Source organism: Rattus norvegicus, chromosome 2 (assembly GCF_036323735.1).
Source record: "Rattus norvegicus strain BN/NHsdMcwi chromosome 2, GRCr8, whole genome shotgun sequence".
Taxonomy (NCBI): Eukaryota; Metazoa; Chordata; class Mammalia; order Rodentia; family Muridae; genus Rattus; species Rattus norvegicus.
The window spans coordinates 143,716,480-143,788,568 of record NC_086020.1 but is presented as its reverse complement, the minus strand read 5'-3'; the positions used below and the strand labels follow the sequence as shown (position 1 = coordinate 143,788,568).

The following is a 72,089-nucleotide window of genomic DNA, read 5'->3' as shown; positions in this document are numbered from 1 at the left end:
ACGGGAATTTTGGGTTGAAATCCTAGTTAGACAAGCTACTTCTTAATTACAGGTATTATTAAAAGGTGATTGAGTTCGTTTTTTAGAAAGTAGAGAGTAAAGAGATTACCTGAATCAGGTGGGGATTTTCATCCACGGTTCAGAACTTAGATAGGGAAAAATTAGTCACTAACTCCAAGTAGAGAGTTGTGATGAAATGTCTGTAACACCAAGGAGAGTGAATGCAGGCATATATTTAAGAAGTTATTAAGGTTAAAGAAAAATCTGTGGCTCCAGGTAGAGAGCTTAACAGATGGATATATTTTGGGTTAAATTCCCGAGTTTTAAGTTGTTTATTGGTATTAGAATTGATAGAAAATGTCTGTAACACCAAGGAGAGTGAATGCATATATTTTAGAAGTTATTAAGGTTAAAGAAAAATCTGTGGCTCCGGGTAGAGAGCTTAACAGATTGAGATATTTTGGGCTAAAGTCCTGGTTTGATGTGTTGCTTATTGATACTGCAATTGATAAAAGGTATTTGGTTTGTTTTATGAATTACACCGCTAAAGGCCATATGGCTCGTTGATGCTGGCTAGCGAGGGTTTGTGGTTACTTTTGATATATACCACAACAGGAAGCTCGAATTCTCTTAACGTGGGCTCCACGGGAACTTTGGGATAATGTCCCGATATCACAGAGTACAAAGGCTATCAGGCTCATTGTTTAGCTTACTTCCTTTTTCAAAAAATTGTTTAATATTCATGATGGGTGTGACTTTGAGTTTTATGATTATATTATTACTCTGGGAGAGAGTGCAAGATACAAGCTTTTCTGGTTTCAGACTAAGGAACACAGTATTTTGGGAGAAAGATTTTGTCTTTGTGCTTTTAAAAAGTGTGATTAGGCTCTGGAAACCTCACAGAATCATACTGATCAGATTTGATAGAGGTAGACCGCCTGAAAAATTTATTTAGGAGAATCAAACAAAAAGATATCTTGATTCTAAACTTTTTCTTGAGAGTTGTATTTTACAGAGCGTGCCTACCTACTTGGAATCCTGGTCTCAAGGACTTTCAGCTGGGTCCAGTCAGGACACATCAGCTACAGCATTTGCTTCATTCTTCCTACCCCCTACCCCCAAGGATATCTCAACGCCCATGTACAGCTTGAAGAAGTTATGGAGGAGTCGTCACCCCAATTCCCTGGACTTTGGGGGGCTGAAAGTGGTTATTCTAAAATTGTTTTTATGAGGTACTTAAAATTGGTTGTAATTTAACAGGGAGGAATTAGCTAGATTGAATTGTACAGTCATAATCTCATTTGGTAACTAAGCTGAAATTATATCTTTGCTTTGGTATAGAATTTATTTGTCAAAAGAGTTTAAAAGTACAAGGTTTAGAGCCAGTCCTTCTATTGTTGTTACAAACTTCTGAGTTGATTACACCTGTGAGTTAAGATTCAAATAGCAAAGTCATGGCTCTGATTTTTTGAGAGAACTTTCAAGATTTTATTAAGATATAAAGACAACAGAACAGATTGTCTTATATAGATAGGTGGTTTTCAAAAACGTCAGAAATCCACAAAATTTGAGATTTAAAGTTATTTATCTTTTGTTGAGACATATCTGCTCCTAACAGTTACCCTTTGGTGGACTTAATGAAGATTGTGAACATCTCTACCTCCAGGTGAGGCAATACTTTGTGACTAGGCAGCCACTGGACAAAACTGCCTGTTTCATCTGCAGACCAATACTGTCCGGAAAAGGACAAATTATGCAGAATAGTTGACTGATAAACCCTGCCAAGACAGGGTGATCAGCCCTTCAAAATCTGCATTTCAAGAGTCTGTCAGTTGATTTTGGGCCAGAAGGCTGAAGACTTGTGCTCACATGTTGCTAACAGGGGACTGTGCTAGTGGAGATTTGTCTCTACAACCTCTCAGTTCTGGAAGCCATGTTAGGTTTCCTTTGTGTATAGATATTTGGTCATTCCCAGATTTCTGACAGGGTTGAAGACTGATTATAGTCTCATAGCCTATCAGGCTGTATAACTCTGAATATATATATTTTATTGGATAGTTATCAGATAGTATACAAGCTAGCCAAGATATAATACAGATTTTAAGCCTTTCTTAAGCTGGAATGGATAACTAAATGTTCTGTTTAACTGATATAGTGTTGGACTGGGTGTTAGATATATTTTGTGCTCTTAATTACAAAATGATAGTGGTTGTGCTCAGCTTTTATTTGAGAGAAAAGTTTTTTTTTAATTAGACAAAAAGGGTGAAATGTTGTGGTTTGCCCTGAAGTTACTGTATTTTGATGCTAATTCCACTGCCCCAAGGACAGCTGCCTAGTCATGGACTCAGAACTCAGGTGACTTCACCAGAGCCACCTCTCCATTGAATTTGTAAAGTACTGGTGAGGGGCAGGTACAGGATAGAAGGAGGCCTGTCATTGGAGGAGAAGGAAGGATGGGTGGGAGAGAAGTTTGAAGGAAGAGGAGGAGACTAGGGGAGAGAGAGGGAGGAGTCGGGAGCGAGAGGGGGATTAGATTCAGAGAATAGGGTTAGAGAAGACAGTTGGCGACAGTTGAGCCAGTAGAACCTGAGCAGCGGGGGAAAGCATTGAACAGTTGATATAGTGGGCAGAGTGAGTAATGAAAAAAGTGGGAAAGGGACTGTTTAAGTACATGATGGGGAACTGAGAGAGGAGGAGACAGGAGATGGAGAGAGGGGAGAAGCCATGGCAGGTGATGTTAAGATTCTGTTCTGTGTATTTATAGGTTGTTATTAATGTTCTAAAGGAATAGATGGTACTGGGCTTTGTATGTTTAAGTGGGCAATTATATCTTACCAATTGGATCTAAGATTACTGTGTTGTGTGTTCTTTTATGTGAGGGTTTGAATGTAGGAAAGTGTGGGGCTGGGCTGTGTTTCTGCCAAGATATCTAGCAGATATCTTGGGGCACTGAGGTGTAGGACCTAGCGGGTAAAAGACCAACATTACTCTTTTATTTTTATATTTTTACAACAACAGTTATGGATTTTGGAGAAGATACCATGAGGTGCTGAGAAGATATATCCTTTTGTTTTAGTATGGAGTGTTCTATAAATATCTGTTAAATCCATTTGGTTTGTAATTTCTGTTAGTTTCTCTATGTCTCTGCTTAATTTCTGTTTCCATGATCTGTCCATTGATGGGAGTGGGGTTTTGAAATCTCCTACTATTATTGTGTGAGGTATAATGTGTGCTTTGAGCTTTAGTAAGGTTTCTTTTATGAATGTAGGTGCCCTTGCCTTTGGAGCATAGATATTTAGGATTGAGAGTTCATCTTGGTGGATTTTTCCTTTGATGAATATGAAGTGTCCTTCCTTATCTTTTTTGATGACTTTTGGTTAAAAGTCAATTTTATTTGATATTAGAATGGCAACTCCAGCTTGTTTCTTTGGGCCATTTGCTTGGAAAGTTATTTTCCAGCCATTTACCATGAGGTAGTGTCTGTCTTTGTCTCTGAGGTGTATTTCCTTTATACAGCAAATGCTGGGTCCTCTTTACATATCCAGTCTTTTTGTATATGTATTTTTATTGGGGAATTGAGTCCGTTGATATTGAGAGATATTAAGGAATAGTGATCATCAATTCCTGCTGTTTTTGTTGTTATAGGGGGAATTATATTTTTGTGTCTCTCTTTTGGTTTCATTGCAAGAAAATTATATTCTTGCTTTCTGTGTGGTGTAATTTCTCTCCTTGTGTATGAGTTTTCCATGTATTATCCTTTGTAGAGCTGGATTTGAAGAAAGATATTGTGTAAATTTGGCTTTGCCATGGAATATCTTAGTTTCTCCACCAATGTTAATTGAAAATTTTGCTGGATATAGTACACTGGACTTGCATTTGTGTTCTCTTAGAGTCTGTATGACGTCTGTCCAGGATCTTCTGGCTTTCATAGTCTCTGGTGAGAAGTCTGGTGTAATTCTTACAGGTCTGCCTTCATATTTCACTTGACCTTTCCCCCTTACTGCTTTTAATATTCTTTCTTTGTTTTGTGCATTTGGTGTTTTAACTATTATGTGATGGGAGGAATTTTTCTTCTGGTCCAATCTATTTGGAGTTCTGTAGGCTTCTTGTATGTTCATGGGCATCTCTTCCTTTAGGTTAGGAAAGTTTTCTTCTATAATTTTGTTGAAGATATTTACTGACCCTTTAATTTGGGAGTCTTTGCTCTCTTCTATACCTATTTTCCTTAGGTTTGATTTTCTCATTGTGTCCTGGATTTCCTGAATGTTTTGGGCTAGAATTTTTGGGTTTTACATTATCTTTGATGGTTGTGTTGATGTTTTCTATGGTATCTTCTGCCCCTGAGATTCTCTCTTCTATCTCTTTTATTCTGTTGGTGATGCTTGTATCAATGACTCCTTGTCTCTTCCTTAGGTTTTCTATCTCTAGGGTTGTCTCCCTTTGTGCTTTCTTTATTGTTTCTATTTCCACTTTTAAATCCCAGATGGTTTTGTTCAATTCCTTCACCTGTTTGGTTGCGTTTTCCTGCAATTCTTTCACAGATTTTTGTGTTTCCTCTTTAAGGGCTTCTATTTGTTTACTTGTTTTGCCCTGTAGTTCTTTAAGGGAGTTATTTACGTCTTTCTTAAAGTTATCATTATCATAAAATGTGATTTTAAATCTAAATCTTGCTTTTCCAGTGTGTTTGGATATCCAGTATTTTCTTTGGTGGGAGAACTGGGTTCTGATATTGATAAATGGTCTTGGTTTCTGTTGCTTAGGTTCCTGTGCTTGCCTCTTGCCATCGGGTTGTCTCTGGTGTTTGCTTGTCTTGCTGTCTCTGACTGTGGTTTGACCCTCCTGTAGGCCTCTGTGTCAGCACTCCTGTAGAACTGTTTTCCTGTTTTCATTCAGCCATTTCTGAGAACAGGTGCTCTGCTCTCAGGTGTGTAGGTGCTCCTGGTTATTGTCTTTCAACTCTAGGCATGGGCAGGAATCAGAAGGGTCCAGCCCCTGATTGCTCCTAGGTCCTTGCACCCAGGGGGCTCAGTTGGCACTAGGCGATTCCCTCTTGGGTCTGGAATGTGGGCAGAGGGTAGTCTCCTCTGATTTCTCAGGAGTGTCCACACTTCTGAGGGTCCAGCTCTCTCTCCCATGGGATTTGGGTGCAGGGAGCTGTTTGATTGACTCTGTTCAGTCTTGGGTGCAGACCAGAACCACAGGTAGCAGCAGCTGACTGTTCCTATGTTTCTGTGTCCAGAGGCACTGTGCAGTTTCCCCTTGGACCAGGGATGTGGGTAGAAGTGTGCAGAAGTGGCAGTCTGTCCTGTGGTCTCAGGATGTCTGCACTTCTGGATGTTCAGCTCTCTTCCCCATGGGATTTGGGTGCAGGAGCTCTTGGTTCTTTATTGATCAATCAAAAATTAATTGGGGACAGGGACCTTCAGCGTCTGGACATTCCTGATTTGGGGGCCAAATCAAGATAAAGCATTAGAACTAATTCCCAGCAGAGTATTTGAATGTACCACTTGTATATCCTTTTGTACACTTTAAATAGGTCCTAAGTGTTTATAATAAATGAGATATCAGTAGCTGTTTAGGGAATAATGACAAATGGAGAAGTAGAATTCTGGAAATGAAGTAGAGGGCAAAAGGAGATACAAAACTAGAAGGAAAGAAACTCTGTGTGTGTGTATATGCATATACATGTTAGCTTAGCAGCATACCTTGGAATTATTTAGGCAGAAATGTTACCTCTATCCTTCTGAACAACACTCCTGAAAACATTCTTCTTGAAGTCAGATACCAGGACCATCTCAATGTGAACAAACAAACAAACAAAAAAAACAAAAAAACAAAACAAAACAACAAAAAACCCACAAACGAGACAGGTTTATATATGTTACTTTTAGAATTCACTTAACTTTAGGGTGGAGGTCTCATTTTTTAATTCTCACAACTTATGAACCATAAACAGTGAAATCCTCCTTTTTGTTGTCTTGGTTAGCATGTGAGTAGATTTTCTATGTCTGGAAGATGAGAATTGTTGGCATTTATATACACTCATTTCCTTTTTTCTTTGAAAAAATTTTATTTATATGAGTACACTATAACTGATTTTTGACACACCAGAAAAGGGCATCAGATCCCATTACAGATGGTTGTGAGCCACCATGTGAGTTCTGGGAATTGCACTCAGGATCTCTAGAAGAGCAGTTAGTGCTCTGAACTACTGAGCCATCTCCCCAGTCCTACACTCATTTTCTTAAAACCTTTTTTCAGTCTCCTAGTTCTAACAGACTGAAGGTTGAGAATATGGCATTCTTTTATCTTTTTGTGTGTAGACGTGTGTGGCATTGCGCACATGTGCATGTCAGAGAACAATCTCAGGGGTTGGTCATTGCTTTCTACTTTGCGTGGTACAAGGTCTCCTGTTTGCTGTCTGGCGCAAGAGCTGCTGGGAACTCTCCTGTCTCCACCTTACATCTCACCCTGGGGATGGTGGGATTACACAGGTTCATTACTGCCCCCAACTTTCCTGGATTCTGGGGACAGAACTCAGGTCTTCATATTTACTCAGGGAGCCTTTTATTCACCATCTTAGTTACACCTTTATAGCAAAACACCATGATCAAGGCTAATGATTTTCTAAAGAAGCACTTAACTTGAGACTCATGATTCCATAGGATGATTGAGTCTATAACCATCCAGGTGGGGAGCATGGCAGCCAGCAAGCAAACATGGCTCTGGGGCAGTAGCTGAGAGCTTCCATCTGATCCACCAGTTCTAGGTTGTGGGCGGGGAATTGGGGTGGAGGGGGTTGAGATGGTTAACTGGGATCTCCAGTTACACGGATACAGGCTTTTAAAACCTCAAATCCCACTCCGCAGCAACACATGTCCTCCAACAAGGCTGTGCTTCTTAATCCTTCCCAAACAGTTCCACCAACTGGGGACCGAGCATTCAAATACAGGAAGGAGCCTGTGAGGCCATTCTCATCCAAATCTCTATATCCAGTGAGCCATCTCTCCAGCTGCAGAAGTTGACATTTTAACTACAGCTTTGCTCTGGATAAATGACAAACCAAATTACAGATCATTTTATTACAACACAGACAGGAGACCTGATCTTTCTTCCCATCATTAGGATGAAGGGCTTCAGTCAAACATCTGGGTACAATGATGTGAGTTAATTTGTGGAGTTTGCAAAAATTAATAGCAATTAGCTCCTGATAGCCTAGGAAACAAACTCATCTATAAAATCATCCTGGAGTCAAGTAAGGGCTTCAGAGAAGCAAAATGAGAGTGCAGTTTTAATGAAAAAAAAAATCCAGGACACTTCATGCATGGTGCCCTGTAGAGAGTGGGTGTGTAAGTGTTAATGGAAGGGTTAGGTGGTCTAAATGAAAATGGGCCCTATATCTCATAGGGAGTGGCATTATTGGGAGTGTGGACTGATTGGAGTAGGTGTGGCCTTGGTGGAGGAAGTGTGTCACTGGAAGGGTGGGCTTTGAGGTGTCAGAAGCTGAAGGCAAGCCTAGTGGCTCATTCTTCTGCTGCCCGAAGATGCAGATGTAGAACTCTCAGCCACCTCTCCAGAAGCCATGCTGTTTTCCTTGCCTGCCGTTGGCACAGTGTCTCGTCACAGCAATAACATCCTAACTAATACAGAGGGCACACGTGGGCAATTTCCTTTAAAGTTGCCCTGGCTCCATTCCTGCAGCTAGTTAAAACACTCATTGCTGTGCAGTTGTTACTGTGTCTTAGCCAAGTTTGTTAACTTTTAGTTTCTTTATAAAATTAGTATAAGAAAGGGTGGACAATGAGAACACTGCAAAGACAAACAGCGTTGGCTTGTTTAAACACACGTGGCATGTGGTCACACACAACTCCCTTTCCTTTTGAGTATTCGTCCCCTTCTTCCCAGGACAGATATTTCTCACAGCATTTACCATTATCTAAGGATAGAAAACGTAACTTGGCTCCCAACTGTGGTGCCTTATTACTTGGCAGCATCATGAGTTAGAGATTTTTGTCCAGGTGTGAACCCTGAAACCTTTAATTTCTGATTGGTTTGGCTTTTTATCACTTCCATTCCTCGTTCTTTGAGGTTTTGGGAAAACATTTTTTTTCCCCATGGGAAGCTACTGAAGAAAAGTTTAATTCTCTAGGACGGTACCTTGGACGTAATTGCTATGTATTGCCACTAGAGGGCAGCAGATAGTTTTGTCTAGGTATGGTGACAGCTCTGGCTGCAAACAGAACAGGGCATCACAGAAAAGGAAAAGATGTGTGGCGCAGACATTTTGGAGGCCTTCTTTGCGTTTATCTGTGCATTCTTTGATGGAGAGATCTGTGGTTTTTAGTGCTAGTGAGGTTATTAAAGACAAAGAAAATAGGAAGGAATAAAGTTTTTATAAGAGCAGGTTCACAGCGTTGTTGATGGCTCTTCTGCTATAGACATCCTAAGTCTTTAGCATAGAATTAGAGTTCTTGGCTCCGCAGGAGGCTGAGGGATAGGAATTCCTCGTACTCAGCAAGCCAGAATGCTCTCACGTTTGAGAACGACTACATTTACTGAAGCCAGAAGTGGGTACGTTCGCTTGCTTACTTTTTAGTTTCTGACATATACAGCTATGGGTGTTCTGCATTACTGATTTTATTATAAAACATATATAAGCATAAGATTAAAAGCATAAACATGGGGTTGAAGTGTACGTGGTAACTTTCCGGACAGCACCTGGAGGACAGTGGAAAAACAGCTGCCAATTAATGCTACCCAAGTGACCATTCTGGTGTCGTGATTTTGTTTGTTCTAGCAGGAAGTAGGAGGCAGCATGAGTCTCTGGACGGGTTTTATTTTTGCTTCAACTACATCCTCAGGAATTCTCTTTTTATCTCTCCCTCTCTGCTTTTCTGCCATCTCACAATATTAACAGCTTTAAAGATTTACGTTTAGTTTATGTATATGGCTGTTTTGCCTACATGTGTGTCTATGCATTGTGTGCATGCTTGGTGTTCTCGGAGGCCAGGAGAAGGCATTAGATCCCCTGGAACTGGAGTCAGAAGTGGTTGAAAGCTACTATGTGGGTGCTAGGAATTAAATTAAGGTTGTCTGGAGGAGTAGTCAGAGCTCTTCGGCACTGAGTTATCTCTCTAGTCCCCCATTATTAACATTGGATGCTTGCAAATGTCATATTTACTGTATATGATCTTAAATGTCCCCCAAAGGTCCATGTATTAAGGGCTTTCTGTTTCTCCCGAGCAGGACAACTTATTCCATTAATATAACAGGGCTAATATCTCCTTTAATTATCACTTACTACATGCCTGACCCAAAGCTCAAAAGAAGTGGACATGCTGAGGAGTCCCCATTCTGGATGAAAAGAAGGAGAACATAACAGGTCTGAGGTCACCAAAGCTTCTACCACTATTCAAAAGAAATAGTGGGAAGCCAGGGCTTGTGTGATAGGAGTGAGATCACTGCAGGGACTGAACAAACTGTGGGAGGATAGCCAAAGGTATCGTGGGGAGAATTCAGGAATATGGAACGTCCACTGAAGAAGTCAGGCAGCGGGCACACCCAATCAAAAGTGAGAAGCCACGTGGGTCGCAAATGCCGAGACCATAAGCGGGCAGGAGAAGAAAGAATTTTAGGTGCTATGATGGTGTACATAGGGTGCCATGGGACCGTGTAGTGGAACTGGCAGCGGGTATAGAAACTGAGAAACCCTGGGTTAGCTTAAGTAACAACACAAAGGGCCGGCGAGATGGCTCGGCAGGTTAAGGTGCAAGCTACCAAGCCCGACTATCTGGGTTCCATCCACATGACATACAGAGAGAACTGGCTTCTCAGAGTTGTACTCTGATCTCTACACACGAACCTCCCTACATACACAATACCTGAAAGTAATTCTTAAAAAGAAACACCACATGTACACACATAAGGAAACTAAAAACCATTTCCCTCCTCTAGGTTTAACATGGCAGCTTTGTGATATGTAAGCTTGGTTCGGCTGAGTGACAGCTCCTCATACCTGCTTCCTGGGCTTCCCGGGCTTCCCGGGCTTCCCGGGCTTCCGGGGCTTCCTGGCAGGGGACTACCTAGATAGGACTCTTGCGAGTCCTGGTGGGCAGGGGGAAAACATCAGTTACCCGTTAGCTCATATGGACTATTGCTGACCCATGACCTCACCTCTGTAATACACAGACATGCGCTGCAGCTCGCCACCTTCCCAGGATTCCCCTCCGTGCATCTGACTCCTGGTTTGGAAGGTACATTCTTAGTCCTGTGCTAAGGGCTTCTCATTTCTACAGGACACACATATCATGGATGTCACCAGGAAAAAGAACAGCGTGTTAGTCCAAACCCATGAGCTCCAACTTCATCTTCTTCTGTCTGGTTTTTACATCCACATCTGAGTGCCTTACTGACAGCCTATAGCGAGCACTTCAAGCCCCAGTACATACTGGCAGGCAGTCGCATGGCAGGGAGGGAGGTAGTAGGGATAGAGTAAGAAATTCTAAATCAGGAAAAGAGTGTTTAGGTTTTGTCCAGCATCTGAAAGAAAAGGACATATGGAAAAGTGGGGTAACCTCTTGGGAGTTTGCAGTGACTGTGAACTAGGGTCAAGAATTCTGGGAAGGAAAAGTACAATATCTCATTAAAGGAATGATTCTCTTCTTAAATTCCTCATTGTTTTAAGGTGACCCTGTTTCCTAGGGGTGGTCTCTTAGCCAGGTTCTTAATCTTGTTTACTTGTGGGTACCCACTCCAGTCTCCTAACCAGGAGTTTTCCCCTAATGGGCCTTCAATAATAACACTTGGGACACTGAGTGTCCTTCCAGAAGGCTCATTGTTGAAGGATTGGTCCTTGGGTGGTGGTGGTGTTGAGAGGTGAATGAATTTTTTCATCAATGGATGAATTCACCATTGCTGCTGGGACAAAAGGCCTAGCTGGAGGACATGGCTCCTTGGGTCATTAGGTGTGCGACTTTGAAGACAATTTTTTTATTCCTTCTTGGCTTGCATGAAGCAAGCGGCTCTTTTCAGTGCTGTCCTTCTACCACAAGGTCTCTGCCCTTCCACAGACATAAATCAACAGAGCCTGCTGTCTTACCCTGTAAGCATGAATCCAAAGAAATTCACTTACTATACTGCTTATCTTGGGAATTTTGTTCAATAGTTAAATGTAACTAATGTGATACCTGAAAGAACAGAACAAGCTAATTTTGTAGAAAGGCAGACACTTCCTCCTCGGTAGCTGTTTTAAGCCCTGCACCCTTTCTTTGCTTTCTCCCTACCTTTCCACTCTCCTGCCCTCCTCTTCTAACTTCTATTCTCCCTTCCCACCTTCCCTCTCTCTAATGTTTGTATCCTATCTTCCCTCTTGGATGATTACCATTAACAGACTGCACGATGTTCTAGAAGTTTCCCTCCTGTATCTCAAGAGTTGCGTGCTACGCTTGTTGGATAAATTGCAGTGCAACTCCTATTCAGCCCACAGCCTTCAGCCCTTTCTTGCTGCCACTGGCTTTGGGTAGAGTGAAGACTGGTGTCTGTTTTGTGATGGTCTATCTACTCATTTGGTTATTTTGCCCATTTTGAAAACTTGTGGAGTCTTTATGTCTGTCTTTTTTTTTTATTGACTATTTTATTTATTTCCATTTCAAATGTTATCCCCTTTCCCAGTTTACCCTCTGGAAAACCTTTATCCCACCCCCATCCCTCTGCTTCTATGAGGGTACCCCCCCCCCCCACCTACTCCCTCCTGACTCCTCACTCTGGCATTTCCCTACACTGGGTCATGGAGCCTTCCCAGGACTAAGGGCTTCTTCTCCCATCAATGTCTGACAAGGCCAACCTCAGCTACACATGTAGCTGGAGTCACGGGTTTATGGTTTAGTCCCTGGGAGCTCTGGGGTGTCTGGTTGGTTGATATTGTTGTTCTTCCTATGGGCTATAAGTCCCTTCAGCTCCTTCAGTCCTTTCTCTAACTCCTCCATTGGGGATACCATTCTTAGTCCAATGGTTGGCTGTGAGCATCCACCTCTGTACTTGTCAGGATCTGGCCGAGCCTCTTAGGAGACAACTAGATCAGGCTCTTCTGAAGTTTTTTCCTTGAATGTCTGTCATCACAAGGATGTTTCTCTCTCCGGATGTTTCTCTCTCCCTCCCTATCCTGTATCTCTGGTGTTAAGCAGAAATAAACTGACATTATCTGTTGATATGCCATCCTCCAACTAATCTGCTATATAAAAACTTCCATCAATATTCTTAACTTTGGTTTTCATTTTTTTTTTTAAAGACAAGGCATCCAGTAGCTCAGGATGTCTTGAACTCCTCACCATTTTGCCTCTGCCTCCCAAGGGCTGAGGTAATAAGCATGAAACACAACACCTGATATTCCTTTAAAAAAAAAGGATTTAAAAAAAATTCTTCTTCCTCTTCTTCTTCTTCTTCTTTTTTTTTTTTTTTTTGGTTCTTTTTTTTTCGGAGCTGGGGACCGAACCCAGGGCCTTGCGCTTCCTAGGTAAACACTCTACCACCGAGCTAAATCCCCAGCCCCTCTTCTTCTTCTTCTCCTCCTCCTCCTCCTTCTTTTTTGCTAACAGATCAACAATTGCTCTTTAAACTAGGAAAGTTGGCATGAACCTTTAATTGCGGCACTGGAGAGGCAGGAGGGTCTTGAGTTCAAGGTCAGTCTAGTCTACACAGGAGTTACAGGTCAGCTAGGGATACATAATGATACCTGTCTCAGAAATTAAAAAGGAAGATACTTTAAAAGAACTTATTTGGGACCTTGTTCTCTTTATTACCCATTTATGAGTAAAATCCTTCTCAAGATCTAATCCATTTTCTTTATCAAGTATACCACAGCTCTACAAGTAAAAGTTCAGTTCAAACCTGATTATGTTGACCTCTTTTCAGAATAAATTTGTTGTAAAATAAATTTTAATCTTGAAACATACTATATGTAGTATACTTGAAATATACTATACAATACTAATATACAGAATAATTTTTTCTAAGTCTAAGTACAGGAAACCAAATACCTCCTAGTAAGAGGTAGTCCAACATAAACTAGAATCTGTGTACTATGGTCCACTCTCTGGAAAAAGCCAAACCTACTCTACGGAATGGTCTGTTCTTTCTCTTGATGGGTCTCTCTTCTCTGTTGATGTCCAGTTTAATCCATATCAAACCTTTTGGGTGGTGCAGGTCTTTAATCTCGGGTGAATCTCTGTGCGTTTGAGGCCAGCCTAGTCTACAGAGAAACCCTGGAGCCAGGTGTAATGAGTGGCACATATTGTGTAAGTCCAGTACATGGGGGACAGAAGGAAGCAAGGCCATACAAAGTTCAAGACCAGCCTGGTCTATATAGCAAGTTCCTGGATAGACAGGGCTATGTAGAGAGACCTCTCTCTAAAAACAACACCCCCCCTAAAAAAAAAAAAACCACCAATTTGTGCTGGCAAGATGTCTCAGGCTGGAAGAGATCTTAACAAACCTGGGTTTGGTCCATGAAACCCACATGATGGGAAAAATGGATTACCATAGCTGTCTTCTGACCTTGTGCATGCCTGTGTGCTCCCGACCAACACACACACACACACACACACACACACACACACACACACACACACACTAATCCAAATAGCCCTTACCACAACCTCTACACCTAGCCATGTACTGTCCTCAAAGTCCTTGAACCCAAGCTGGCTTCAAACTTGTGTGTCTAAGTGCAGAACTGGAGACATTCACTAACCATATCTGGCTTATACTTTTATTCTTACGGAGGCATTGTCAACAAACAACTTGATGCTGTAAATCACATCCCTGTCACCGGCTGTGGTGGCACTCACCTTTAATTCCAGGACTTGGGAGGCAGAGGCAGGTGACCAGGCTAGCCTGGTCAACAGACTGAGTTGCAGCACAGCCAAGGTAATACAGAGAAACCCTGTCTTGAAAAACCAATCCTCCAAATAGCGTATTCCTGCAATACCAGTGCTCAGGAGGCTGAGGTAGGAGGATGCCAAGTATAAGGTCTTTTTGAGGACTACACAGTAAGTTTGAGGCCCACTTGGCCTACACAGCAAGACCATCTCTAAATAGAAACAGGGCCAGCAAGATGGATCAATGGTTAAATGTACTTGCTGTTAAACCTGATGACCCAAGTTCAATCCCCAGGACCCACAAGACTGAAGGATAGAACCAACTCCCCAAAGTTACTACTTTCTGATTTTTTACATAGGTACCACATATGGTACACACACATAAATAAATGCAATCTTTAATTTACAATAAATAGAAAACTTTCCCAACATCACTCCAGGCCATTGCAGTTCTAGTCATGAATCTTGCCTTTATTGTGACAATCCTAAGGCTTAGAAAAATGAACACATTTTCCTTTTGGAGCAGTGGGATAGGGAGGTAAACAGAGTTTCTGTACGTAGTCCACTTGGATCTAGAACTGACTACAACAGACTAAGCTTTGAATTCACAGAAATCCCCCTGCCTCTACCTCTGAGAGCTAGGATTGCCACTACCACAGGTAGCCAATGTATTTTTTTTTAAATCAAAGATTCATCCATTTATTTTCACTCTAGTTTTAATATTGCATGTATTGAATCTCTTTTTAATGATTCGTTTTTATTTTATGTGCATTGGTGCATTTGCCTGTCCGTATATCTGGCTAGAAGCACATCTTCATGTCTTTTTAAGCTGTTCAAGGCAGAGCAGCTCTCACTCCTAGGCAACCACCACCCAGGTGTGAGTGGCAGGAGGAGGAGCCGGTCTTGCTTTACCTTACATTTGCCTTATTTAGCAGCTCTTGACCATCTCTTGCCTATAGCAGGGTGTGTGACTAGTGTGCTTGGCTGAGTCTCAGAGACATTCCCCTTCTCTGCTTCTATCCTTAGATTATGTGGATGCTATGGAACATTTTTTGACATAACTCTTTCCCTTCCTACTAGTTCCCTTCTCCTGTGCAGTTGGTCCTATGCCCATGGGCAAAATATAATGCTATGGTACAACAGACAACCTCAAGAACAGCCTATATCAAAGCAAGGCACGGTTGTATTCAAAGTTAGAAACCAAAAGAGGCTGTTGGGAACACAGTTTTTTTGAGTATGTATTTTGAATATGAATATTCTCACTAATAATGTGGAAGAATGGAAAGCAGGGGCTCTGGGACCCTGCTCATAAAGAAATTCTACCAATTATGGTAATACCTCATGTTTGTCTCTCTACGACCTTTGCCTTTGTGGTGGTTTCAATGGACTCATATGCTTGAATACTTGGTTTCCAGTTGATTGAATTGTTTGGGAAGGACTAGGAGTTATCACCTGGGATGGGCTTTGAGGTTTCAAAAGCCCACACTGTTCTCAGTATCTCTCTCCACCTCCTCCATGCAGACAAAGATGTAAATCTCAGTCATTGCCCTGGTGTCATGTGAGCCTGGCAACCTGTGCCAGGCTCCCCACAATAGAGGCAATAGACTCTAATAATATGCAACTGTGAGCTCCAAATTAAACATTTTCGAAAGTTGCTGTGGCCATAGGTTTTGGCAGGGCAAAACAACTAAGACAATCTCCTCTTTAATGCTAAGCATAGAGGACTCAGGCACTCAAGTAGGCAACACAAAGTTGGCTACTATGAGAAATGAGACTCTGAACACACACACACACACACACACACACACACACATACACACACATACACTTACAAGTACAGGTGTGCATTCATACACACATAGCCAGAGGGGGAGGAGGAGGAGGAAGAGGAAGAAGAGGAAGAGGAAGAAAAGTAGAAGGAAGAGAGGAAAGGAGGGAGAGTCAGAAATATGTACATGTGTGTGGAGAGGGATCGCTCCAAGGGAGAATTTCTCTCATTGTCTTCTAGATCCCCATTCTAAGTCCTCTTATCTGAGTTATGCTATTTCCCCTTATCTTCTGGAAACAGGATTTGAAGCCTGTCCCTCTGGATGAGAACTTGTCAAATTCTTGTTTCTGTTCTTCATGTGTAAAATAATGAGACCGATGTGTGACTGGATATATCTATCCGTTTCTCTTCTGAAATAGAGGATCTGTAAAAGCCCTCGGATAATTGGTCCTCGGATGCCCATTCCCATTTCCCCATCAAAGAACTCAAATGAGTGAATTACTATAATGGGCAGGAGCATTCCTAAGCACTGTAATCAGGCCACACTCTTGGGAGTGTTATTTTGGCCTGCTTACACTTTATCCTGATTAATAGGCTCTCATAGAAGACAATGGCAGCATAACACGCTTGGTCCCAGCACTGCCCCAATGTTCAGATGGTGAAGGTTAGTTAGGGCTTGTAATTATAGAGCATTTTCTGGGTAAATTCAATAACCAGCCACATTTCAGAACCAATGGTCTAAACTGAATTGAAGTATGGTGTGCGTGTGTGTGTGTGTGTGTGTGTGTGTGTGTGTGTGTGTGTGTGTGTTAAACTCTCTCAGAAGATCCTAAGAGCCCATCTGCTTGGCCAAATTGGTCACAATTCTGCTGCAAGCTAAATTTCAGGTCTTAGATGCGATGACTCACCTTACAGAGTGTACTGCAATAGTACAGTAAGGCCAAGGTCACAGCATGTGGCACTTGACATCTTCAGTGCCTGACCTTTTGGATGACCCGCACATAGTAGGTGGTGGATTTGAGAACCAGGTTTTGGGCATGCCTAACCCGCACGGTGCAGTTTATCTGATCGGTGGCTCTAGAAGTGAGTCTGGATGGTATTTCCTCTGTATTCTTTGCAAGTTACATTGACCATGCTGAAAACCTTCATTTCATACTTGGTGACTTCATAGTACTCCCAAATAGATGTATTTCGACATTCCTTTTACAGAAGGGGAAATGGAGACTTACAAATTCACTTTCAGGGCCCTCTAAGCTGGTGTGTTGTAGAAGTGATATTTGAAGCCAAATGAATTTTGATTTCACATTCATGCCTGACCAATAACACCAAAGTTAACCTATTATCACATTACATGGAATTAGCAGGAGCTCTTAATCTTGCCCAATAGATTAAAAAAATATTATCCAAGTCAACTTCTTATGACATTTTAATGCTTGTTGGTCAGGCATGATAGCATATGCTTGGAATACCCACACTGAGAAGGTAGTTTTAGGAAGACCATGATTTCTAGAGCAGTTTGAATTATATAGCAAAAAACCAACCCCACCCCCCAGCCAAAACCAAAACCCCCAACCAACCAACCAACCAACCAACCAACCAAACAAACAAACAAAAACCCCAAAATAAAACAATAAACAAAAAGTAAAGAAAGAATGCATTTATAAAAAGAAAAAAGACAAGCAGGTCTGATACATTCTTTCTCTTCTTCCTCCCCCCACATTTATTATTTTAATTCTGAATTTAATTAACTTAATATACATGTGGGAACCCTGGCAAATTATGACAGGCTCATAAAACTAGTTACAAGTAGTCCAGACAAGTTAGCCAAAACAGGCTTCACATAAAAATTATATATAATATAGCAATCATTCCTTACCTATGCATCCTGAAAAACCGGTTTTCCTTGTAATGCTTTATCTCTTTGAGTTCAATGCAAATATTCCTAAAGTATGGACATCTTTATACACAAAGAGACAATGTGGTAGGACAAGTGACCTCCTCTATTTTAACTTTTCTTATGGGAAATCATGAAAAATGTGCTTTAAACTTGTTCTGGAATTCAAAATAGGGCCTAATTTGCAAAGTAAAAAAATTCCACCAAATTCCTGGGTTGAGCTAAGTTGTTTGGAGAGAGTAAAGGATCTCCTGTGCCTCCCAAGCTCTGCCAGAGAGGATCCAACCGGACAGGAGTTAGCAGCCCATGTGTGCAGTGCTGGGCCTGGGCCATGTCTTCCCACACATGGTGCTGTAGACTTGGAGCAGATCATCGTAGCCTGTTAGACTGGTCTATCACCCTAGAGGGTAGGAAAAGAAAATGAGTTAAGATGTCTTTCTTTTCTCTAGTTCTCTCCCTGTTCTAGCCCTCCCTCCCCTGCCTTTTGACTTCTCTCATCCATTAGTGGGTTCCCTACTGTATACTCTCAACACTTTGATGACTTAGATTCAGACTTAAACTGTGGCTTACTTGCTTTCGATTACAGGCATGGGAGCTTTTATTTCTTTTGGGTCATTTATTAGTAAACACAAGTGGGGTGGAAAAGGTGCTTTGTTAAAGCCACAGTGAATATACATAGGTATGAAGACTTGAACCCAGTGCCTAGCTTATGTTGCCCATTTTATATGGGGATTAAGCAATTATAAGCATCATTTGCTGAGTCTCATGAGTGCAAAAATCGATGTGTAGCTATTACCTTGTAGTACACACTGAACGAATGCTCACATTTTATAAATAACCAAGGCAGGGCACCTGGTCACTATTTGGCCACTCTCCCAATTCTCACAGCTAGAATTTTGAGGAACCCTCCCATATGTCACTTTTTAAAAGACACCAGGCTCTGAAGGCTTTCAGCTTGACTGAACCCACATTGACCTGCACGCCTTCTGCATAAGTGAGGCAACAGGTAGATGGGATAGCTGAAAACCACGAGTCTGTCCTTTGTCTTCCTATTGTCAGTGACTTAGTCATTGTACCATCAAAGTACATAGCCTTGGCAAATTAAATTCAGTAAAGAGACTCTATACTGGCATTTATTTATGGCTATGCTTTTAAACAGACAGATAGCCTTAGATTTAGTGAACTATTATTATCTACCTAAGAAGCAAAGAAAATGTACCATTCAGCTAAAATATGACTATCAGTTTAGCTGCCTTAGGAATTATTCACTCATTTTAAATGGACTGGAAGATTTAAATGGTCAACATTCTTACAGATTTTTTTATTTTTGTTTTATGTGTATGGGTATCTTGTCTGTGTGTATATATGTGTGATTAGTGCTGGAGAGCCCAAAGGAAGGCATCAGGTCCCTGAAACTGGATTTACAGACTGTCGCTTGTTACCATGTGGATATTGAGAATCAAACCTGGGTTCTCTTGAAGAGCAGCCAGTGTTCTTAACCACCGAGTCATCTATCTATCTATCTATCTATCTATCTATCTATCTATCTATCTATCTATCTATCAATCTGCCAAATGCTCAATATTCTTAATTGCTATCACAAAAGACCACTGATAATGGGCAATCATCCTTTCCAATTGTTTAAAGATTAAAAAAAAAAAAGCCTAAGTGTTGTAGCTTATGCCTTCAATCCCAAAGCTCAGGAGGCCGAGGCAGGAGGATCTCTATGAGCTTCAGGCCAGCCTGGTCCACTTATGGAACTTCCAGTCATCCAGGATGAGACCTGGTCTCAGAAAAAAAAAAAAAAGGAAACAAATACGCAGCACAAAAGATATGAAATTCTGCAGAAAATGCAGTCATCAGTGCAGTTTATTATACATGCATCCATGTTGGCAACCTGTACTTACTACAGACGCATTTTTAAATCCTCTACTTACTATTAGTAGTATGTTAAGTGTGTGCATATGTGCTATAGTGTGAGTGTGTAGGGTCTAAGGACAACTTTCAGGAGCCAGCTTTCTTCTTCTGCTATGGGTTCTGGGAATTGAAACCAGACTTGCATTTAAACATTTACAATTTTGTTCATTTGTGTATGTGTGTGTGTGTGTGTGTGTGTGTGTGTGTGTGTGCGTGTTGTGCAATGCTTGAGGGGAGATCAGTGAACACCTTTGGGAGTCGGTTGTCTCTTTCCTCTGTGTGGGTCCCGTGGATTGTACTCAGGCTGACAGTCTTGGCAGGCAGTGCTTTTACCCACTGAACCATCTCGGCGGTGCTGATTTTCTTATACTTTCAAAGCAATATATGAGCAGTAACTTTTGTAGTATTATAGTTTAGAAGGAAGGAAAAAAGTAAGGCTTCATTTAAAAAAATTCTGACAGCACTTTTTATTGGATTTTTTTCTATTCCTAGTTTTTATTTTTATTTTTACTTTTGGAATTGTATATTGTTTAATATGTAAGTTTTATATTCTATTTTCAAACTCTCAACCCTTTCATCCATGGTGCTGCTAATTGAGCCTCACGTATGCGAAGAAAATGTTTTACCAGTGGACCAGCCTATTAATACCTTCAGTCTAGTGTTTTCAATATTATAGTTTAGTGAGAATATTTTTTCACACTTGGCAAATAAAAATAATTTTAAAAGACTGGGAGGATGTATAAGAAAATTAGCAGCTTTATACAGTGAGAACCTGGGAGAATTTGAGAGAGTAAAAGGGAGGGAGGGAGGCTTTCCAGGTCATTATGTATTTTTATATATGTGTCTTTATACATATTTTCATATACGTATATGCATATGTATATATATACATACATATTACTTATTTGAAATGTAAAAACTGTTACTGTTTTAACTATGTCTAAATCTGTTTATAATAAATGTGTGTGGATATGTAATTGCCCAATCTAATTTGGTTATGTGTTGAAATAATCTGACTGTTATATTATCTATACATTTGTCTTTATTTTTTTATATTTTGTTATTGACATTTTATGATGGAATTTAGAAAGTCATCTTGACTAACTTTTTTTTCCTACTCTTCTTGTATTAGAAATTGTTTAGGTTCTACATTAATCCTCGTCACTGGAGGAAGTGAGAGTTCCAGGCTAGGTGTGATATATTATTACAAGAACATGCTCATCTGGAAAACACTTCCTCAAAGACCTTCTGTGAATGTTGTATGTACACACACACACTCACACACGTGTGAGGCAGGGGAGCATGGTCACTACATGTGCAATATTGTTCACTGCATGTGCTGTTTGTAGGAACTGGCAGGAACCACAGGATGACTAGGTTTTTCCCAGGCAGACAAACTCACCAGCCCTCATGACATGGCAATGGTGGCCTGACTTGCACTCCTTGGCTCTGAGAAGAAACAATGGAATCCTAACTTACCCCACAGCAGCCACAGCACTGGCAGTCTCCACAGAGAGTTCCCAGGAGGCCATTGATCACCTGGATGGCACAGAGAACCATCTGGATCCCTCCGATGACCAGCAGAATGGAGAAAAGGGTGAGATTCCAAGGGACCACATCGCGGGGTTCTTCGCACTTGCTCCACAAGGCTTGGTCATTAAGATAATCACTACAGGTGACAGGGATGCAGGGAGGAGGGAGACATTTGTCAAATGTATTTAATTTCCCTAGACTAGAAAGTTGCCATTAGTATTTCTCTTGTACAAGACAAGCTCTATGGTGGAAAAACTTTTAACAACAACCAAAGAACCCAAGCAAACCTCACTGAGTACATCTGAATGCAGATGCTGTCCTGGACACTTCACATCCTCACTCCTTTATTGCTTACAGAAACCAATGACTTTTTCTCCATTCCACACACAAGGATGCTGGCACACCACCCTTGTTTGTGGATGATGGGGATGTGGAAGCACAGGGACTTTAAGTGACTTGCCTCAGTCACAAACTATTAAATGACAGAGCAATGTCTGTGAGCTGACCAAGGGGATGAATCAGCACACACACATTCATAAAGAAGCAGAAAATGAAGCTGCAACAGGCCTGGGAGGTATGCACTGCACCCACGTTGATGGCCTTCATCCTAGATATCATTACTAGAGATCGTCTCTATGGTCACAAGTTACCAAGCGGCCATCAAAGCCGTGTAAAATAGACCACGTCACATGGCTAAAACGAAGCATCTAAGCTGGGTGTGATGGCTCACAGCTGTAATCTCAACTCTTAGGAGCTAAGGGCAAGATGCCTTGAGTTCGAGGCGAACCGGATGCTATGGTATGATAGCCTGTCTCAACAAACAAAAAAACCCACCTCTACAACAACAACAAAAAAGATGCCCCTCAGTTGACAGAGTGTTTGCCTGGCATGCCTCAGGCCATGAGTGTTATCTACAATACAGAATAAAAGAGACAAGGTGGCACATATGTATAATGCTAGAACGAAGGAAGTAGAGGCAGGATCAGACATTTAAGTCCCTCCTTGGCTATATAGTTAGCGAAAATAAGAAGACGTAACTAAACAAATAGTACAAATTGGGGACATGGAGACTATTCAGTGGCTGCTCTGGCTCACTGGCTGCCCACACAGAGGCCCTGGTTCAATTCCTGGCACCTACATGGGATCTTACAGCCATGTACAGTTTTAGGGCTCTGGTTCCCTTTTCTGGCCTCCATATGTTTGTGCACTCATGCGCAGACACCTCTACCACTTACACACACACACACACACACACACACACACACACACACCAAAATAAAAAAATAAATCTTAAAAAAAAGGACTGGATTTTAACCAAATTTTAATTCAAGTTTTTGTTAGCGTACAGACATTCCACACAGGAAGAGACCTAAATTTCTGTATAGGGAGAGCATGTAGCAATCTAAAGGTGCGATCTTTTGAGGGAGAAATGGGAAGTTCCCTAGAGATGATGGGTAGGAGTTGTGGGGTCACACACACATAGGGGCTTCCTTCCTATATGGGCTATGTGTCAGATTTAAAGCAGCCTGGGACACATGAGATCCCGCCTAGAAAGGAAAAAGGAAGGAAAGCAGAAGGGTATCCTAAAGGCTCCCTTTCCCCTCCGATGTGTCCCCTATCGTGGATCTCATGGCATATACAATCTACTCTTTGTCCCTTTACTGTCACCATCAGCGAACATTTCCAAGAAAAACAGTGCCACGTTCCTCGGTATTGAGAGACTACGGGCTTTATAGTCTAAGCTGGAATCTCAGAAGCTACCTCAGTCACATTAAGTTCATAGAGGGCAATGTGTTTTACACAGCAGAGCACAGAAATCTATGGTAACACTGCAGGGATGTTGTAGAATAGATCGAAGCAATAACAGAAGTGTCCATCAGAAAGACGAAATCCACTGCTTTCCCGACGCTTCCCAGGGGAGAGACTGAGCTACTGACAAAATACCTCCAGAGAAAGCTCAGCCTGCTGGTGTCTGAATGCTATGTTCCTCAATCCAACCCCACAGTGATGGTGTCTCATCAGTTCGTTGAAAGATATGGGGTGTTTCCACAGTAAAAGAAACATTTTGGAGTCATTGTGCGTGGTGTGAAGATGACAGCGATCTTGCCTTGGTTAGTCGTGAGAATAAGGTTGAGGTACTTGAGACCAGTGAACACACCAAGACCATCAGATCAGAGCCAGTGCCCCCCACCTCCCTAGTTGGAGATAATTCTGTGTAAATGAACACAGAGCGGTCTCAATTCATACAGCCATCCCTCTGTGTGCTCAGGTTCCACACATGTAAGTTTGATCATGAACTGCTGATTAAAATGGCATCCATAACGAGCGTGTCATTGTTCTCTAAGCAAAGCAGTTATTTGCATTGCATTTTCATTGCATCAAGGATTATAAGCAATATGCAAATGCTGTTAGCCTGTGCAGGGCTGAAGTTATTGGGGATCGCTAACTATAGATGTCCTGGAGCCTCTTAGATGAGGAGGACAACTGTTTATTGGTATATTACAGAGCTGTTTTTTTTTTTTAAAGTGGGCTCATTCTCTATGTGTTAGAATATCCAAGAGCTGTACTTCCTGTCTCCCAAGGATAACCAGCCAGAAATAGAGGGTTTGAGATAATGAACAGATGAGAAGTGGTCTAAGCTTCTCAGAGGATACGGTATAGTTATCTAACTATAGTTATCAACTGAAATGGAAATGTTCTGTATGCTTGCTGTTCAGCAGAGTAGCTTACAAGCCACAAACAGCTAGTGAGTACCTGAAATATGGTTAGAATTTTGGATCTCAAATATGGTGACTATGTAGTTGGCAGATTTTGCTTATGTTATTAAAGACCAAGCATCTAGATGTTCTGACTTCTAGTCCTAGCTACACTCCCTGAGGACAAAGATCTTGAATAAAATTTGTTAATGTTTGGATATGACATGTGACACAACAATTTTTCTCTGGTCAACTCTTCCAGTTTTGTTTGCCAAAAGGACACTCAGAAGTGAAAACCATGCAACTTCTAACCATGCAGCCAGCTTTGGCTTGTCGGGGGTGACGTGCTGAGAGTACAGAAAGGAGAAGCCGTCACGCCATTCCGATCATTGTACAGTGGAGCCTTACCCATCGTGGAAGGGGTATCCCCAGGTGTTATTGGTCATGAAGCATTTAGGACCCTTGTTGATGGAAACGGCTGAGACGATAAATGAGTATGCAGCACCCAAGAAGCCAACCACAGCAAACAACGTGGAGGTGAACATCTGAAAGTGAAGGGAGACAACGAAGCTCTTAGGCCAGGCAGAGATTATTCATGTCCAGTTATGCCATTCAGCATACCCGCCCGCCTGATGCCAAACATGATGGCCATAGGGCAGGAGCCGCTTGTTATTATGGGGGAGACTATAGCTCTGTAAGAGTGGAGCTTTGTGTTCTGTGCTTCCCCTTTTTACTGCACGCTCGGTATTTGCTCATTCATTGATTGAGGAATGCCACACTGTCTGGTATACCATGGTATATCTATAATCCATGCTCTTGGAGGAGGAGGCAGGAAGTTCAGAAATTCAAGGTCATTCTGGGCTGTCTGTCAAATTTAAGCCAGCATGGTGCACACAAGTCCCTGTCTAGAAAACAGCAGGATGAGTGTTATTTTGAGAGCGTGTTTGTTTGTAATTTTCAACTGGACTGTAAGAGGGGGCTGGCAAAGAGGGGGTGCAGATGTAAACAGCCACGTTTAGGCAGATGAGAAGTCAGGTTAACAAAAAGCACACGAGGCGATAGTACTCCCTTTTGTCAGAGTGTAACTGTCTGAACTACTAGACCACCTCTGTCTACAATGCTAATGTCATATATAGTATAAATGGTCTAGCTAAAAGGAAGATATAGAAGAAATTAACCTTAGTAATATATTTTGTTTAATTTTACATATTTAACATGTTATCATTTCAACATGTAATCAGTATAAAATATATGCCTTTTTTGTATAAGCTCTTTGGAATATGATCATATTTTGTGTAGATTAGATTTCCCACTTTTTCTGTAGTCACACTGGGCTATCATATTGAATAATATTTATCTAGGTCATTTGAAATTTTTGGCAGTTAAAGGATTTAAAATCCATGGATCTGGTGTTCATTGGATTAATGGCAATGTTTTCTCTCAAGAAAGAAGGGAATGTGATAGATGAAGGTAGCTGTTCTTAAAAGGATAAATCGTGGTTTATATCATTGTATGATGTATCTGGGAAACTGAGGCACTGGGTTACAGTTTCAGAAAGCCATAGGTGGTATGCTGTATTTTTGAGCTCTAGTTTGAAATATCCCACCGTAAAATAAATGAAACAAACACTCTAATTTCCATAATCTTACAGAATAGGCGGATCACATAAAGGAAGGAACACTTTCCAATATGTCGCTGTAATTTATATCACACAAAAATGTCTTTAAAAGTTGTTAAGTTCACTAGTGAGGTATATGATATTTTTAATGTCTTTTATTGTTTCGATACAGGGTCTTGCTATATAGACTAGGCTGGCCTAGAACTCACAGAGTTCCACCTGCATCTGCCTCCTTCAAGCACTAGACTAAAGGACTGTGTCACCATGCGTAGCCAGATATGATCTGTACTAAACCAGTATGGGTTAAGTCCCACTCATCATAGATTTTATGTTAAAACTTCTTTCATTAAAACAGAACTTACTGATCAAAGTATTTAGTTAGGGCACTCACTCCCAAACTGATAATATTTAAAGTGGAGAGGCTTGGGACTCGGGGCAGCTTCCAAGGTCACCACCACCTCTTGAGAGCATGACTGCCTGCCAGATTTTGGAGTGCAGCACGGGAACCTTCATCCTAGCATTTGCACCCCAGGATCCTTTATCTCCCTGAAGGGAATACATCGAAAAGAGGAACACTAATGCGTCATGACTACAAATGGGTGGGTATGAGTTACAGGTAGGAGGACCTGGGTCTAAGTCCTGGCTCCTCCCACCTGACCTCATGAAGTTAATCATTCTTTTGCATTTCCTCTTCTGTATAATGAGGTCCAATACTAATACTCAATGAATAAGAGAACCTATTCAGTGGTGACTAGTGACCCCTCTAGAAGAACCAGATATTCCTCAGGGTTAAGGTAGTGTGAGTTACTAAATAATGCCCAGCATCCTATTCACTGACAAGACACTAGGGATCTTTTGTGCTTATTTTAGAAATGTTTCTGTGACTCTATAGCATACTTAATACAGTATTAGTACATAATAATTTATTATTGTTGTTCTATAATAGTTTAACTGTTGTACCCTCGCCTTTCAACACATACAAAATGCAAAAATCTAGGGAGAAAGGCAAAGGTAAACAGATTCCTTCTCAGATACTCATTCCAGAAATCCATTCTGCAGCCAAATGCTCTACTGATGAGCTACTCCCCTCCCTCCCCACAATCACATTTTATCCACACTGCTAAACACGCATTTCCACCTTGTATGGCGTCAAAGCTTTCTTTGAAATAGATAAGAAACTCCTGGAATCAGATGCCTTTTAAGTCACCCCTGCCGGTTTTATGACTCCCCCCTCCCCTAAATCAGGGTCCAGTGATCATTGAACCCAGGTCTGTCATTACTGAGAGTGTGTCTTTGGCCATTGTCTCTGCTGATATTGGATAGAACACATGGGAAGGACAATGGAGCTGAAAGGGGTGTGGCCTGGGAACACAGTATTTACAGTGTTGGGCAATGGCAATGTGTTAGGGATATACCTCTGATGGGCACAGACCTTCCTACTTGATAACCATTCTAAGAGACCTATAGAGGCTACCTGAAGTCAGTTCTCTCCCTCTCCCTACTTCCTTCCCAATCGTAGCCTCTCAAGTGCTGGGATTACAGTGTACAGTAAGCCCGACTGGTTTTCTCTGAAAGCAGTAGTATCTGAAATGTTCTGCTTTGACTCTGCCTGAGAAAGCTATGGGGACTACAATCAGAAACTTAATGTATGGACTGACTTTCCTCACTTGTAAAACGAGGACTTCATTGTGTAACTCAGGGATCTTTTCTGGGGATTAAACCTGGGAAAGTTCAGAAGTCCCCCGACACTCCCCTGGTATTTTTTGCTGCAGTCAGCCAACAGGCAGTTATCCAGGGTTACCTGTCCTTGATACCAGCCCACTTCCCTGAGACTTCTCTTCCTCCGCCTTACACTAATGTTGTGGCCCCTTTCTCTGATTCTGCTAAGGTCTTTCCACAGCCAACAGTTGTTACGACCATAACCCATTTTACAGCAGGGCAAATTTTCTATTTTGTTTTCTCTTTGTTTCAAATATTTGGTGTGCTAGGGATTAAACCCTAGCAATTCACTACTGGGTGTCCTGCCCAGAAGATGATTTTTAAAGAGTAGAGAAGAACGAAGACGTGTAGATCCATAAAGTTCTTACTTCATGATAGTGTGTCCTTAAAAGCATTGCCTTTTTTAAAATTTAATTTAATATATAATTTTTTACTTATTCACTTCACATCTTGGTCACTGCTACTCCTCCTGCTCACCTCCTTCCATAAAACTTCCTCCACTACCCCTCCACTTTTCTTTTGTGTGGGTATCCCCTTACTGTTCAAATCAAGTCTCTGTGAGGCGAGGCTCACCCTCTCCCACTGAAGCCAGACAAGGCAGCCCAGCTAGAAGAACATATCTTACATCCAGGCAACAGCTTTTGGGACAGCCCCTGCTCCAGTTGTTCAGGACTCACATGAAGATCAAGCTGCACATCAGCTACATATGTATGGAGAGGCCTAGGTCCACCCTGTGTGTGTTCTTTGGTTGGTGGTTCAGACTCTGAGAGCCCCAAGAGTCCAGGTTAGTTGGCTCTGTTGTTCTTCCTGTGGAAGTCCTATCCCCTTCAGGGCCTGCAATCCTTCCTCCTTCCTATTTTTTCATAATGCCTTTCTTAAATTTCTTTCAATCTGGCTGCCACTGGAAGGAATAAATAACTAGATATTCAGGATCCGCCCATAGGGAGCAGTGGTGAGCTGAGCACAAGAAGAAATGTTCACACAACTGCACACACTTGCCTTATGATGAGACCAAGATTTTCTTCAAAACATTAACCCCATCACCCTGCCTGGGGTGGGGATGCAGGGATTTATTACTTGATGTGGTTAAGAACATCTGCTTTACCCCTGGCTGTCTTCTTATCAATCTACTTTCCATCCCACTATTAAAGATGACTTTGAGTCAAATCCAAGGTTTCTAAACTGCCCTTTCCTAAAGGGAATGAGTTGATAAAATTAATTAGTTGTCTAAGTGGGCCCTGGGAGGTGAGTATTTCTCAAAGATTAAAGAGAGTACAGCGGGCAATGAGCAAACAGACAAGGCATGGGAAAAAGAGGCAGTGACCTAAAAGCAAACACAGGTCAAGGCTTCAAAGGCCACCCTGAAAGGTACCAGCTCTTCCTCTTCTCCAGGCTCATTTCAGCCTAATTAATCTGAGAGAGTTCAGACCTTTGGGCTGAGCCTGAGCCTTTCTCTCCCACCCCCTCACAGGGCCTGTTGGGGGTTAGAAGAGAGAGAGAGACAGAGAGAGACAGAGAGAGAGAGAGAGAGAGAGAGAGAAAGAGAGAGAGAGACAGAGAGAGACAGAGAGAGAGACCGAGAGACAGAGAGACAGAGAGAGACAGAGAGAGACAGAGAGAGACAGAGACAGAGAGAGAGAGAGAGACCGAGAGACAGAGAGAGACAGAGACCATCAGGTTCATTTTCTCAGGCTTCACAATGAAACTGTGAATTGGATGATTTCAAGCTTGTTTACAGTTCACAGGTTCACTTTATCTGCGCAGTTACCACATCCTGTGGCTCCTGCCTTCCAACTCCTGCTTTTCTTTTTATTATTGAAGGTCAAGAATGGTGCAGGCTCAGTTAACAATTGGGGAATGTTCTAGAAAAACATAACAATGCCAGTGTGGGTGGGGGAGACCGACACTCTGGCTTCTGCTGTGTTTGCTCACAGAGCTTTCTACTGGCAGAATTTCTCGGAGCTCCACAGATAACTGGGGCAGTGTGCGCTCGTAAGGAAACACCTTGAGCCATTTACAGAAATAATTCAGATAGCACCACTGTAGTGCTTAAATGATGCAGCTGTGTGTGTGTGTGTGTGTGTGTGTGTGTGTGTGTGTGTGTGTGTGTGTGTGTGTGTGTGACAAAATTGTCTATTAACTATCTCACTTGGTGTTCCAGATCCTCTAAACAGAAGAAGTATAACTATCAAGTAGGGGCCTTGAACTATAAACATGGTCTTAGATGGGGATAAGGGACACTACCAGGTTCCACAAAGCATCCAGTATGGAACCCTAGAGCACAGGCCATATTAACATAACATAGGCCCTGGTTGTGCTGGGAGGCCAGTGATACTGGGTTAATTTCTTATTTGAAAAGAAGTAAGACATACATCCTGGAGGCCTCAGGAGCTCTCGTAGATAACGTATATTAACCAGACCAAATATTCTAGAACATGTTTGCTCAACTATGCTTGGAACACAAGGATTTCTTGCTGCACTCTCCATTTAAATCTAATGAAATTAAAGTTTTGTATAATATTTTGGACATGGTTTCACTTCTGCCTGTGGTTATAGAGGAACCTAGAAGCAAGCAAGCAAGCCTGCCCACCTCAGGCCTGTTTTGTACCTGCCAGCCATCACTCAATTCTGCTCGGCATCAGCAAGGCACAGACAGATTTTTAAACACAGGCATGGTTTTTATTTATCTTCATCCATATTCCTTAATTGGTATGTTTTCAAATTGGTATGTCTTCCAAACTGACAAATTATAAATGCTCTGACGGGAAAGAGTTATATAGCACTTCCTTTCCTTTATAGTCAAAATGAAAATAATATCTAGTATTTAGAACATTTAACACATAGTTATCTCAAATGAACTGTCGCTACTTCTGACACTCTTCGCAAATGATCATTCTGAATGCTGAAAGGACTATTTTCAGTATCCGTGATGGCTTTTTAGAAGGTGAATATTCTCTGAATGATGTGACGTCACACGAGAAACTGCAGTGTATCTATAATATACTGAGCACAGCAGCCCTTCATGTGTGCTTGCTAGATACCTTCTTTCTGTACTAAATCAACAAATGTTTATGAGAAGGAGATGTCAAGAATTTCAGAATGGGTAGACAGACTTTCAAGAATTTAAAGTGGGCTTGGGAGTCTCCTTGACGGGAACAGGAATCCTGGGAAGCTGGAGAGGAGAATCCTTTATTCTTTATCAAACCTAGGATCTACCACCATCATATTTCTGACTCATCTCATACCCAAATGCTTGATAGTTTTTAAGCTAACTGTTTTGCTAATTTGTATCACAATTTGAAAAAAGTTGAAATTGTTAGCAAACACAAAGATGGTGTTATTAAATTTTAGTTGTCAGGTGCCCCTTGAGTTTCTAGAGCTTTGGGTTGTCCGTCCTTTGTTGCAAAGGAAGTTTGAAGGTTTAGAAACAGCAAAGGCTTATCCCCATCAAAATAAGGATTTCTTTCCTTCATAAAATAAAAACAACTGGGGGATAAGTAAAAGAAAACATTCTTTGTTGTTTGGATACGTGTATCTTTGTACCAGGGTTTGGCCCATATCTAGGGAATTCTGATCCAGTCCAACTTGCTTATCTTACAGTTGGTGTCTTGCCCAGCTGCAGAAATGGGACCTGACTCACATTCCAGCATTCCTTCTGCGCCCCTGGAAGCATTAATACCTCCCTAGTCTCCACTTCACCAACAAAAAGGTGGATGGCCACAAGAAAAAAGGAGAAGAGGCTGAAATCCTGAGGCTGATTCTGAATGGTAATAGGAAATACAGTTTCCATAAAGAGTGCCCTTTCTTTTACTTGCTCTGGTCTCCTTCAGTGAAGAGGCAATTGAGGGCTGGAAGAAGGATATGACTTGGTGACGTTCTCATGTCTTTTTAGTTAGCCAGAGAGGGAAACCTGTGGCTCTATCTTTGCCCTCCTTCTGGGGCCTCACTCTGGTTTTAAGGCTCTGGCATCTCCGTGTACTTGTAAAACTTAAATGTATCTTCAGCTCTATGAAGGCTGTAGAATTTAATGTTTTATTCTTATTATTCTGATCAGTGGGAATTAGAGCTTAATCATATACTAGATGACCCAGGAGTCTTGGCTGGGGCTGATTATTTGTTTCGCACACCCGTGCTGCCCAGCACAAACAGCGAACCCCAGCTATTCTGCCAGCTGATCCCATAACGACTCACCGCAAATCGCTTCCCACAGCTCTCATTACCACAGCATCCGCAGCAGTCATTGTTCTGCAGGCCCAAGAACACCAGCGCAGGGAAGATCATCTGCCAGCAAGAGAAGCACTTAGAGGGTCTGGCATGAAGGGAAACCCATATTTTTCTAGCTAGTGAAGACCTCAGGTTTCAGGGGCTTAAGGGGGCAGGCAAGACCTAACAGCTGGTATGGCTCATGGGTAGACAGGGGGTTTTGAGTATGGGGGTTCCATTTGGACAACTTCTGTGAGGAGATTTTAAGAGCTGATATGCTGAGTTTTCATTTACAGGGTGCGTTTAGGGCAAGGATAAATTTATACTCAGGGTATAGAAAGTGAGTCCCTCTAGTACGAGCTAGAGGTCCCACCCATATTGGAAACAAGGCGATGAAGAAGCAGTGATTCCTGAATGAGGGCTAACCTAGAGCTTCTGCATCTCTTCATTCTAAGTCAATCCATTTGTATAAAGCACCGTGTTCTGTTTTTAATTCTTATTGCCACGACTGACTGAAGTAAAGCAATCAGGTAGCTGTTAGCTTGGTCCTGTGGGCTCAAATGTCCTAGGGTGACTCCAGCCCAGGCTTAGGGGTGAACCACTTAGTAAACCAAGCTGTCCTCAGCCACGAATAGAAAGGGGAAGTATATTAAGGCACTACTTTTCATCACACAAAAGGTTATTAGCTTCAGAATGGCATCCCATGCTCTAAGGACTGAATGAGAAGCGGATGAAAGTGGGGGAATTCTCCTTTGTGGGACTAAGGTCTTTCTACTCACCAAGACTCCACTTCCCAGTATTCCTCCGAAGTACCAGACCTCATCCGAAAGGTGGCTGTTGTCATCCACCACTTTTCCTCCAGGAAAAAACAACAGGATATTTGCCAGGACGGCAAACACAGCCAAGGGAATGAGGGTGCCCCCCAGGCACCTGGCACAGCCCCCAGTACACATGCTGGGGTGGCACAGTAAAGCACAGAGATCAAAGGCTCCTCACCACCAGCTTCACAGGACTCCTCAGGGATTTTGGCAGCGCGTTGCAGTGGCTGTACCTGGTTCAGTAAGAAATTTGGGACCAAAATGTCAGAGCGTTTTGAACCGTGGAGTCACTTCTGAACTATAGCAGGCCCTCAGTGGCAATGGGCATTTATATCCCTGACCCAATGTCTTTTTTTTTTGCACCCCATAAATGAGATTACGTTCTGCGCGATCGTTCAGTTGTTTTGCCATGGAGACCAATAACCTCTGTTAATAATCCACCAGCACAGACAAGATGTTCGAGTTGCTGCAATTGAAGAGAAGGCTGGGATAGGCAGTGTTCAGCACTGCCCCTTTAATTTCATAACGTCTCTGCCCAAATAAAGAAGTACTCCCTAGGTATTACATCACTCTCATAATCCACTAATATCCTGATTAACGTTATGCCTCCCAAACACTAAGTGATCTGCTCAGCTCTTCCTTGGTCTTGTTCACGGAAAGCCTGAGACACCGGCATATCCAGATGGGCTTGTTTTCCTTAATAGAAAAATAATTTCATGGCTTTATTGTATACTGCTAAACTCAGGTCTGGGATTTTTAAAGGACAAAATCAGAACAGCTATTTACTTTACTGCCTGACTGCTGTATTTCTTTACTTGTTTACTCAATTAGGCAATTAAATACCACGTTCTTCCCACCACATCATAGAATCAGCAAAACCGATTTTTCTAATTGGGTTGTTTGGTTACTTCCTACAGAAATAGAAACCTGTGTGTACTGGAGCAAGAGGAGAGCCCTGGGAGAAGCTAGATGCTGATGGAGGCAGAGAGGATGAGACTGGAGGCAGCTAGAAATCAGGAGGAAGGAAAATACACCCGCACTGGAGGCTTGGCCGCCTGTTCAGGAGCACAGTTGCGTTATTGGCTTGCTTTAGGTCTCTTAGGATGTCTCAGGCACACCTACACCAGCTCCACATGATGCACTGACTTATCCGGGTATTGTGTGATGAATCAGCCAGAGCAGTATGGGATGGGGGTGGGGACAGATCCTGTCTAGCTCCTTACTGACAGTCTAGAGGTCAAAACTGATGACAGTAAGTAAGGTATTTAGGGGCTCGAATTGTTGCTAAAAACAAAACAACAGAACCCAATTGACTCATAACTGTCATGGAGCACTTGCTCCTTGACAGAGATGACCAAGGAAACAGTGGACTATGCTTTGCCAAGTCTCTGGGACCACAGTCCAGGGGAAATGGATGTGGGAAGGATTATGGGGAGGCAGACACTGAGGTTCCTCCTGGAGAGTTTACAAAATGTGCCTTGGTTGTCCTGAATACCCACTGAGAGAACTCGGGGTCAGTGTGAGACAAGAAAACAAAAGGAAGTAGTCACTGAATGCCTGCAAAATCTCAAGTACAAATGAGTATTTGTGTGTGTGTGTGTGTGTATGTGTGTGTGTGTGTGTGTGCTCATGCCCATGTGGAGATCAAAGGAGGATGCAGAGTGTCCTGCTCTGTCATTTTCCAGTCATTCCTGTATGACAGGGTCTCTCCCTGAATCTGAATCTGGGGTTCTCTAGTTTCTCTGCTAGGATGACTTTCTAGCAAGGTCCAAGGATTCTTCTGTTTCCACCAGGCCCAGTCACACTTAGACCAAGTTCTGGATGATGTACTGGATGTGCTCTCCCTGCCCTCAAGTGCTAGGGTTATCGGCACCAATGGCCATGCCAGGCTTTTAGTTGGGTGCTGTAATCCAAGCTCAGGTCCTCGTGTTTGTTCTGCAAACAGTCGTACGCACTGCATCATCTCTTCACTCTGGCTAGGCCCTCGCTTGAAGGTTTATTGTTTACTCTCTGTCCTCATGGAATATTAGCAATACATGGCTGAGAAGACAAAGCCCCCTTCTGCATCCAGTCCTCTGGGAAGGGCTGACTCAGAAATGAGAGATGACAGTTCTAGGAGAAATTGAAGATTGTGGGTATGGAATTTTTGAAGGAAGACAGGAAAAGAATAGTAAAATGGTAGTATTCTCATGGGCCCCCCAAGAGTGGAGTTTTGATCAAAGGGTCTTCTCCAGCAGGAAGTCCAAGGCCTTTCTTCCACTAGATTCAGCCGCACGCTAACAGAACATGGGGGATCCCTGGTCTCTAGCACTGAGGAAACTTCTAAACTGCCAAACCTCACCACACAACACACGGAGGACAACTCATTTGTTCAGTTGAGAGAAGTCAGTCAATGTGTATGTTGTCCATTCACATGCCTCATTATTAGAGCCTTCCCTGAAAACTTTGCATTCTGTCTCCTACTCAAACAAATGCCTATTCGCACGCTGAAAGGCAAGCAGCATTTTTAGCTTGCAGAAAAGTAGATATTCGTCCCTTTACCGATGTCTTTTGCTTGCTGGAAAGGAGGTTGTCCATAGGTACTGAGCATACGGAAAGAGATGAGGAGGCACTCCACACTTTTACGTTCGGCTCCACACCGATACATTTCAGGTCCTGGTCTTTGCTTGCCTTGCAAGAGACTGCTAAAACTTATTTCCTAAGGTCCCAGAAGGGTGGCAGAAAAATGATAGAAAATACCAGTGAGGGGCTGAGAAGAAGCCGAGAAGCAAGCCAACTTTGCTGAGGTGCTTGTAAGTGTCAGCAAGATTTATTTGCCAGAGATAGACCTGGAATCAGTCTATACTGAAGAGCTGGGAGGCCTGTGAGAGGTCCACACCCAGGCTAAGATAGAAACCCAGTCAACATCCTTTGTGGACAAGCTTCCCTCCTTCCTTCTCCGACTTTCCCACCTTTTATCTTTAATCTCTCCAGACGTGTTACCAGCAGTCACTTCTTTCAAGAAATCTTCTATAATAATGCAACTCGTGCTTAGTATTATTCATTAGGCACCAAACCGAAAAACCCTAGGGGAAGAACCTAATATTATTCTACTAAGAAGTAGATCTAGCGATAGATAAGCTGCCCAAGTTCTTATCTTTATAATATAGACTAGTGCGTCTATTAACTTGCATCAGATGACTTTGCTTTGAGACCCACAAATAGCAAGCACGCATAGAATAAGAGACTATGAGTCCTTTATTGCTCTAAGTGGGAATTCTGTACAAAGTTCAGAGATGATGGTAGAAGAAAGCAAGGGGAAAGACTGGAAAAACAAGAGGGGACAATGTGTGTAGTGGAACAGTATTTTCTGCATGTGACAGTATTATTGCACACATAAATTCACAGAAACTAGGATGACCTGCACAAAATGAAACCATAAAAATTTCCAGAATAGAAGGGGCGGGGCTCACAATGTCCATTATCACCTAAGGAGCTATTGGAGTGATGGCAGCAGGGGACTAGGGATAAGGGAGTTAGTTTTCATTTGGAATTCAGCCCCTGAGACACTAACAATACTTTAGTATATAGTCCTACCCCGATGCACGTACAGGTGCATTGGTGTTTGTTTTGAGACAGGGTCTCTATGTAGTCCAGGCTGTCCTGGGACTCACTCTGTAGATTAGGCTGGCCTTGAATTCACAGAAATCCACCTGCCTCTGCCATCTGAGTGCTGGATTAAAATCTTGCACCACCATGCCTGACCTGACTCTGTGTTTTTGTTTTGTTTTATGAGTACATAAAATCAGGGAGGAAAGTAGCTGGGAGTAGAGCTGGGTAGGATTAAGAGAGGAATTGGAGAGGAGAAAATGTTCTCAAACAATAAAACAAAAATCTTTATATAGTTGATGTGTTGGGGAAACTCAATAGAGCAAAGCCAGAGCTCCAAATGGTAGAAAAGTTTAGGGTTTTAACTTGGTTTGTGAATGTAATACCCAGTGCCACTAACTTTATATCCATTGAACCCTTCTGTTATAGCATCTGATCAGAATTTCTTAGTACACTCTTTAGAAAATTTGGAGCTTGCTTATTTCTCAAAGGGTCATGTTATAGCATGTGCTGGCAGATAGAAGGAAATTTAACAATGGTAAGGCAGAGATGATTTGAGCATGATTTGTAGAGCATGAGGAGATGGATGTGCATGTAGGGTGGGAACTGAGAGAAGGCTTGGGAACCGTCTTGCATCCCCTGACTAGAAGAATAATAAACCAGCTGTTCTTCAAGTGAACAGTGGACTTTGACTGGCATGGCTAGCCTTTTCATGCCCAGGTCATTTAATTATGAGAATTACTACAAGAGTCATTGGCCTGGAATAGACTTAACCACTAAGGGAGCAAATGAAGAACTGGAGGACAGAGTCTCACTCCAGCCTTCTCTTCCTATTTCAGAATCTGGAGTCACTGCAGGTTTCACAGGATCTGCCTTGGTCTCTGTTCTATTGCTGTGAAGAGACCAAGGCAAGTCTTACAAAGGAAATCATTTGATTGGGATTTCCTTACAGCTTCAGAGAGTCAGTCCATTATCATCACAGCGAGGAGCAAAGCTATAAGCACAAGAACAATAGCAGAGAGCTACATCTAATCTGAAGAAGAGAGACACTGGACCTTGCATGAGATATTGAAACCTCAAATCCCACAGCCAGTGACAAAGCACCCCTAGTGACAAACGTCCCTCCCCAGCAAGGCCACACTTCCTAATCCTTCTAATCCTATCAAAGAGTTATACTTCCTAGTGACTATGCATTCAAATACATGAGCCCATGGGGCTATTCTTATTCAAACCACCTCCGGGTCCATAGAACTTCCTGCATGTCAGATATGCTTGCTTCTCTGCTCCATGTTATTCATGCATTCACTCAGAGAAGTTCTAGAAGGCAGATACTGTGCTATGGCTTGTGCCAAGGCTTGGACTTAGAATCTAGCAATTGCTGTATATACCCAAAGTCAACATGTCAGTTAGCTTCAAATTCTGAATTCATAAATGCAAAGTTAATCTTGCCTCGTGGCTCAAAGGGGTATTGTGTGGCCTTCTTTAGCACTGGTCTTAGTACAAAAGGGCATAGCCATAACCTTTTGGAGAGACTTGAGCATTGGCCATAAGTCTGTCCTGAGCAACCAGTTCCAATATTGATTTGTTTCAGCATTTACCCATGTTACCATGCTTACAGGTGAAAGTTGCTCTCAACAAGAACTCATTTCTCTTGCACTATCTGTGAAGTCAAATGGCAATAACTGAAATATCTCATCTTCGAAACTAAACACACATGTGGATTTTAAAGGAAACTAGGCTTAAAATCTCACATTAAATGTTTAAAGAATTTTTTTTTTCATTCCTCCACACAGGCACACTGACTGCTCCATTCCAACTTAATGCAGAAACATTTTAACACTGCATTTTTCTTAGCCCATAAATCTGACTACATGCTTCAACACTCTTGGTCTGTGTCTTTTGTGGTGGTTTGAATTTGCATGGCCAAGGGAGTGGCACTATTTGAAGGTGTGGCTTTGTTGGAGGAAGGTATCACTGTGGGAGTGAGCGTTGGAGCTGTGTTCAGAGTCAGTTTTCTTCTAGCAGGCTTCAAATGAAGATGTAGAACTCTCAGCTCCTCCTGCACATGCCTGCCTGGATGCTGCCATGTTCCCACCTTGATGATAATGAACTGAACCTCTGAACCTGTAAGCCAGCCCCAGTTAAACGTTGTCCTTATAAGAGTTGCCTTGGTCACGGTGTCTGTTCACAGCAGTAAACCCTAACTAAGACATCTTTGTACAGGTAATGGTCATTCTTATTTTTTGTTTTGAGACAGAGTATCACTATGCAGTCCTAGCTGGCCTTAAATTTGTAATCCTTCTACTTCAATTTTCTGAGTACTGGTTTACGCAGCATTCACCACTATGTACAACTTTCTCCCAATTAAAAAGAAAAAAAAAACTTATTTTCCCCAACACTAAGCAATTCACATACATATATTTGAAAATAAAAAATAAAAGATATATGTATAAGTGCATATCATAAGCGTATGCATAAGCATATATCATAAGAAACTGTTTTAACTATGTTAGCCTCTGCAGGTGCCAGTTTTGGTTTTCATAACACCATTTATATTTTTCAGAATATTGACAATTTATATGCTATGCACTACAGACATCTGAAAATAGATGGTGCTTATAAGAAAAGAAGATGAGGAAAATAAATACTAATAGGAATACAATAATAAATACAATAGGAAGTGTATTTCATTCTTATTGATGCTGCTTAAGTTAGTGTTACTCAGTAGGTCATGTGTAGGAAACCCAATCTTCAAGTTAGTATGCAAATGGTATTTAGAAGTGGAACATGTGGGAGACAATTAGGATTAGTTGGGGTCATATAAGTGAGGTTCCCATGATCACATTACTGACTTTAAAAAAGAGAAAAGGGTATCTGGGCTAAGGAGATCTGCCCAACTATATGATGTCCTCCTTCAGATTATGAAATAGCTTGATGTCTCACCAGATGTTGGTACCATACTCTTGATTTTCCTAGTCCCTAGAAATGTGAGTCAAATTTCTATCCTTTATACACTACCTGGTCTCTAGTATTTTGTTATAGCAATGAAACTTGGTCTAAAACAGATGTGGAACAATAGTTTTCTCATGATAACTGTATAAAGCAAATTTCATTTCAGTCTGTATTTCTGTCAGAAGGAAACCGAAGCATAGAGAAGTTAGATAACTTGGCCAAGATCTCCTAACTAGTAGGAGGAAGTAGGTATCTTGGCAACTCTCATGTCAACTTGATACATAAAGCAGCTATCTGAAAGGAGGGAACTTCATTTGAGAAAAATGCTCTAATAACATCCAACTATGAGGCATTGTCTTAATTAGTGATTGTTGGGGGAGGGCCCAGTCCATTGTGGATAGTGCTGTCTCTGTTCTGATGATCCTGGGCTCTATAAGAAAGCAGGCTGAGCAAGCCATGGGGAGCAAGCCAGTAAGCAGCATCCCTTCATGGCCTCTGCATCAGCTCCTGCCTCCAGGATTCTACCCTGTTTGAGTTTTGGTCCTGATTTCCTTCCTTGATGAATAGTGCTCAGAAAGTGTAAGCCAAAAAAAGCTCTTTTCTCCCCAACTTGCTTTTTGGTCATGGTGTTTTATCACAGCAATAGAAACCCTAACTATGAGAGTAGGTATGCTAGTTTGGTGCAATACAGTAGTCTAAAAAACACATAGCAAATTATGAGTTGTTCCGTGGAAGAAAACTGAGGCTCAGAGAGGTAAGGAGCCTGTTCAAGATCACACAGTTAGAAACTAGTACCTGGACTCAAGCCCATATGTGTCAGAGTTTCTGTTCATCTGATAGAAGGAGAAACAAGTAAGAAGGTCGAGGGCAGATGTAACCATATTGCCTAAAGATGCTTTCATTTCATGTGAACTGTGAGCTCTCTTGAAAGATAACTAGGGATTATAAATAAATTACATCTGTTGAGGTGTCTCTGCTGGTGCTTCTACAGATGATTGTGTTGTGTAGGTTGTGATCTTCCTAATAAACAGTTTATCTAATAAATAAATCCTAAATTTGACTACATGGTTTAGAGGTAGTAACACTGTGGGAGGTGGGGCTAGGTTAGAGGAAGAAGGCCACAGAGGGAATGTCTTTGAAGTATATAACTTCACTCAGGACTCTTCTTCCTGTTGCTTTTCCTTGCTTCCTGGTTTCCATGCAAACAATTTTTCCCTTGCCATATCCTTTCTCCATGGTGTTTCTGCTCAGCCACAGCCTTAAAACAATGGAGCAAAACTCCGACAGAGAGAAAAAAATGAATCTTTTCTCTCTTGAGTTATTTCCTTTAGGCATTGGTTATATTTGCTATATTCCTTCAGGAAAACTCTGGCTACATAACTATACTGACTTTATGGGATGATCCTCCGTTGCAAAATGGTTAGGTGAAGAGAGTCAAAATTGTAGGTCAAGACTAAATTCTGAGGCAGGAAAAATGGTAAGACCAAATTTCAAAAGGAAGTAGGTTGGTGTTGTAACCAGATTCAACACAGGACTATATTCTGTCACAATTGTGCCATAGAATATAGAAGAATATAGAAGAACATAGAATATAGTAGAATATAGAAGTCAAGTTTGAAGGAGGACCATCATTAACTTCAGATCTGTTCTTATTCACAGAGACCCAAAGTTTAGATGAACCTCACAAGCTCTCAAGGCTGATCTACAATCACAAGCATCTTCTTCTGGCAATAAGCTGCAGAATTGAGAAGTAGAGAATATACTTGGGTGGTTGTTAGTAGTATGGAGTACAGCACATGGCAGACTGTAGATGTCCAATAGATTTTGTTCTTATTTTTGTTGTTTGTTTGTTTTTGGAAACAGGACCTCACTATGTAGCTCCTGGAACTTGATATGTAGACTAGTCAAGTGGTGAATGTCCTACTTATGAATTTTACCTCCAGATTGGTTTGCAAAGTTATTGAACTAGTTTAAACTCCCACCAAAACTGTAGAAGGCTACCCCTTTCTCTTCATCCATGCCAGTATTTGTTGTTTATATTTTTTAATTTTTAAATTTTTTATTTTTTGTGTTTAAGTGTTTTCCCTTTATGTGTACAAAGTGTGGAGTTCCTGTGGAGGCCAGAGGGGTATCAGGTTCCTTGGACCTGGATTTACAGGTAGTTGTGAGTCATCATGAGGGTGCTGGGAACCAAACTGGTTACTTTACAAGAATAGCAAGTGCTCTTAACCACTGAGCCATCTTTACAGGCCTGTGTTGTAATTTATAGTTTTGATGATACCTATTTTGACTGACATAGGATGGACTGTTAAATAGTTTGAATCTCTCTCTCTCTCTCTCTCTCTCTCTCACTCTCTCTCTCTCTAATGCCTAAAGATGTTGAAAACATTGTTTCATAGTTGCCTGTTCTTCTTCTTTTGATACTTTTATTTATTTGATAGCCCATTTGTAATTCAGTTATTTTTTTCCTGGTGTTTAGGTTTTTGAGTTCTTGGGATATTCCAGACATTGATTCTTTGTCAGAATTATAACTATACAATTAAAGCCACGACATTGGTGAAAGAAACTGAGAAAGGCACCAGGAGACATAAAGTTCTCCTGTGCTCACAGAATAGAATTAATCTTGCTGAAAATGTCTGCCTTACCAAATGCAATGTATAAACTCAATATGATCCCAATCAAATTCCAGAGCCATTTTTTGCAGACACAGAGAAAACATTTTATAATACATATGGAAGAACAAAGACCAAGAATAGCCAATCCATAACAGAAGCAATGCTTCAGGAGCTGTCATCATATCTGACTTCAGTTATATCCCAAAGTCATAGTAATAAAAACAAACGATGTGGTATTGACATAAAAAACAAACACATAAAGAGAAATCAATGGAACAAAGAACCCACATATAAGTCTACACAATGACAACTACCTGATTTTTGATCGTTAACAAAAATACATATTAATGAGAGGATGATATCTTTAACAAATTGTGCTTGGAAACCTGGATATCAACATGTAGAAAATGCAACTAGATCTGTGTCTCTTATCCTGCACAAAATACTAGGGAAAAAAAACCTAATTACAAAATGGGCTATGGAAATAACACTATCAAAAGAAGAAATGCAAACAACTAGGAAACATAGTTTTCACTGTCTTTAGCCATAACACACACACACACACACACACACACACACACACACACACACACACACACTCACACACACACACACTCACACACACACACACACACAGAGAGAGAGAGAGAGAGAGAGAGAGAGAGAGAGAGAGAGAGAGAGAGAGAGGGAGAGAGATTAAAATTATTTTAAAAAGCCTATCATTTACTTGGTTAGATGTACTCTTAAGTATTTTTGAGGGTGTTGTGAGTGAGATTGCTTCCTGGCTTGTTTCTTTTTCAGTATGCCTTTCATTGGTATTATAAGATGATCATTGATTTTGACGGTGTGTGCCAACTTCCTGTCCTTCCAGTATGTTGACAGAGTTAATCACTTCAAGAGTTTTCTTGGTGGAGTTGTTAAGTTCTCTCCTGGTATAGAATCATACCGTGTACAATTGGAAGTAATTTTGTTTGCTTCTATTTGTATCGTTTTATTTCCTTCTCTTGTTTTATTGCTGTAGCTAAGACATCACTCACTCTATGTAAGAGGATTGGGGAGCATGGACACCCTTGTCTTGCTCCTGAGTTTGGTGAGAATGCTGTGAGTTTTCCTTTACCTAGTACACTGTTGGCTGTAGCTTCTGTGATGTTGACAAATCTCATCTCCATTCTAGCCTCTTTTTTAAAATACAAAGATGTTGGATTTTGTCACGTGACTTCTGACTTTCAATCCACTTATGGAATGTACTACATTGGCTAATTTATGTGTGTTGAACTGTCCCTGTATCTCTGGAATGAAGTAACAAAGGTCATAATGAGTGATCTTTCTAATGCAATCTTCAATTTGCCTTGCCAGTATCTTATTAGAAACTGTGCATCCATCTATATCAGGGAAATTTCTATTTTTGTTTTGTCTTTGGTATTACCAACTTTATAAGAAGAATTTTGAAGACTTTTCTTCTCTTGTTTATGGAATAATTTGAGAAATATTGATGTTAGACCTTTTTATGATGTTCTGGTAGAATTTTGCAGTGGATTCATCTAGCTTTTATGTTTTTTAGTTGGGAGACATTTTATTTCTGCCTCATCACTGTCAGTTACAGGTCTTTTAAATTGTTTATTTTATCTTGGTTTAATTTTGGTGTGTTATATGCATCTAGAAAATCCAATTTAGTGGTGTATAGTTCTTTTAAATGTATACATTCATTATTTTATAAAATTCAATGATGTCTGTTGTAATGGTCTTATCTTAATTATTTCTGTCTACTGCTTTGGAGTTTATTTATTATTGATATTACTAAAAACTTAAGTAATTTATTTGGGATCTGTAAAGATTATTTATATAAACATTCAGTATAATTGAATTATCTTTTGGAACCACCTTTATTGTGTTCCTCAGATATTTTAGTCTTGCGTTTTAATTTTATACTGTTCTGGGATTTTAAATTTTTTCTTTTTTAATTTCTTTAGTGAGACCACATTCAATAGTGTGTCGCTTAATTTCAGTGTTTGTGTGTCTTCTGTAGTTTTTCTTGCTGTTGAGATCTAGCTTTATTCTGCTGTGATCAGATAGAATAAGGATTGTTATTTCATGTTTCTTATATTGTTTGAAGCTTGATTTATATCCCAATATGTACTCTATTTGAGAGATAGTACATGACTTGCTGAGAAGTACACGAGTTATTTTTTAAATAAACATTTGTCTTAGTTTGTGCATCTTTATTATGTGCATGAAGAAGCAAGACCAGGCAAGAGAATCAGATTCCTGAGAACCACAGTTACAGATGGCCGTGAGCTGCAATGTGGATGCTGGGAACTGCATCTTGACCCTCTTCACTAGTTGTAAGCATTCTTAACTGTAGAGCCTTTTCTGTAGCTTCATATGTGTACTAATTAGTGTCTGTTAAATCTATTTGATTTATGGTGATGTTTATGTCCAATGTCTCTGTTTGTTTTATGTCAGAATGATCTGGCTTGGTGAGATGAGAGCAGGTTATTGAAATCTGCCCTCATAACTGTATTGGGATTAATATTTAGGGTTATTGAAAGATCCATATTAATTCTTGGCCTTATTGTGTGTGTGTGTGTGTGTGTGTGTGTGTGTGTGTGTGTGTGTGTGTGTGTGTTTTATTACCACAAGTTATGTAGTCTAGTTTTCCACATTTGGAGAAATGGTAGGGGTCAGCACATCCAGAGTGCAACGGCTAAACCTTGTACAAACAACACACACACACACACACACACACACACACACACACCCCAAAAGCAACAACAACAACAACCTAACAACAACAAAACATTTTTGTGATCATGGTGGTATCTCCCCATGCAGGTTAAGTATTGCTCCCCCTCCTCTTCCTTCTTTTCTCTTTCTTTCTTCCTTTTTTTGTGGTGTTTTCTTATATCTCCTTTGATTAACTGTCCTAGTACTTACCATTTTTATTTTATGGCTTTTTGTGTTTTAATCTCTCTTTTCAGCCCAAAATATTTCCCTTGGTACCTTCTGTAGAGTTATCATAGTGGCGGTATATTCCTCTAGTGTCTTTTCTTTGTCAATAATTCATAGATTAGATATTTTCATAGTGTCCCAAACTTCCTGCGTATTCTTTTTGTGAGGTTTTAAAAACATCATTTTCTTTGATTGAGTGATCCAGTTCTTCTACTTGTCTTCAGACATTCTATCTTCTGTCTGTCTGTCTGTCTGTCCGTCTGTCTGTCTTTGTTCTTATCACATACCTAGGTTTAGCCTGGAACTCATATAGTCTAGGCTGTCCTTGAACTTGTAGAGCTAAGCCTGTTTTTGCCTCCTGAATGCTAGGATTAAAGTTGTGCACCACCACACCACCACACCTGACAAGTATTTCTCTGTATATTTAATTTTCACATTTTCATTGTTTTTTTTTTCATTCAGCCATTTGTGTTTTCTTGCACTTTAATCATTGTATCCCTGTCTTCTTTTTTTTTTTCTTTTTTTTTTCTTTTTCATTTTTTTTTATTTAGAGAATACTTTATTAGTTTTTGTAATCAAACCCACGTATATAAGACCTTACATATTTAATACAGTGTGTTACCCCTGTACAAATGGAAAAAACTTAAGTTCAACATTTCTAGACCAATATGGCTGTTAATTTCTGTACAGTGCCAACTCAACACAGTAAACGGGGATACTTTTTTCGAAAGTTGACAGCACAGGTAAAGTTTCAAAAAATTCAAATTATATATCTGTATATATATATTTATATTTATATAAAAAGACCAATAATAGCAGTGTGTTATGCATCAACAGCAGCAACAGCTTTTCCAGGTTCTGCAGTCATCTGAACAAAACTGTAGAGACATCCAGCACACTCCATTAAAAAAAAAAAAAAAAAGTAAAAAATACAAAACCCGAGAAAACAGCACAGTTCTGTTACTCTTGTGGTACCTGGCACCATTTTTTTTTTTAAATTAGCTTCTCAATCATCATCTGGAAAGAAAACATTCTGAGCAACATCATTAAAAACAGCTCTGATAAAGCACGGTCACTACTACGTATCATAAAGCAGGTACAAGCTATTTTACATCCACAGAGGTATGATACAGTACTGTCCTACATCTATAATACTAGAGGATACAATTTAAAAGGCATTATTTGAGACTTGATTCTACTTTTCCAGCAGAGGGCCCAAAGGATGGTGTGACACAGCTTTGTAAAGAAACATACTCTAGACAGGATTTCCTTTCACTAGTGGCACAGTTCTAAGGATTCATTCTCTCCATGAATGTCAGCTAAAACCGTTATTAAAAAAAATGAAATATCCCTAGAACAAAACCATATAACCACCGGATTCACATGAAGATGACCTAGTGGAGACAAGCTGGACCTCACCTTACCAACAAGCTATCAAATCTGTTATGTTTAAACAGTGAGACCTCCAAGGAAGGAGATGCCAAGTAGTGCTTCAAAGCTTCGGACCACAATCAAACACAGCATCCTTTTCAACAGAAGCAGAAGCTCATCTGAATATGCTCATGGATGCTGACATCAACATTTAATCATCTCCTCACTCATCCAGGAAGAGGGGGAGATCAGTTACTACTGTACTTTAATGTGTTCAACCAAATCACCATATTACAAAAATAGCAAGCTGCCATAATAAAAAATAAGGCTCCTCTATCCAGCACCAGATAGCATCATTTTACTTTCAAGCCTAGAAATTGCACACTTGTATATAAACCAACCGAAGATGAAGATTGAGAGTTCATCTTGGTGGATTTTTCCTTTGATGAATATGAAGTGTCCTTCCTTATCTTTTTTGATGACTTTTAATTGAAAATTGATTTTATTTGATATTAGAATGGCTACTCCAGCTTGCTTCTTCTGACCATTTGCTTGGAAAGTTGTTTTCCAGCCTTTCACTCTGAGGTAGTGTCTGTCTTTGTCTCTGAGGTGTGTTTCCTGTAGGCAGCAGAATGCAGGGTCCTCATTGCGTATCCAGTTTCTTAATCTATGTCTTTTTATTGGGGAGTTGAGGCCATTGATATTGAGAGATATTAAGGAATAGTGATTATTGCTTCCTGTTATATTCATATTTGGATGTGAGGTTATGTTTGTGTGCTTTCATTCTCCTTGTTTTGTTGCCAAGACAATTAGTTTCTTGCTTCTTCTAGGGTATAGCTTGCCTCCTTATGTTGGGCTTTACCCTTTATTATCCTTTGTAGTGCTGGATTTGTAGAAAGATATTGTGTAAATTTGGTTTTGTCATGGAATATCTTGGTTTCTCCATCTATGTTAATTGAGAGTTTTGCAGGATACAGTAACCTGGGCTGGCATTTGTGTTCTCTTAGGGTCTGTATGACATCTGTCCAGGATCTTCTGGCCTTCATAGTTTCTGGCGAAAATCTGGTGTGATTCTGATAGGTCTGCCTTTATATGTTACTTGACCTTTTTCCCTTACTGCTTTTAATATTCTTTCTTTATTTTGTGCGTTTGGTGTTTTGACTATTATGTGACGGGAGGTGTTTCTTTTCTGGTCCAATCTATTTGGAGTTCTGTAGGCTTCTTGTATGCCTATGGGTATCTCTTTTTTTAGGTTAGGGAAGTTTTCTTCTATGATTTTGTTGAAGATATTTACTGGTCCTTTGAGCTGGGAGTCTTCACTCTCTTCTATACCTATTATCCTTAGGTTTGATCTTCTCATTGAGTCCTGGATTTCCTGTATGTTTTGGACCAGTAGCTTTTTCCGCTTTACATTATCTTTGACAGTTGAGTCAATGATTTCTATGGAATCTTCTGCTCCCGAGATTCTCTCTTCCATCTCTTGTATTCTGTTGGTGAAGCTTGTATCTACAGCTCCTTGTCTTTTCTTTTGATTTTCTATGTCCAGGGTTATTTCCATGTGTTCTTTCTTGATTGCTTCTATTTCCATTTTTAATTCCTTCAACTGTTTGATTGTGTTTTCCTGGAATTCTTTCAGGGATTTTTGCGATTCCTCTCTGTAGGCTTCTACTTGTTCTCTAAGGGAGTTCTTTATGTCTTTCTTGAAGTCCTCCAGCATCATGATCAAATATGATTTTGAAACTAGATCTTGCTTTTCTGGTGTGTTTGGATATTCAGTGTTTGCTTTGGTGGGAGAATTGGGCTCCGATGATGCCATGTAGTCTTGGTTTCTGTTGCTTGTGTTCCTGCGCTTGCCTCTCGCCATCAGATTATCTCTAGTGTTACTTTGTTCTGCTATTTCTGACCGTGGCTAGACTGTCCTATAAGCCTGTGTGTCAGGAGTGCTGTAGACCTGTTTTCCTGTTTTCTTTCAGCCAGTTATGGGGACAGAGTGTTCTGCTTTCGGGCGTGTAGTTTTTCCTCTCTACAGGTCTTCAGCTGTTCCTGTGGGCCTGTGTCTTGAGTTCACCAGGTAGGTTTCTTGCAGGGGAAAAGTTGGTCCTACCTGTGGTTCCAAGGCTCAAGTTTGCTCGTGGGGTACTGCCTAAGTCCTCTCCGCGGCGGCAGCAACCGGGAAGATCTGCGCCGCTCTTTCCGGGAGCCTCCGTGCACCAGGGTTCCAGATGGCGTTTTTCCCCTGTCTTCTTTTAAGTTCATTTTGGTGTATTTTCTTGTGTCCTCTTTGAATGTTTTGAATTCATTGAGTGTATTTAGAATTGTTCTTGTCAATTCAGTGTCTTAAATTTCATCTAAGTTGTTCTTCTTGAGGGAACATTACTAAGGAACTGGTGATTTGGGGGGAAGGGTGAGGTTTAACATCTTGTTTGTGTGTTTATGATGAATCCTTAGTCTACAGGGCCCAAATCCTAAGGTAGTACAGCCATTAGGGCAGGCTGAGGGGACTGAGCTGAGGCTACATCGTTTACTAGATCCACAGAAACATTGTGGAGTGTCTATTGTCCACAAATGAATGAGTCCAGAGGCAAATGTAGACAGGCTCTAGGGTAGGAACTTTTAGGTCTGGGTCCTTAGTAACCATACATAGTATCTATCTCTTATAGTTTGTAATTGAGACAGTGGTGGTTTGAATAAAAATGGTCCCTATAAGCTTATAGGGAGTGGCAGTATTTATAAAGATTAGGAGATGTGACCTTGTTGGAATAGTTGTGTCATTGAGAATGAGCTTGGTGGTCTCAGAAGTTCAATCCAGGCCTAATGGCTGGCTCTTGGTCTCAATCTCTCTTTCTCCACCCCCCACACCCCATGCCTGATGATCCAGATGTAGAACTCTTATCTCTCTTGTCTCCCTCTCCAACACCATGTCTGCATGTGTATACCACATGCAGGCTTTTGCCATGATGGTAATAGACTAAACTTCAGAATTATAAGCCAGCCCCAATGAAATGTTTTCCTTTATAAGAGTTGCTATGGGGTGTCTCTTAATCTTACTAAAACAGAAGCTTAGTCAATCAATTCTGTGACTCTCTGTAGTTCTATGAAAGTGTCTGGCAAAGTTATTAATCAGTACTTCTTAAACGGAGTGTGTATATGAATCACCACAGTCTGGATCTTACATGGCCATGAATCAGAGGGATGACCTCTAGCTTGGTGCCACTGGGAAGCAAGGGCTTGGCCATTTTATAATGTGGGAATTAATGAGAGGTTTCAAATCACCAAAGGGCATGTTCTTAAAGAAGATAGTTGAGCCTCTACTCATTTTTTCCTCTTTTGTCATGTATTAGCCATGAGGTGAACAGTTTTGTCCCATCACATAAAACCAAACCATAATGTGCTATCCTGGCACACACCTCAAAACAACAGAAGTAATCGATGGTGGCTAAAACTTCCAAACTATGTGTTAAAATGAACCTATTCTTTTATTAAGTTAATTATTTGTAAGTATGTGTCATAGTAACTGAAGGCTGACTAACTAATAGATCATTTGTAGTCTTGTTAAAATCTAGACTCTGACTTGGAAGGCCTAAAGTGGGCCCTGAGAACTCATTTCTAGCAAGGTTCATAAGGGCAGTCTTTGGGCCACAGGGTGTTTATTGTTGTATTTGTTTGGGATCAAATGGATGTCCTCTGCCCCTGAATTCTCCCTTTGCTCCTTGGCTTTCTGTGTGCATCTCAGGTGTCTACTTACACCCTTTGAGTTCCCACTTTGTTCTTCATGGGCATTTCAGAGGTCACCTCCTTAAGTTTCCACTTTGCTTTTTGTGGCCATTTTAACTATCCCCTCCCCTTTGAATTCCTATATTGCTATCTGTGGGCACCCCAAAGAGCTGCTGCTTGCTGTAACACCTTTCTGTTTTGGGGCAACCACTTCCAATTTAGCAATCCTAGAGGGCCTCTCTGCTCCCAGCATTCGTACTCTTGGGGTGGTGATGGGGTGTCTTACAGTGTTAGCTCGCTAGACTCTCATGATGATTGCCGCCGATCAGCAGATGTGTATTTACTGTAGCATTCCATCACTGTCATCCCATCCCTGTGTCACAGTCTTTAAGTTCCTCCCCAAGCCATAGTTTCTCCTCCCTCTATTGAAATGGAAGCCTGGAGCACCCCCTCTACCTTCTCTTTCATTTTATAGTTTTGTTTGTTTTCTCACCATCCTCTTTAACCTACATTTTATCATTGGCTTCATTAATGTTTCTGGGTCTTTCTTGTGTCATAAATTCTCTTATTCTCAGTGTGCCACACCCAAGATGTGTCACCAGCTGCTCTTCTCTCTTATACATCCAATATTCTCTTGTAATTCATTTCTTTACTTTCTCCTCACATGCTCAGTTTTTGCCTCCATTTTACCAACTTAATTCTAAGGGCATTAAAATAGATATGTCAAATAGAAAGGACTGTATAATGAATTCCTATTTATACATTAGTCAACTTCAATGATTAGCAAAATGTTTCATTTTTGAATTCCTTCTATATTGGGGACATCTTCCTTTGACTTTGTTCTCAACTGACACCTCATGTTTTCATTTGCTTTTAGGGTCAAACCCCTCTTCTTTTTTCCCAGCCCACTCTGATCTGCTAACTTCCTGTCAACTGATTCCTATCTGGTCTTACTACATACAGCTCATCATCAGCACCTCGTACTCACTCCAGGGGCTGTTTCTCAAGCTTCATTCTTCTTGAACCTCTCTGCCATGTCCCGCTGTTTCTTGACCTCTTCTCAATGAGCACCTGTAATTAATTTCTTCCCATGAAGGACTTTGGAAGTGAGTGCTCTGAAGCCTTCCTCTTGGCTTTTCAGGGCAATATCTTTTTCAAAAACTTATCATCATGTCAAAACCTTTAATCTTATCTCTGCCCTAACAGAGAAAATGAGACGCTCATTACATTCTATGACGTTGTCCTCTGGAAAGGTAAAGTGGTAAAGTCCTTGACGGTGCCTATTACAATGCCTTCCCTTAATGAAGGCATCATAAAATATTAACTGATAATAATGATGAGAGCGATAATAACCATTCACACAGGAGTATAAAACTAAGCTATGGTGAGCATAGGATATGGCCATTTCAACTCTTTTTGGATTCACCATATATCCAATTACCTGAAAGTAACTATACTAAAAGCCTACATTCTTATAACTTTAGTGTACTTTTACACTTCAACTTAATAAAAGAATACCTACCCATCACTTCTTCACAACTGAATTGAAAGCTGTTCACATATTCAAATATAACCAGTGGCAGGAGTTTCACAGGAAATAGGAGAGGCCAGGAGCTAGCAAGGAAAGAAGGGATTATTCTACTTAATGCAACACATCTCCTCTTCATCAAGGAAAAAATAAACATTTAAAAATGACATCACTTGGAACCCGGGCTACAGCCTAGACAATTATGTTTGAGAGATGTGACATACTGAAAGTTTAGGTCACATTCCATTCTTACATGTACATACTTGCAGACAAACCCTAAGAGGGCACAGTCTCATAGTCACCATGAGACTTGAGGCCTGCTCTGTCCAGACCCAAGATTTGTGTAATATTTACTTGATGAATTTATTTAGCCTTCAGTGCCTTCGATTGCCATCTATGTGGCTCTTGGCTCATTTACTAGCTTTGGAACGAGCCAAGTTGAGAAACAAAAAGATCCCCTTCCAACTCACTCAGCTTTTCTATTCTTTTCCTGCCCACCCCTGGGGAAAATAAATTGAAGAGATGTGTGCATGTATTAAATAGCCATTTTGTTGAAAGACTGTTACACTAGTTTTCCAGAGACTACATCTTTTGTATCAGTTATAGCTGCATAGCAAATCACTTAAAAAATTCAATGGCTTAAGTAAGTCTGAGGAGGCAAGAAATGATCTTGTGGTCTCAAAGAAATAGTCTGTCGCTGAAGCAGACAAGGAGAATGTGTCAGTAATGCTGGGGCTGAACTTAATCTCTGATTCTTTCTTCTAACCCATTTACATGGATTTCTTAACTTATACCTGCTAAATGAAATCATAAAACTACTTTAAAATGATAGTTATGGGTTGAAACTTTGTCTTCAAGTTTTATTTTTTATTTCCTTTGGTAATCATGCCTCTTAAAAACCTTTACTGTATTCAAAACTCTGAATCATATTGCATAATGAAAGCTTCAAAGTCCTTGACTTAAATTTCTTTTCCTTCCTTCCTTCCTTCCTTTCTTTCTTTCTTTCTTCCTTTCTTTCTTTCTTTCTTCCTTCCTTCCTTCCTTCCTTCCTTCCTTCCTTCCTTCCTTCCTCTCTTTCTTTCTTTCTTTCTTTCTTTCTTTCTTTCTTTCATCTTCCTTCCATCCTTTTTTCTTCCTTCCTTCTTCTTTTATTTTTATTTTTTGTAGTTCTGGCTGTCCTGGAACTTGCCAGGTATCTCAGACTGGCCTTGAATCTATGTCCTGAGTGATTGAATTAAAACCCTACCACATTTGGCTACATTTTTATGTATGAGCAAGAGGTCATTGTGGCACACAAATGAAAGTACTTGTCTCTTTATTCATTTTTGTTTTTTGCTTCAAGAAATAAAAGTGGATGAAATAAAATGATGCCATGACTTTGCCTTGAACCAGACACTGTAGGCTAAGCTCAGAAACACAGCAGCACATAGGTATATAGCCAGTACTGTAGAGATGACAGTGTATGACTAAGCTCAGAAACACAGCAACAGTACCTAGTACTGTAGAGAGCAAGAAGGCCAGGTGAAATGATTCTCTACACAACTGCAAATCTGATCTTCACTCTTGTGAATCCTGTGCCTGTTTTACTAGAGTTATATTACGCTATGTTCCTTGATTTTTCCTAACTTATATAACACAATTTCACCATCATAAAAAATTGAAAACCACTTTTAAGTAAATATGTTCTTGAATCTCCGTAGGAATATAGGGCAGGAGAAGAAGGTTTCACTTAGGTTATGATAGAAAAAAAATGTATCGACATTTAAAGTATAATTTTATAAAGAAAATTACAAAATGTGTCACATTGTGCTAAATAGTTTTATGTCAATTTGACATAAGCTAGAGTCATCTGAGAGGAGGGAGCCTCAGCTGAGAAAATGTCTCCATAATATCATAAGCCTGCAGGGTATTTTCTTAGTGATTGATGGAGGAGGGCCCAGCCTATTATGGGTGTGACCTGGGTTCTAAGAAGGACCATGGCTAGTGGTCCTGGGTTCTATAAGGAATCAAACTGAGCAAGTCACAAGGAGCAAGCTAGTAAACAGTGTCCCTCCAAGACCTCTGTATCAGCTCCTGCCTCCAGGTTTCTCCCCTGTTTGAGTTCCTGTCCTGATTTTCTTTGATGATGAACAGTGATATACATGTGTAAGCCAAATAAACCCTTTCCTACCCAACTTGCTTTTTGGTCATGGTGTTTTATTGTAGCAATAGAAACTCTGACTAAGACGTGTGTTCAATGTTTAATAAATGTAAGTATCTGTGCTCCTGTCTGATTAATCCTCTCTTTCTCTCTTACACACACACACACACACACACACACACACACACACACACACACACACACTTTCCTGTCTGATACAGATTGGGTTATGTCTTTCTTGAGTCTGAATTCAACTTACAATTTTCTTCTTTATTTTTTATTAGATATTTTTTATTTACATTTCAAATGTTATCCTCTTTCCCGGTTTCCCATCAATAAACCCCCTATCCCATTCACCCTCCCTCTTCTTGTGTGAGGATGTTCCCCGACCCAACCACCAACCTTTTCTTGCCTCGGCACCCTGACATTCCCCTACCCTGGGATGTCAAGCCTTGGCAGGACCAAGGCCTTCTTTTCCCATTGGTGCCCTACAAGGCCATCCTCTGCTACATATGCAGCTGGTGCCATGGGTCTTTCCATGTTTACTCTTTGGGTGGTGGTTTAGTCCCTGGGACCTCTGGTTGGTTGGTATTGTTGTTCTGATAGGGTTGCAAGCTCCTCCAGCTCTTTCAATCCTTTCTCTAACTCCTCCAATGAGGACCCTGTTCTCAGTTCGATGGTGGTTGGCTGCGAGCATTCGCCTCGGCATTTGTCATGCTCTGGACCATCACCAGCCATGGTTCTTCTTAGAACCCAGGACACACCCATAATAGGCTGGGCCCTCCTCCATCCATCACTAAGAAAATACCCTGCAGGCTTCTGATATTGCTGAGACATTTTCTTAATTGAGGTTCCCTCCTCTCAGATGACTCTAGCTTATGTTGGGCTGACACAAAACTATTGAGCTCATTGTGACACATTTTGTAATTTTCTTTATAAAGAAGAATCTCTCAGAAGACAGCAATATCAGGCTCCTGTCAGCATGTACTTCTTAGCTTCATCAAGATTATCTAGTTTTGGTGGCTGTATATATATGGGCTGTATACCCAAGCGGGGCTGGCTCTGAATGGCCATTCCTTCAGTCTCTGCTCCAAACTTTGCCTCCATGTATCCTATGAATAGATTTGTTCCCCCTTTTAAGAATGAGTGAAGCATTCGCACTTTGGTCCTCCTCCTTGAGCTTCATGTGATCTGAATATTGTATCTTGGGTAATTCAAGCTTTTGGGTTAATGTCCACTTATCAGTGAGTGCATACCATGTGTTTTTGTCTGTGATTGGGTTACCTTACTCAGGATGATATTTTCTAGCTCATTCCATTTGCCTATGAATTTCATGAAGTCATTGTTTTTGATAGCTGAGTAGTACTTCATTGTGTAGATGTACCACATTTGCTGTATCCATTCCTCTGTTGAAGGGCATCTGGGTTCTTTCCAGCTTCTGATTATTATAAATAAGGCTGCTATGAACATAGTTGAGCATGTGCCTTTGTTATATGTTTTGGGGCATCTTTTGGGTATATGCCCAGGAGAGGTACATCTGGGTCCTCAGGTAGTGGAATGTTCAATTTTCTGAGGAACCTTCAGACTGATTTCTACAGTGGTTGTACCAGTTTGCAATCCCACCAAAACTGGAAGAGTGTTTCTTTTTCTTCACATCCTCACCAGCATCTGTTGTCATCTGAGTTTTTGATCTTAGCCATTCTGACTGGTGTAAGGTAGAATCACAGGTTGTTTTGATTTGCATTTTCCTGATCACTAAGGATGTTGAACATTTCTTTAGCTACTTCTCAGCCATTTGATATTCCTCAGTTGAGAATTCTTTGTTTAACTCTGTACCCTATTTTTAATAGGGTTATTTGATTCTCTGGAGTCTAACTTTTCTAGTTCTTTGTATATATTGGATATTAGCCCTCTATTGGATGTAGGATTGGTAAAGATCTTTCCCCAATCTGTTGGTTGCCATTTTATCCTAATGACAGTTTTTATCACTATTGCTCTGTAATACAACTTGAGGTCAGGGATGGTGATTCCCCCAGAAGTTCTTTTAATGTTGAGAATAGTTTTTGCTATCCTGGGTGTTTTGTTATTCCAAATGAATTTGCAAATTGCTCTTTCTAACTCTATGAAGTATTGAGTTGGAATTTTGGTGGAGATTGCCTGAATCTGTAGATTGCTTTTGGCAAGATGGCCATTTTTATAATTTTAATCCTGCCAGTCCATGAGCATGGGAGATTTTTCCAACTTCTGAGCTCTTCTTTGATTTCTTTCTTTAGAGATTTGAAGTTCTTGTCATGCAGATCTTTCACTTGCTTGATTAAAGTCACACCAATGCATTTTATGTTATTTGGGACTATTGTGAAGGGTGTTATTCCCCTAATTTCTTTCTCAATCTGTTTATTCTTTGACTAGAGGAATGCTATTGATTTGTTTAAGTTAATTTTATATCCAGCCACTTTGCTGAAGTTGTTTATCAGGATTAGTAGTTCTCTGGTGGAACTTTTGGGGTCACTTAAGTATACTATCATGTTATCTGCAAATAGTGATATTTTGACTTCTTCCTTTTCAATTGGTATCCCTTTGACCACCTTTGGTTGTTTGATTGTTCTGGCTAGGACTTCCAGTACTATATTGAATAAGTAGGAAGAGAGTGGGCAGACTTGTGTAGTCCCTGATTTTAGTGGGTTTGCTTCAAGTTTCTCTCCATTTAGATTGATGTTGGGTACTGATTTCCTGTATGTTGCTTTTACTATGTTTAGGTATGGGCCTTGAATTCCTGATCTTTCCAAGACTTTTTAACATGAACAGGTATTGAATTTTGTTGAATGCTTTTTCAACATCTTATGACATGATCATGTGTTTTTTTCCTTGAGTTCATTTATATAGTGGATTATGTTGATGGATTTGCATATATTGAACCATCCTTGCATCCCTGGGATGAAGCCTACTTGATCATGATGGATGATTGTTTTGATGTGTTCTTGGATTCTGTTGGTGAGAATTTTATGGAGTATTTTTACATCAATATTTATAAGGGAAATTGATCTGAAGTTCTCTTTCTTTGTTGGGTCTTTGTATGGTTTAGGTATAAGTGAATTTGTGACTTAATAGAAGGAATTTGGTAGTGCTCTGTCTGTGTCTAGTTTATGGAATAGTTTGGATGATATTGGTATTAGGTCTTCTATGAAGGTCTGATAGAATTCTTCACTAAACCCATCTGGTCCTGGGCTTTTTTTGGCTGGGAGACTTTTAATAATTGCTTCTATTTCTTTAGGAGTTATGGGACTGTTTAGATGGTTTATTTGTTCCTGATTTAACTTTGGTACCTGGTATCTGTCTAGAAAATTATCCATTTCCTATAGATTTTCCAATTTTGTTGAATATAGGCTTTTGAAGTAGGATCTAATGATTTTTTTCAATTTCCTCAGATTCTGTTGTTATGTCTCTCGTTTCATTTCTGATTTTGTTAATTTGTATACTGTCTCTGTGCCCTCTGGTTAGTCTGGCTAAGGTTTTATCTATCTTGTTGATTTTCTCAAAGAACCAGCTCCTGGATCTGTTGATTCTTTCTATGGTTCTTTTTGTTTCTACTTGGTTGATTTCAGCTCTGAGTTTGATTATTTCCTGCCTTCTACTCCTTGGGTATATTTGCTTCTTTTTGTTCTAGAGGTTTTACGTGTTGAAGATATTTACTGGCCCTTTAAGTTAAGAAGTCTTCACTCTCTTCTATACCTATTATCCTTAGGTTGGATATTCTCATTGTGTCCTTGATTTCCTAGATGTTTGTGCTAGGAGCTTTTTGCATTTTACATTGTCTTTGACTGTTGTGTCAACGTTTTCTATGGTATCTTCTGTCCCTGATATTCTCTCTTCCATCTCTTGTGTTCTGTTGGTGATGCTTGCATCTATGACTCCTGATCTCTTTCTTAGGTTTTTTTATATCCAGGGTTGTCTCCTTTTGTGATTTCTTTTTTGTTTCTATTTCCATTTTTAAATTCTAGATGGTTTGTTCAAATCCTTCACCTGTTTGATTGTGTTTTCCTATAATTCTTTAAGGGATTTTTGTGTTTCCTCTTTAAGGGCTTCTACTTGTTTACCTGTGTTGTCCTGTAATTTTTTTTTATGGGTGTCATTTATGTCCTTCTTAAAGTCCTCTATCATCATCCTGAGATGTAATTTTAAATTCAAATCTTGCTTTTCAGGTGCCCTGGGATATCCAGTCTTTGCTTTGGTGGGAGAACTGAGCTCTGATGATTTCAAGTAGTCTTAGTTTCTGTAGTTTATATTCCTGTGCTTGCCTCTCACCATTTCATTGTTTCTGGTGTTAGCTGGTCTCGCTGTCTCTGACAGTGACTTGACACTCCTGTAAGCCAGTGTGGCAGCACTCCTAGAGACTGGCTTTTTCCCATTGAAATCTAGGTACAGAGAGTTGTGGGACCGGGTCAGCTCTAGGCTCAGGCAGAAACTGCAAAGGTCCTGTCACATACTTCTTCTGGGTTCTTGTGTCCTCAGAGCTACAGTTTGGTCCCTTGGAGCAGAAGTGGTTGTCTTACCTCTGCTCTCAGGTGTGTCAGCACTTCTGGTGACTGGCTTTCAGCTCTGGGTCAGCAGAGACTGGTGGGATCCTGTCCCTGACTGCTCTTAGGTTCCTATGTCCAGAGAGTTCTAGGCGGGTTCCTCTTGGGCCAGGAATGTGAGTAGGACTACTGCATTTCTGAGAGTCCAGTTCTCTCCCTCACAAGTATGGGAACAGAGAGCTGTGGGCTACAGTTTTCTTCATTACTGGAACTTCCTTTCTACTTTTTATTGTATTTACTTGTATGTTCCATAGTCCCCCTAATTAATAGTTAATTAATTAGTTAAACAAATACTTGCTGGATGTTACTGCTGAGCCAAGTAGTGCTGGTTTAGAGACATAGTGCATGTTGTTATGAGGCTGAATTAGGGACAATAGATAAACAAAGAAAATAAAGATAATAAAACCAATAAAAGAACCAGACAGGTCGGTCCCCAGCTCCGAAAAAAAGAACCAAAAAAAAAAAAAAAAAAAAAAAAAAAAGAACCAGACAGGATAGGAAGAAAATGCATGCAGTTGGATGGAAAAGTCTGTTCGAACTTGCTTCACTACATATTTGGGGAAACTGAGGATGAGATCTGAGGGTGAGAAGGGGAACCCCTATTCCAAGGGCTAAGGAACAGTGTAAAAGGACCCCTCTAGTGGGAAAAAGCCTTGCACCAGAGGCTAGAAGGTGAGGCCCTAAGGCTTTAGAGATCTGGCAGATCCTTGATGCTACTCTACCCTTTCCAAGTCTTCTGTCTGATTGGGTCTCCCCAGCGCAGCCAGCACTAGCCTCCAAAGTAACTTGCCTATCACAGCTCCATGTCCCAGGCCCTCCATCCTAATGTGCTCAGTTTGGTTTTCCCATTCTATTTTTTCTGGGCTCTAATCTGTTCTTGAAGAATGAAGTTCTTTGCCTCGTTAGAGCTTGAGGTTCAAAACCAAGTTAAAATCTTCTTTTTGATAGTGATTTTAAAACCCCATAAATTTAATCTCATTTAAGTCTATCCAGACAGACCTGGGTTCTTTCTGCTCATCACAAATGGAAAAACCATGTTGACAGTGTAGGGCAGGATGAGCATTTAGCAAGAAAAGGCCCAAGTTTAAAGTACGTCTCCCCAAGCCATCTGTCCATGGTGATTTCTTATAGATGAAATGGAATAGAGACAGCTCTTGGCAAGCACTAGAATTCAATTACTCTGCCTGATGGTCTGTTATGATTGCCCTGACATATAATAAAACAAATAACCAAGGTAACTCATCTCAGGAGAAGGGCAGCCAAATGAATGCTAAAATGATGGGATAAGACTTCCCTCTCTAACAGTGCTTTTTGTGGCATTAGAGGTTACTGCCATTGTTTTAGACAAACACACTTTTAAATATAAAAAACCTACTTTGGCTTTTTTTTAAATTTTATTTTTCTTGGATATTTTATATATTTACATTTCAACTGTTATCCCCTTTCCCCCTCTCTCCTATACCCCCTACTTTTGTTTTAATAATACAGTTGCCCTGATATCAATTCAGTCAAGCAGCCATAAATATTTTATTTTGTGCAAACTAACTCTTTAGTGCCATTTTAGTTTTGATGGGTATAGGTTAATTAGTGTAGGAAATCATGAACTCAGTATCTATTTTGTAAAATAAATTAAATGGAAAATATTGGAGGAAAGCATGCTTAGGAAGAATATTGTTTTACAGAATTTTGAGTTTGACAATCTCCCCACCACATGTACATATATATGATGATTTTTGTGTGCCTTTTTCTGAAAAAGCCAGTGTGAGAGGTGATCTAGGTAGCCAAGGAAGCTGAATGTTGATTGAAATATAGAACTGACTACTGCTTTACAGAAGTAAAATGTCAATGACTACCAAAATGAGTGTGTTTTTGGAGTGCTTGAAAAAAAAAACACAGCTAATTCACCTTTTAAAACATTTATCCTTTTCATTAATTCAAATATAAGTTCATTTTTTTTCTTCAGAAAAAAAGATCTAAGGGAGCCTATAATTACCCGAAAATAACACAAGACTTATGCCAGCAAATATTGACAAAACTAAAAAAGAAAGAAAGAAAGGAAAATGGAGCAGGAAGTTAATAGATTAGTAGTGAAGGTGCTTTCAGTGAGTCAGACTCTGAAGCTGACAGGACAGTGAGAAAGAAAAGGAACGCTGATAGGGCAGACTTGATAGCTCTCACTAGGAATTAATATCACAATCAACTTGCTTAACACTCTCAGCTTAATATTTTTCATGGTATTTTTATTACATAAGGTTTTACTCAAACCACAAAACAAAACATTTCTTTTTTCTGCTGAGTCTTCTCACCTGGGAGAAGAAGACCTGTGTCTTCTTCATCAGGGAGCACCTCACTCCATGAGATGGTTAATCTTGTCAATCTAATAGGTTTTAGAATAGGGGTTGGGGATTTAGCTCAGCGGTAGAGCACTTGCCTAGCAAGCTCAAGGCCCTGGGTTCGGTCCCCAGCTCCGAAAAAAAGAAAAAAGAAAAAAAAAGAAGAAAAAAAATAGGTTTTAGAATCACCATGGAGATAAACCACAGGCATCTCTGTAAAGGATTATCTAGATTAGGTTAACTGAGTGGAGAAGACTCACCAAGACTGTGATGATGGGGTTTCAATGGCTGGGACTCCAAACTAAATAAAAAAGGAGAAATTAGGCTGAGCACAGGCAATCATTGCTCTCTGCTAACCAACAGGGAAAACAATGTGATGTTTGTCTCGTTTGTTCCTAAAATGACAGCTTTCCTGCCCCATGGGCTGAACTCTTTGGAAATGTAAGCCAAAACAAACTTTCCTTTGTCCCTAAAGTTTCTTTTGTCAGGCTCTTGTCACAACAAAGTAATGAATACAGAAAATTGGTACCAAGCAGTGAGACTGTTGTTGTCTGACCATGTTGTCTGAAAGCCTTTGGAACTGGATTGGTAGAGGACTATGAAAGAATTTGGAACCTTGAGCTAGAAGACCCTTGACCCTTGTAGAGCCTGAGGATCCATGGAAATGGGAGCCTGGAAGAAGAGATTGCTGAAACATGGGCATAGAGACTCAACTGATGGGACTTCAGAGGGGAACAAGAACTCTACTAGGAGCCAGGCTGTGGGGCATTTATATGATGGCCTGAAAAAGAACCTGGCTGTATCCTGGCTGTATCCTGCCTGTGCCCTGAGAGCTTGGGTGGGGTTGAACTTGAAGGCAATGGACTCATTTATCTGGAAGAAGAAATGTGATGATGGGTGGCATTCAGGCTGTGTCATGAATTCTACTGATTGCTCTTGTCTAGCCTATAGGGAGAGAGAACAAAAAGTAGAGAAAGATGAAAAATGTGTGAAGTTTGACATGGAAAGGCATCCTAGCAAGTTTAAAGTTTCAGACAAGGAAAGTAAATGCACATGGCAGAAGTCTGTGGTTGTTAACTAGGTTAGTACTGTTAAAGAGAAGCATCAGTTGCTGCACTGTGAAAATAGGAGAGGTGATCAGAGGGTAAGACTTCGCCCACCAAAGGCTCCAATCTTTGAAACTGTGAATTCATTTGAAACGCTGGAACATTAGCTGAATGCTGCTGAAGGAACTCTCTGATCCTAGAAAGCAAGCTCCTAGAGAAGTGTTTCTCCCACTTGAGCACTTTGAGTTTTTGAATAACACCCAGACTAAAGTGAGTCACATTTTCTTGGATATTTCCCAAAGTTTCCCACCCAAACTGCATAGCAGGTTCCTTCTGACCAACTCTAATAATGCACTATGGTTCCCCATAATGCATATTACTCCTTACAGCAAACTGGGGAAAACACAAACCTGAACATATATAGGTGTTTCAGGAGGTCTTTGCTTGATAAACATTGGTAGCAGCGTAGTTAGAAGCCCCTTGGTGTCACGTTTTCCACTGGATAATAAAAGGTGTCTTAAGAAATATGTATGAATCCTAAACGAGTGAGTGTGTGTATTTACTTGGGGGTGTGAGTGTCAGAGTCCAGGAATTGAGAAGACTAACTTTATTATGTCACTATCTCTTAGATAGAAAATTTTAACTCAATGGCAACTGAGAGTGCCCAAGGTACTCTTAGGCGTGACATGTATTTGTGTTGTTTATAGTCTTCATCAGTATCTATAAGGGCTTGGTTCTCTTGCAGAGAATATAAAATTCCACAATTGCTTAATTCTTCTCTATAAAATGATACAGATTTTCATGTAACCTACACATATTCTTCTTTAGACTTTAACACAACTTTAGATTATTTATTTATGGTATTTAATAAAGTATAAATGACATGTAAAAAGCTGTTACACTACATTGTCTCAGAGAATGGCAAGAGAAAGCCTCCGTATATCCACTGTACTTTTCTGCTTTGTGGTTGTTGAATCTACAAATGCAGAATGTGGATACCAAAGGTTGACTCTACTTATCTTTTGAAGATAACTACCTACATACATACGAACCAAATCACTTGACATATACTATTTGCTTAAAAATCTTTTAAGTGAAAAGGAAATGGGTTGGTGTATGGATGAAACATAACATCACAAACTGATACTAACTGAAGATAAACGGGTATATCTAGGAGACCTAAGTTCAGTTTCTAGTATCCACACCAAGTGCCTCACAACCATCTAAACTCCAACTCTAGATTTGATGCCTCTGAACTGAGCAGGCACCTGTACTCATGTTCACATGCCCATATGCAGACACACACCTACACACAATTTGAAATAATAAAAAGTACAAATAAATATGAGGCCAGGCAAAGCTGGTGCATGCCTCTAACCCCAGTGTCCAGGAGGCAGAATCAGGTGGATTTCTGAGAATTCAAAGCCAGCCTGGTCTACAGAGTAAGTTCTAGGACAGCCAGGGATATACAGAGAAACTCTTGACTTGAAAAACCAAAAGTAAATAAATAAGTACAAATAAATCTTTAATAAAAGGATCCAATTACTCATTTGTGTGTCCAGTGCGGGGAAACACCAAAACTAAATCATGCTGTATCTAAATATAGAAATATAGAAACAAGATGTTCCAATTTAGAAAATCCCAGGGGTGTGGGATTTAGGGAAGATTTCTGCGCGCGCGCGTGTGTGTGTGTGTGCTTGTATGTGTGTGTGTGTAAGTAAGGCTGAACAAGTTTTCATTTCAGAAGCTATTACAGATGCGGTGAAGACAATTCAGGGAGATTTTTAGCTAAGTGGATACTGCACCTGAAATATCCACCTGAACCAGATATTACTCAGCTGTAAAGGAATGTAAGATGCAGGTGTTCTGGAATGATGCGTGGGAGGTGAAAGCTGGAAATATTCCTTCAGTTGACCCTGGCATGGCTGAGGTCATGTCTGTTGCTACGGAGCACATAGTTAAAGCAAATCACTTCATCCTGCTTGAGTCATAGAGTTAAAACAATTCTCTTTTCTTAATCCGGACATTAAGGTTTCTAAGGTCTGATCCTTGAAAATCAAACAAATTGTTGTGAAAATAAAATTCTCAGCATTAAATTATTCTGGTGAGAAGGAACCACCCATCTATTCAAATAATATTTTACAGCAGATCGAGCATGATTGAGGTAACACACATACTGAAGATAAATGGCTCCTAACAAGGTAGTTTTGCCCAGGAAACGAGAGACCAATCCCGTAGATGTCAAATCACAAACTGAGGTGCACTTTAAAAGAGAGCAGGGATTGATTATTGAATAAAGCATGAGGTTTATTCTATGGAAGAATTACCTGAGCAAGTGGCATTCATTCAAAACCATGACTATTGGAAACCAAAGGAAAGAAATCACTAAAAGAGAATGAAAGCGGGCAGTCATCGCATTGGCCCAAGGCCTTGGTTTTAACTCTTAAGCACAGCATGCTAAATTGCTTTCATGGAGGATGAAATCTGTAGGTCAAGTCCCAAGGCAACAAAGCTGTCTTGGCCAAGAGGAAGACATTTCAATCTGATGTAGGTATTTGCCTTTCAGGGAGCATTTCTAGTGGCAGGAAAAAGAAGCCCCACTTCCACTCACAAGAAAGATAGGAAATGAAATTTGTCGCTGCCAGTTCCCTTGCCTTGGGTGTATACGTTCCATTCCCTGTGGAGAAGCAGAATCTGTTTCCCACTCCCCTTAAGCCTGAGATGTGGTCTTGCTTGGTTGACTGTCAACATATGGCAGAAAAGACTCTAGATCTTTCTTAGTCTCAAGCTCTAGAATCACTGACAATTTTTGTCGGTTACATTGAGAGAAGCCTAGACTTTCTTTTTTGAAGAGAAGTGGCATGTCCAGAGGGCTGAGGCACTGGGAATATGAGAGAAGCTGCCATAGGCGAGTCTTCAGGCGCTTCTATCAGGAATAGGCAACTTACATGAGAATCATCCTACCAGCCCCAGTGAACCCACAGAATATCAAGGGTCAATCGTGTACTGTTCTAAGACAACATGCTTTAGGGGTGATTTAAGTAATGGAATCATTAACTCCAGAACCTATCAAGGTATGATGTTTGTCTCCTCCTCCACAACTGCCTGCTAGACTGATCTTTGTAGAACACACCAGATCTCTTCTAGTTTTACTGTGAAACTAGATGTGTGTAACACGATAGTGGACAAATGAAGACTGATGATCAAGTTTTCACTATGAGCTAAGGACAGTACCATGCAACTGGATATGCGCCATTTTGTTTCATTCCCTAAACAAGCATGAAGAGAAGTGATATCTCCATTTTAGAGGCAAGAAAACTGAGGTCACAAATTCACTGAGGAATGGAATCTACCTTATGGACGCTTGACTCCAACACCAAGCATCTTGCTTAAATACCACACAAGTCTCCTGGAAAGCTACTACAAAGTTCCTGTGATGTTATGGGAGATTATCTTTGTGGATATACACCATATTTAACATTCTCTTATTTTATAGTTTTACAATTATGAGTAGGTAGCAGTTATTTGTTGCTACATAACAAGTTACCACAAGCACCCAGTGATATTAAACAATGAACATGTATTACTCTCCCACTGTCTGAGAGTCAGAAACTTGGATACAGCTTAGGAGGGTGTTTTTTGCCTCACAATTTTTCACAAAGTTAAAAGTATTGTCCAAACTGCACATTCCCATGCTTGTCTGCACTGGCAGGGTTCAACTGTGACCTTTTGGATTGTTCTCTTCTTGGATATTGATCAAAAGTGTTACTAGTTTCCTTGGCTTATGGGCCTTTCTATAGAAAGAGAAAAGCAAGCAAGCAATGGTCCAAGAAATCCAACAGTGTGGAAATCAGAGTCTTTTCATAACTTCATTTCAGAAGTCACAATCTAAAACTCTTATGTTAGAGGTAAGCCACTGGGGTGGGTCCATACTCAGAGGAAGGGATTATGCAGATGCATGGATGCGCAGATAGGATGGGTGAGACCTGTCTGGGTGTCTGCCTACTGTCCTATCAGACAAGACTGATAGGAGTGTGCTATAGTTCTATAGGTGCTATAGTAAGGAACATTGTATCCAGATCCTATTTTATGGTGTAGTGCTCGAGATTGTGGCATTGAAAGGTAGTAGAACTTTTAGGAGATGAAGGTTTTCTTCTTACAGCATTGGGAGCATTCATTTACAAGGGACTATGGGTTTTTTTCCTTCCTTTTGCCCCGAGGTAGGTAGCTATTTCTGCTATACGTACACTCTTGTCAGAGTTCCAAGAAATAGGACTGTTGACAATGGGCTGGGAGTGTGAGTCAAAATAAACTCTCTTGATCTGGGGCTACAGCTCAGTAGCCAAACAGTGGGCTAGGTTTTGTGAGGCTCTGCATCCAACTCCTATTACTGAAGCACCCTGCTAAAGATTCCATTTTTTTTCTATGTAAGTTAATTGTCTTAAGTATTTTATTTTAGTGTCAGAGAGTTGACTATTAAACAATGATCATTTTTCTCCAGTCATTATAGGACTGAGCTATGAGGCTACACTTTATTCTTATTTATTCTCTCCTTTTTGACTCCTTTCCAGTGCTGAGGATGAACCTGGGACCTTGTATTTGCTAGGTAGGTACTCTCCTGCTGAGGTACACCCTAAGCCCAACACTGGATGTTTTACAGCTTACAGCAAATGTTTTCTCCACTTGTTTGAAGGATCCTTTTTGGTCCTTTTTGGTGGTGAATTGTGTTTCAGAGCAGAAGGCTTTGTTTTTGTTTGTTTGTTTGTTTGTTTTGTCTTCCTATGACGATCATTTTCTATTTTGGGTCAGCTCTGGTCTCCTTCATGGGCCTGCTCCATTTTCTGTCAAATCATCTTCTTATTTCTTAATAGCAAAGACATTACATATTCAAGGTAGAAGTCAAATACATATGTATACATATGTATACACACACACACACACACACACACACACACACACACACACACACACACACACACACACACTGGGATAGTCTGAGAGAGTTACTACTAATAAAACCGAAGCTTTCTGCCCTGTGTTTCCTGAACTTTCTATAGCTTATCTGTAAGTCCCAAAGGGAACTGACAGTCAGTCTAAAGTGAGCGGAAGGCACCTTTGTGCTGCTAACTCAGCCACAGGCCAACTTGGAGACCTTTCACCAACTCTATTGCTTACTCCTGGACTTTTATCAGGAAAATTGTCACTGTGTCATAGTGTCCTTCTTCATAAAACAGCAGTATAAAGCCAGAGGGTCTAAAGAATGATTAAATTGGGCTGGGGATTTAGCTCAGTGGTAGAGCGCTTACCTAGGAAGCGCAAGGCCCTGGGTTCGGTCCCCAGCTCCGGAAAAAAAAGAACAAAAAAAAAAAAAAAAAAAAAAAGAATGATTAAATTAATGGGTCTGAAACTGTTGTGCAAGGTAGGTCACAAGAACATTAGGATAGTTATGCTTGTACTAGTTTGATTTTTATTTCTTGCTGGATATCATTAAACTACAGGGCATTTTGTAGTTTTACAAAATGATTGTATATGTCTTAGTCGTCGTTTAGAAAATATCATTAGGAAGAGTATTATGGTAGGAAAGGCTGTAGACAAGAGGCAGAGAGGGGCTCCAATAAACTATTTGACTTAGGTTAAGTCAGAACCGAAGGGGAGGTTACTATACACCCAGCCACTGTGGTCTTTTCTTCAGAAATGCTGTATTTTTCTCTTTGACCCTCGCTGATATCACCATAGAAGCGTGGATGAGAAAGCCTCGCTCTTCTAGTATCGGGTTGGTTGGAGTGAAGAAATGAGGAGTTCTGGACACTCTCCCTTTGCTATGCCCCACTTCTGACACATGGCACAAAACACTGCATTGCTTTGAGGAACCATTGAATGTCACACTAATTTTATCCACTATTATTTCTGAGAACTCCACTGTCTCTGCCTGTTCTAATCTCTACAGTCCTTAGCTGTTTGTAGATATTCTCTAAAAGGCTCTTCCCAGATCCTCTCTTCCTACATAGATCTAGTTACTAACTATTCCAGGGCACTTACTAGCCCCTTGCAAGCTATGGAGTTATGTGTGTAACTTCAAACAGGTATTTGTGTAGACATGGTCACCACAAATCTTTGTCCTTCCATAGAAGAGTAACTTGAAATGATTTGGTTCTTAGTTAAGACTTAGTCATTACTCTGTGCTTCAAGTGAGTCACATCATTTAGTTCCCATAGCAACGCCGCACTGTCTGTAATGTTATTATGCCTTGTAAGCAGATGGAGGAAATGTAAGCACCGGCAGCAGCCTAAGGTCATGCTTTTAGGAAAGAGTGGGCTGGCATTTCCAGGCCTCTTAGTCTACTGTATTCCTCTGTCTTGTCAATGCAGAGTAAGCTGCTGTACATTTCCTTGCTGAATTTAATAAACCTCTGAGAATTGAATTAAATGAAACAGTGTAGCTATGGTAACCACTGCCTACCTTCGTCTTGTAGTGACTAGAACTTTAATGACTATAAATAGCTGACTATAAAGAAATGTAGGAAAATGACCAAAGGTAGGAAATAACAAATAGTGGATAGAACGTTAGGTGTAGAATCTAACATTTGTCTGAGGTTTCATCTTTAACACTTGGCAGGTTAGAGTCCTGGATAAGCAGTTTGAGCTTCTCAATTTTTCCATCTTTTGATTAGGATTAAATAAGGCATATATATTATATTATATATTACATATATACATATATTACATATTATATATATTAGACTATCACCTAAAGTATATACATGCTTTAGTAAATTATTCAATATTTTAGTTTTGATTTATTAAGTATCGGTCACATTAAAACAAAACATGCATTAAAGTTCAACTGCTGGCCACATCGTTATCTTGAAATCTGCCTTTGGGTTTCAAGCAGAACTGTTCTCCACCAGACAGCAGAGACATGAATTGACCTTAAAATGTTGATCACACTTCTAGCCAAAGAATTACTAGGATAGACCACTTTCTTTTGCAGCTTGTCTTTTTTTTCTACCATGGTAGTGATAGATTGCTGCAGGATCTGGAACGGCCAAAGAAAATGTGGATCAGACCCCTTACAAAGTTACAGGACAGCTATCTGGGTTGTATACAGCTACTGTCTTTGCATATGTCAACTTCAGGTTAGAAATAACACTGGTGTATGTGTGTGTGTGTGTGTGTGTGTGTGTGTGTGTGTGTATGTGTGTGTCCTTAATGTGCATATCATATTTTCTTACCTCACATAATTCATACAAATATTTTGGGATCTCAGCTGGTAGGTCCGGGAACATCTTAACAGAGTCTGGTTGGACTGTTGGAAGCTAGGAAGAACTCCATAGAAAATTGTCACAGTCTCTCCAGGGACTGACCCAGAGTTTTCTGTTTCTCCTTTAGTTGTCTTCTGGGCTCACTAGACAAATTTCTCTGGTGAGGTTTTCTGAAGTAAAGCCCCTGACTTGAGTGACATCTCATTGAGATTATGGGTTGAGTTTTACAGCGTCAGTCATGTCATTGTTCTTCTATGACCTCAGTATCTAGGTCTCATCAAACCCTGCCCTCCTTGAGCCCACAGGCAGTGTCCTCAATAGCTACAACTAGGAGAGAGAGCTTGTGGCCACATCAGAGCCAAGGAGGGGTTTGACTATGACTGGGAGTTTTCTCTATAATGATAGGAGATCTGCTGTGCCTGGAGCAGAGCTATCACACTGCCTGTTAGTCACCTCTTAACAATCTTGCTTGGAGCCTGGAATGATAAGTGCTTTAGTATCACAGTGTGCTTCCTGTGACCCTTGTTCATTCTTAACTTTTATAACAGGTTTTCTTTTCTTCCCACCTTTTTTTTTTTTTAAGTTTAATTGATAAGAACCTATGACAGGTATGTTTGTAAGCAGGATTCTCTTTGGAAAGAACACTTCAGTGTTGTCAAATAAGAACGTAGTTCATGGAAAACTAATTTTAACTACTCAAAGACATGGGCTAAAGACTGGCAAGGTGGGTCAGTGGGTAAAGGCTTTTGCTGTCAAGGGTGATGACCTGAATTTCGTCCCTGGACCCATGTAGTGGAAGGAGAGAATAGATTCCTGCAGATTGTTCTTAGACCTTCACAGAATTATTGTGGTACCCTCACCTCAAATCAACACATACATACAATTAAAAAAAAATTAGAAACAGGGGGTTAGAAATGGAGCCATGTTTTTCTGGATTTTCTGGGGAGCCAGGGTTTAATTGTTGACGTGAGTGATTTACTGAGTATTTGAATCATTGCCAGCAGAGTTTGGCACTCTGAATATTGGACAAGGCAAGAGACATTGGTGTACGGGGCAATCAATGCTTGTCATCACAGTTAGGTTTGGACTTAGGCTCATAGAAGACTATTGGGGAAACTTGACTTTTAAAGTCTGCCTCTTATAGTCCGAATCATGGAGCTTTTTTTGAAGAAAAAAATGCATGAACAACAACAATGAAAACCCAGCTCCCATTTTCCCAGGTGTCCCACGCTCTTAGGCTGTTTGCCTAGGCGCTCCAAGCTATGCCCCAAGCATTCAGGACGTACTGCTGTTCTTGCCCTGGACTTATCTCTGTGTGTAAAATACCTCAGGCACCAGTCACGTCTATAAATGCACAGAAGAGTTGTTTGCTTTATTGTTACTAAAAATAACTAATACAAACCACACCGTTTGATACTGGGAACGAAGCAGCTTAATCATGCTAATACTCTCTAATAAACACTAATTACTTCCTTCTCTCTAATTGCCTCATTTATTTTTGTAGTTGTCATGCATTTATTCCCAAGGACTGTATGTAAAACCATCCAGGAGCTTAGCTGATAGAATTTGCTGCATAAAATAAACCTGGTTGGATGGAAGAAGAACTTTCTAATAAAGACCCACGAGAAAATGTGTCTGGAACACCAGGAGGCACATCTGTCAATTTTGAAGAGTGGCATACACACACGGACCTTAGCTCTTACTGAGTTCCTTGTAAAAGCTGCCTGACCTCTTGGTTTAGAGATGACGATGGTGTCACCTTTTAATTCCACACTGTTGTCTCTTTGATGTTCTTGTTCCTAGGGAGAAGTTTAAATGGAATGTTCAGTAGAATCAAAATATATAAAATGCTGAGGTCTTCATAGGCATAGTTTTCTTGTTTACAAGTTGTAGGGCCTTCTTATTACATTTATTCTGTGCTGTCCCAAAGGAATACTCATGGGGGTTGAAAACTTAGAGAAATGGCTATTCACATCTAAAACACAAGCACAATTACCATAATATATTTGCAGTAATTTTAGAAATTGTGCTTTGTGTGGCACCTTTGACTATATGTAGTGTAAGCTAATGTGAGCCAAGCACCTATCTGTTTACAAACTAATACTAAATCCTGACAACAGAGAGAAGACTGTGGTACCCAATTGTGTTAGTCAGCTTCATGATGCTAAAACATAATACTGAGGTAAAAACAGAAGAAAATGTTTTGCTCCTTTGTTACAGAGATTTCTGTCAGTAGTAACTTGTTCCTCTTGCCTGTGATGAGACAGAATTTCATCACAGACAGTATGTGGTGAAGTCACCTCAAAATGGCTGAGAAGCACAGAGAGAGGTTCCCAAGGCTTCCTTTGAGGTTGTACCCCCTGATATCCTAACTTGTTTTTTTCTAGGCCTGCCTCCTAAAGGTCCCACCATTTCTTACCTCCCGAGAACAGCTCATCCTGGCAAACAAGACTTTAGCAAATGAGGGTCCACAGCTGGCAAAATCACACTTTTGCTAGAACATAAGGCAAATCACGGTTTGCTGCTGCAGACAATCAGAAGCAGCCTACATCCTTACATCTGAGATAAAAATGAAAGCACATCCTTTAAATTATTTCTGTGTTTTTCTAAAGAGATAAAAACTCCAGAATTCTCAAAAAAAAAAAAAAAAGAAAGAAAAGAAAAGAAAAAAGAAAAAAGAAAAAAGAAAAAAAAATCTCACTGTAGGAGTAGGCCTTCCTCCAGAAATCATTAAGAAAATTCCCTATAGCTGTATCTTGTGAAGGCATTCTCTCAATTGAGGTTCCCTCATTCCAGATAACTATCTTGTGTCAAGTTGACATGAGCTTAGTCATCACAGTACCTTGGTTTATATACGGATTTGCTGATTAACTGAGAAAATTCCAGTAGAGACCAAAGAGAAGCTGCAGTTACATTTTCCCCTGGGCTTTCGTATGCTTCCCTGGGACTCTAGAGAAGACTTGGTCAAAGTCTGTACTGGAAAAATTACACTGTGTCTGGAGAAATTACAATATCCCCTGGTGTAAAGAAGAACCAAAGCAATTAGGAAGAACAATGCAGAATAAACCACTGTCCAGTTTGATGGTATCTCATTGTTTTGAAAATTTAATCAATTATTTTATTTATTTATATTCTATCTGTGTTGTCCCCCTCCCATCCCCCCTCCCACAGTTTCTCTCCCATTTCCCCTCCCCCCTTGCCTCTGAGAGGGTGCCTTCCTATATCCCTCTTCCTTGGGGCCTCAAGTCTCTCAAGGATTAGGTGCATCTTCTCCCACTGAGGCCAGATTAAGCAGTCCTCTGCTATATATGGGTCTTGGATCAGCCCATGTATGCTGTCTGGTTGGTGGCTCAGTCTCTGGGAGTTCCCAGGGGATTGGGTTAGTTGAGACTGCTGGCCTTCCTATGGGGTTGCCCTCCCCTTTAGCTCCTTTAATCCTTCCTCTAAGTCCTGCATACAGGTTCCCAACTTCAGTCCAAAAGTTGGGTGTAAGTATCTGAATTGGTCTCAGTCAGCTGCTGGTAGGGCCTCTCAGAGGCTCCTGTCTGTAAGCACATCATAGCATTAGTAATGGTGTCAGGCCTTGGTCCTCCCCAGGCCCCAAGAAATGGAGCCCAAGTTGGTTTGTCACTGGACAGCCTTTTATTCTGTCTTCATTTTTCTTCTTCATTTTTGTCCCTGAAGTTCTTTTAGATAGGAACAATTCTAGGTCAGAAATGTTGATTGTGGGTTGATAACCCTGTTCCTCTACTTGGGGCCCTGTCTTTTTACTAGAGGTAGATTCTTCAAGTCCCTTTTCCCCATTATTGGGCATTGGCTAAGGTCACCTCAATGGAGCCCTAGGAATCTCTTACATTCCCAGTCTCTGGGACTTTCTAGAGGATCCACCCACCTCCCACCCCCAGGAGTTGAATATTTCCATTCATTCTCCTGGACCTCTGTGTGGAGGGGATACAATGTCCGTGCTCTTCCTAGCTT

At 40.6% G+C, this 72,089-nt stretch overlaps 1 protein-coding gene across 4 annotated transcripts; it reads right to left on the bottom strand.

Moving 5' to 3' along the window:
- Positions 1–17,285: 17,285 nt before the first annotated feature.
- Positions 17,286–68,349, bottom strand: Tm4sf4 (transmembrane 4 L six family member 4). Of its 4 annotated transcripts, XM_063281154.1 has the most exons (8): positions 68,082–68,349; positions 60,065–60,105; positions 50,752–50,843; positions 32,002–32,273; positions 31,211–31,300; positions 24,091–24,227; positions 20,933–21,122; positions 17,336–17,936 (listed from the first exon to the last, which is right to left on the bottom strand). In XM_063281154.1, exons 4-8 carry the CDS (start codon positions 32,173–32,175, stop codon positions 17,919–17,921), a joined length of 609 nt encoding a protein of 202 aa, XP_063137224.1. In that variant the 5' UTR covers positions 32,176–32,273; positions 50,752–50,843; positions 60,065–60,105; positions 68,082–68,349; the 3' UTR covers positions 17,336–17,918. The 4 variants fall into 4 exon arrangements, with proteins under 4 accessions (NP_446237.1, XP_063137224.1, XP_038957494.1 ...); XM_039101566.2 differs by lacking the exon at positions 60,065–60,105 and having other exon boundaries at positions 68,082–68,312; XM_063281155.1 differs by lacking the exons at positions 50,752–50,843; positions 60,065–60,105 and having other exon boundaries at positions 68,082–68,301.
- Positions 68,350–72,089: the final 3,740 nt, after the last annotated feature.

Bases quoted from the DNA above. Each gene is read 5' to 3' on its own strand.
- Tm4sf4 (XM_063281154.1), bottom strand. From the start codon at position 32,175: ATGTGTACTGGGGGCTGTGCCAGGTGCCTGGGGGGCACCCTCATTCCC. The intron at 31,301-32,001 runs GTGAGTAGAAAG...TCTTGCTGGCAG, and splicing joins TACTGGGAAGTGGAGTCTTG to ATGATCTTCCCTGCGCTGGT. The intron at 21,123-24,090 runs GTAAGGCTCCAC...TGTCACCTGTAG, and splicing joins GGATACCCCTTCCACGATGG to TGATTATCTTAATGACCAAG.